Source organism: Physcomitrium patens, chromosome 3 (assembly GCF_059467195.1).
Source record: "Physcomitrium patens ecotype Gransden chromosome 3, ASM5946719v1, whole genome shotgun sequence".
In the NCBI taxonomy this organism is placed as follows: domain Eukaryota; kingdom Viridiplantae; phylum Streptophyta; class Bryopsida; order Funariales; family Funariaceae; genus Physcomitrium; species Physcomitrium patens.
In genome coordinates this window covers 25,523,966-25,588,203 of record NC_143412.1, presented here as the reverse complement: position 1 = coordinate 25,588,203, position 64,238 = coordinate 25,523,966, and the positions used below count along the sequence as shown (strand labels likewise).

Sequence of the window (64,238 nt, the reverse complement as noted above, 5' to 3'; positions counted from 1 at the left end):
CCGTCAATTCATCCATGAATTCATCCGCTCATTCATCCATCCATCCATAGTATTTCATATAATGCGATAGATGAACGAGATCCAGAAAAGTGATGAATGAAGCTCGTCTTGCCAGCGCAGGCCTGGATAAGTAAGAGATGAAACGGACTGAAACGGAGACAAGTAGTGAGTGACTGTAATTGCACCAGGGACGGAGACTGGCTTGCGGGGGGTGGGGGGGGGGTCCGACCTACGGGACGAAGCCACGCAGGCACGGGAGAGTTGGGCGGGAACTCTGACTGGACTAATACATATAGATAGATAGGCATTGCACACTCCCCTTCCCCCCCTTCTTCATCCATACATTCCTCCACTCTTGTCTTCATCCTATCCTGTTTTCATTTGTCTATCCCTCACTTCTAGGGGAGTCCCTCTCGCGCCCTTACCCTCGATGGAGGGAGACATCCTCAGTCTATGTCTCTGATATCTGCATTTTACATGGAATCATGCAAACCATTCTTCGAATCCTTTCTTGGACCTCTCGTGCATTAAAAACTGTAACTTCTACATGGATGGATGGGTGGATGGATGAATAAATGAATGAATGAATTTATGGATGAATGGGTGGATGTATGGGGTGGATGGATGGATGGATGAATGTGTGGATGTATGAATGGGTGGATGGATGAATGAATGAATGGGTGGATGGTTGGATGAATGGATGAATGGATGGATGAGTGGGTGGATGCGTGGATCAATCGATACTTTACATGAATGTGTCCATGAAATCTAAGAGGGCATCATGTTCAATGTGACCCTTGGAACTTTTCTTTGACAAAGTAAAGTAAATTTTGTACAAACATCTTTCAAGTAAAGTTAGATTTGATCCTATTTTGTAATTTGAGTGTGATTTTTTTTTTATTATTTTTTCCATACTTTTAAGGACATTCCAAACTAAAATGACATTATAATAAAATCTAATGTGATATATATGTATAGATAGATAGATAGATAAAAGTACCATTTATTCTTTTATTGTTGTGAATTATGAGTTTACCTCAATATCCTTGTGTTTTTCTCTTAGATTAGATATAAGCTTGTAGAATTTGAATTAGATTGCAATATACCAATTAATCTAATAATTACAAAGGTGCAAAATATGAGAAGGAATAGATTGTTAAGAGTAACAATATGGTGTTGCACTATTTTAAATTATTACAAACCTTAGTTTTATGTTTGTTATTCAAGCTTTATAGATATATTGGAAGACATGATTTTTTTATATTATTACTATAAGACATTACAAGACAAAATTAAGAGAATTTTTTTATTTTTAATAATATATATGTATATATATATATATATATATATATATACTATACAATAAGTAAACATTTGACTAAAACCATAGCTACTCTTTCTAAATATTATTTTATAAATTTATTAATTATATATAGTTAATTTAATTAGTAAATAATTAAAAATACATATTTTAGAGATTTCAATAAAGTTACTTTGCTTATAGTAAAGGCATGTATCATAATAGTTTTGTTTTTTAGGCAACTAGATTGTAGTAAATACAAACAAAACAAGAAATCAATTAATTAGTTGTTGCTTATGGATGCTAAAATTTGATGTAAGAAGTAGAAGTTGTATTTGATGTAGTAAACATGGGAGCAATTTATTAGTCAATATGTAATAAAAAATATTTTTTATTTAGCACAATTTCTCTAAATGTTTCTAAATGGAATAGACCAACAATAATAAAAAATATTTTTTATTTAGCACAATTTCTCTAAATGTTTCTAAATGGAATAGACCAACAATAGCTACAAACAAAATTTGTTTAAGTAAAGTAATTGCAACTATAAATTTAAACAATATGTAAATTTTGTATGCATATATTGACTCATAGATTGGCTGCAAATAAACTTAGGTATATTTAGCATCAATAACTATATATGTTTATTTTGTTGTAAACTAAAAATATACTATAAATGTATAATATTTAATGTTTAAAAAGTGACTATTATAAATAGTTGTCATCAAATATATGATTTATGTTAAACAAAAAATAACATTAAGTTAGATATCAATAAATAGAACCATTTAATAAAACATTTTAAAATATTAGTATCACTTAATGTATGTAGATAAAAAAATGTTTAACATGATCTATAAGACAAATCTAATATTTAATTGAGTTTTATATAAAATGAAATAATTTAGACTTTAGAAGAACTAAATGTTGGTATATTATAATGTTTGATTTATTTTTTAATTAAAATCCAATTAAAATATGAAAAATGAATGCAAGAAAAATTTAAAAATTTAAAAATTGTATAAAAGATGCTAAAAAAACAGATTGTTTGGCATAATTTTAATTTAGAATAATTTATTTTTTAAAATATCGAGGAAAAATAAAAGAAATTAAGTAAATTAAAAATTATTCCATATACAGTTTAATTAAAAATATTGTAAACAGATTTAATATTCAAAGGTAATAATAAATCAATATTTTTTTATTATTTATATGAATAAAAAATATGAGAATATATTACTTTGGTGATTGTAATTATGACAAAGAAAATGTTTAAGACATTACTTGCTAGAATATTGTTTGAACTATGTATATTCTGATAAAATATTGTTTAATTGGCATGATTAAAGTCATTGTATTGCATTTATTGCAAATTTAAGAATTTTATTATTTAGTATTCATACTTCTAAAAAAATTAAATAAAATCTTTTACTTTGATTTCTTAATTGATCAATTTTTTTAAAATTGGAATTATTTCTAGTATTAGTTGTATTAAAATGTAAAAAATAATAGAATTATTATTTACGAGAGTAGAAATATAGCAATAGTACTAAAAATAATATAATTTAAGTTACTTTAGATTTATACAATGATTCTAATATGTTAACACATGTTTTTTGGTCTATTCTGAATTTTAAAAATCTATAAGATATTTTCTTAAAAGTAATTAAATTACATATATACAACAATTTAATTTTTTAATTGTAAAAAATATATATATATATATATATATATATATATTATAAATTCCTTGTTATAAAAAAATTTAATGATTTATTTATATGTGATATGTGATGAAGGAGATATTATACATTATTAGAGCATTATAAAATCTAAATAAAAATCTCATTTATTTGTAATGAATATATATATATATATATATATATATATATATATATATATAGATATATTAAAAGAAAAAATAATAAGTTTACATTTTTTTGTACACTTAAAGAAACATATTTTTATTTTTTCATTATTATCATTTCACAATTATCTTTATTTAAACAAAAATATGTATTTTTTATTTATTTATTTATTTTTTTTATCTTTTTCTAATTCTTAAAGATTTTTCTTGAGGCTCAAAATTAGAGTTTCATTCAGAAACCTAAGATGAGTATTTCGGATCATATTTTTAAATTTAGAATTTAAATCAATATTTAGAATTTTAGTTTAAAATTTGATTTTAGGATCAAGATCTAAAATTAAGATTTAAGATACCAAACAATTGCATGATAGATTTTAATTTCGTAAAAATTCAAAAAAAGATTCTCTAAAAAACATTTATAAACATACTAAGTCATTTGTTTTTTTTATTTTTTTATATTTTATCAAATATACAAACTTGCTTTTTATTGAGATATTTCAAGTATTTAATTTTCTTCTATAAATATACTTTTTGGTGTTATAATATATGGCAAGGTTTACTCTTACCTTTGTAATGAAAAAAAGATAAAGATAAAGATAAAACATACACAAGTACATCTTTTGACATATCAAAAACCTTATAATTGGTATCTTTTACATGTTTCTTAAAATAAATTTAATTTGGTAGAATATTTAATTATGTTAAAAAAGTGGTGAAAATAAATAGATGAGGTGCCAAAAAACAGAGTCTTTATTGGGAATATATTTTTAGCTTTAATTATTTAAGTTATATGATAAAGAAGCTGAAATTTATTGTTAGGCCACCATAAAATCTAATCATTCAAAATCTCTCTCTCTCTCTTGATATATATATATATATTTATATATATATTCACACACATACATATATAGTTTAATTTTTTTATTTACTTAAAAAATATTTTTAAATTTTTGTTTCTAAAATTTATGGAATATCTTAATCTAAATACAAACATATTTGATTTTCTAATTTATTTCTTCAATAGTTATTTTTAAGACTCAAAATTCAAGGTTCAAGCAAAACCCTAAAATACATATTATTTTCAACATATATATTTACAATACAAATATTCTAGAATATTAAGGTCCTAATGTTTCAGCTTGTAATAAGCATCATGCAAAAGAGTTTTCTGTTTCTGTCTGTTTTTCTTGCTTTTTTCTTATATGTATATATATATATATATATATATATTTTGTTTACTTTTAAGTAACAATAATTATGATATCCTCACCTTGAATTTCTACACACTTTTCTTTTATCAATAACTGCATAAACAAACATTGATTAATCCCCTTTAGAAGGTAACTGAAGCAAACTGCAAACATTCATAATCACTCACCCACAGTTGTTTAACTCACACGCACAAAACCCACACTCCAGTTCGAAATTCCTAAACCGAGAGAAATAAAACCAAGTGAAACGAGGAACAGGGACCAGCAAAATCGCACTCAGACTCGCAATTCTGCACACTTTCCAAGACCCTTTCCCTCAATTTTTCGAATCATCTCACGCAAGTACAGACAGAATCAACAACACCCTTCCCACACCGCATTAAAGCAGAATGGCAAAAATAGTCAACCTCGGCACAAAAAAGTGGGAGTCTTGGTGATCTTGGAGGCGAAGATTGCAGGATGAGGGATCCTCCGAAGTCGAATTCACTTGCAGATATTCTCTCTCCACCGAGAACAATGGGCTGCCATGGCTTTTCAGGCTCCCCAAAAACGACGACGACGACGACGATGATGATGAACGAGTAGCGGTGGATAGTGCTGTTTCAGAGTCTCTAGTGTGACTGGGTTACGGAGATTTTTGCTGCAGCGTGAATTTTAGGGATGACTAAATTTAGGATCTGTGAAGGGCAGGATGCTTTTCGGTGTATGGTCAAGTGAGGGGATTGCATGCTTTGGGACATTCCCTCGTCCACGTTTCTCTCACTTCGGTGTTTCGATGCTCTTAACTGTGCGGGAGCGTTTCCCACATGAATCCCGCATGTTCAGCATTTCAACAAGTGGGTCACCCCGCCTTCCCTTTCGAATTGTATTAGCAATTACTCTTATTGATGCGGAAAAGTGCCCAACTGCTCCTACTCCAGGGTTGTCCGTGGGAGGCAGGTTCTGGTCCTCGTAGGCGCCAGGGTGTAACGTCAATGCCGCTGGACTACCAGTTTTCGGAAATCATGCAGCTAGGACCTGAGCCATGAAAGGATTTTCAAGGCAATCTGTGTCTCTCGGGGATCCGGAGTACGTTATCGGAGTATCTGCTGGCATAGATTCCGATTGGTCGTGTTGTCTTTTCGAGCAAAAAAAAGGGAGATAGGGAGAATTTGGGGCGTGGTGGCGACACAAGAATCCTGCAGATGAGAATGTGAACGGCAACCAAAAAATCAACAGCTGTTGCCCTGATGGTGCTTGCAGTCAGTACATTGCAGGATGCATGTTAACTTGGTCCTAAAATAATCCACGCACGGAACATTCATGAGGGTGAAGTACTGTGTGCACCTGAAAGTTGCACGAATACTATCGATAATGGAGTACTGATCGGCAGTGCTTCTGGGGTAAGCAAATCCGAGAACAAATTGCTTGTCGGTGGCTGTGGAACCCTTGTTCTATCATGTTCCGTAGACCATGTGCAACTTTTGACTTGCAGAGTATCTGTATTGAACAGAAACCCTGCAAATACCAGCCGGAGCAGATATCATCTTCCGCAACATGATGTAGCCAGCCTCAGTTGGTCATGCTTCAGCTTTGCAGGAGTTGAGGTATTGAGCCACTGTAAGAATACCTGCATACTCGTCGCTCCACACTTGCAAAAAATGGCATTGCCCTGCTATGTTCCTCCGACATCTGCGAAATACGTTTGACCCAAATGAAAGTTTGTCACTGCTAGTTTTTGGGAGGAATGGTTGCGGGCCAAGAGAATAGTGAGTGGCATTATGTCGCTTGACACTCTCGTGGTAACTCGATTATTATTGGGCAATTAGGGGCGTCTTACATGACTGATCTGAGTTACCGTATCCTACAACATGAGTTGAATTGCAGTCAACTCGTCTTTAGCAACTGGAAATACTCTCGAGAGCTCGTCTTTCTTCTGCTGTCCATCGCTTGCAGAGTTTGATACAAATTGTATGACTGAGATCGTACCCGTGCAGTGCGGCGTGAACCGAGGCAATTTCTAGTGAAAGCTGTTTCTCCTGCATCATCGCAAAGTGCAAACCTCACTGTTGAAATCCAGACTCGATTTAAGAGGCTTTGGCAGACGCCTTGAAGGGTTACCAGGGAGCCACGGACTCTTGCCATGAGTTGGTTCAAATATTTGTCGGCTTCTCCAATTTGCAATCTGACGATACCTAATGTGCAGGTACTCACAGATGGAAAATTTTCCCTAGTATCAGAATCTTCATCTAGTAGAAAAAACCTGTTCAACGCAAATTCAGATCCAGGTTGATAAGTGGCTGGGAAGGAAAAAACTACATAATCTGCAAATTGTGGGTCGTGAGCAAAGCTTTTAATTATGCAGGTGCCCTCAGAAAGCCAGATTGCAAAATCACTAACGGCCTGACGATCGGTAGGATATCGGTCAAGCTAATGAGAGCTTCCTTTTAAGTCAATGTCATGCGCCAATGCTATTTTGGTGAGAAAGGATCAAGGTCGTGGAGGTGGCCACAGGACATTGCTGAGGTCACGGTATTCTCCAAGCCATGCTCATATCTTGCATCAGAAGCTGAACGATACCTACGCACATGAACGATGTGCAGCAAGATCAATGTTGATTTAGGGCAAGGTTTGCTTAAAGTTCTGAAATTAAGAAATTAAAGAACCTCGCAGCTACAGTCCCCCTATCACCTCAACATCACAGGGTTGACGCCATAGACAGGACTCCTAAGACGAAGTTCGTGGCAAGAGTGATGATATATTTCATATGTGTTGAATTAATACATGATTTCAGACGACCTGATAAATTCAAGTCAATCTTTTACAAAAACTTCACTCTCACTGTATTTATAGACTATATAAATGTTGAAGTAAACTCACCAAGACCAACGTCTTGTTAGTTACCATTGTTACATCATCACTTGAACTATTGTAACTTGGCATAATCACAATAGTCTATAGATAAACAACTCAAATATTTTTGGATGAAATTGGCAATGTTGTATGATTCTTCAAGTCTTGTAATAACAATTATCAAAATGACAAACTAATCTTACATGTATTCAAGTGACACATTACTCAATAAAGAAAAGTATGTAATTGATCTCAACATGGTATCCAAGTAGAGTTAAAATCTCGACACTTACTAGTGAACATAGCTCTTAGAATAGTTTTTGTTTCTTGTAGTTTTGTTCTCATATCACCTAACTTATAATGACAAGAGAACAACTAACTATGGTCACAATTAGTGAAAGCACAAGTTAGAAGGTTTAGCAAACTACGATATATGGAAGCTAAAGTTGAAGGCATTACAAAAGAGAAAAAATCTGTAGAATCTAATAGAAAAGAAGATGGTATGAATTTAATTTTCAACCATAGTAGGAGCATTGACATCCATATTTGAACAATTGAAGATTTACAAGCTCAAGGTTTAGACATTGATTGTAATGGCCGTAAAAGATAAATTCATAGAAATTATTTCAAAGAATGATGATCCTTTAGATACATTGCAAGTCTGAAAGAACATATTTGAAGTTGATGATTCATTGCAAATCTTCTTGCTATCTACATGCCTTCACAATATAAGAATGGCAGAAGGTAATTTGATTGAAAAATACTTGCAAATTGCGTGAGATCTATAAAAAAATCTATCTATAATAGGACACAAAGTAGTAGATGAAATATTCATTCAACTTATGTTAAATAGATTTCTTTCAAGCTATGAGGGAATAATCTATAGCTTAATAATTTTAGATAAATTACTAAGCTTCGCATCTATTAGTTGAAAATTATTGAATGAGCAACACCATCTTTAGTTGCACAAAAATAGACTGGGAGAAGAAGATGTACTAGCAATACAATTGAAATACAATTACTTTAATTTCTATAGTTGCAATTGAGGAAGAACACAGAGTAATTGGCATTGAGATTAAAATAACTTATGTGACCATGGTATTCATCCAACATAAGGATAGTCTTACTTTGTTGGTCAAGGACTTCAACAAAGACAATTATGCAATGATCAATACACATGATTTCAATGTTTTGTATGTGGCTCACTTGATTACTCTGCTTGTCTTTGCTGCAACAAATATTTGATGCAAAAAAAAGATGACAATGTCAACAAAGTAACAAATAAAGATTTTTAACATATCAAGTACTATTTAAGATATCATCATTATACTTGTTGAGATTATACGAGGACTTGAGAAGAATCATCCATAGTATCTTGATTTTGGAGTAACTCATCACATTATAAGAAATAAGAAGTTTTTAGAATCAACAATGTTGAATCATCAACCAAAACAACAAGTTAACCATAATAGGACATTGTACTTGAAGGAATAGTTTATACAAAACCAATAACATCTTCTCAATACAAGATAACATCACAAATAATACTATACAAAGTATTGCAAGATCCAACATGTCAATTAATAATCCAAAGTAGATTAAATTAAGGCACTATAGATTTAGATACTTAAACTACAATAGCCTCAACTATCTATCACATTGTCATCAAGTTAAAAATAATATAATTTAATTCCATGAAAATAGTATGCATGTAATAAGCTATGGATAAGATATTTGTATTGTTGACACATAGGAATAGATAGTTGAAACCATGTTTGAGAAGTTATAGAAGTTTTTAAAATTAGAACTAAGTTAGTGGACTATGTAGGATCCATTGTAGAATATTCTAAAAAAATTTAGGATAGTTATTTAGGAAGGTCCACCATGGAACCTTCTAGAAAGAATTTAGAATAGTTATCTAAGTAAAGTCCATTATCTAAGAACATTCTAGAAAGTCCAAGGTGGTAGAATAAGATATAAATAGGACTAGCCAAGGCCTTTTGGGCAGTTGGTCAAGTATGGCTTTGGACCTTCTCTCTTAGTAAAGTTTGGTTTTACATCTTCTTATTCAGTTTTATTATGTTCTATTTTCATTTGTTCAGTTTTGTCTTTCGTGTCTTATTCTATTTAGTTCTCTTCAGTTTTGTACTAGTCCATTTTATCTTACTTTGTCATGAGGTTTTATGTTGCTAAGGATTAAAAGAATCTTAGACTCTTGGAATAGACTTGTCTTGTTTCATTAGTATCAAAGTGAGTGCTAGACTATTCTTTGGTAGTATATTGATAGCCATCATTTAGTTCAGGATTAATTATTGAGATCTTATTGGATATTGTATTGAAGCTACTATGAGCTACTCTTAAAAAGTCAATTGGAAGGTGATAAGATATTACAATAATAGAGTCTAATAAGGAAATTATAGCGTGAGAGATATGGTGGAGTAATCCTAGATCGAGGCTCAAATACAACACCTCATAGGCGAGAAACTACTTTGGAAGGGTAAATAAAAGCCTCTAAGATAAGGGAATCAATATCTGCTAGGCTCAAATTAAGTAAGCTTAATACATACTCTAGGACTTCAAGACAAGAAGATGTATGTCAATGGCTCTTCAACATGCAATAATACCTCCAACTATCTGGAGCAAATACCATTGAAGGAATTATGTATGGAGTCAGTTATTTGAAAGATATAGTAGTCATTTGGTGGTGACATCGAATTTAAAGCTATGGAGCTCAAGGTGGATTTTGTGATTGAAAAGAATTTGAGAGTGAGTTTAGGAATTAATTTTGGCCCATCAAAACAAAAAAATATAACATACAATCATTTAAAAAATCTTACATAATTTAAGTCGGTACAAGATTATATATCCTGATTTAAGTCTCTATGTCTCCAAATTGGCAATATTTCAAAGGTAGAGATATTGGATTGATTTCTACGAGGTTTGAAACCTAAGATTCAGTGAGAGGTAGAGCTAATAGATTCACAAATATTTAAAGAGGCAATTGGGATTGCAAATAATGTTGATGCTACAGAATTTAAAAATTATTGAGCAAGATTTATAGTATAAAGTCTTATGCTGCCATCTAATATTATGGTACAACAACCAAGACTAATGGAGATTGATGTCCTATAAAGATCATTGACACCACAAAGACGAAAAATATTGGTACAAAAGAGAATGTATTTCTATTGTCAAGAGCTAGACTATTAGATAAGAGGTTATTCAAAACATTAAAATTCAAGCACCAATAAAATAAGGCAGGTTCACAGTCTTGAGACTCACCAAGTCGATAATAAGATAAAACAGGGAAATAAAGCTCCATAGTAAAGGCACCAAGAGCCAATACTAGAGGTAGCTATTGTCTCTAAAAAAAAAAAGGCATGGCCTTGGACAACAATAAAAAGAGTCAACTAGTGCATTTAATGGAACTACTAAGAGGACAACCATATTGAGTGCTTGTAGATTATGGCTCTAAAAAATTAAATCTTAATTAAAATTTTTAATCAATTTGGAATTAAACTAAGACAATGAAGAGAAGGAGTATATACCTTGTAGATAACTAAGAGAATATATTGAATGAGCCATATAAAGAAGAAACCTTCAAGTTATTTGACACCTATGTCTTCATAGAGATGTTCAAGATTATAAAGCTAAGATATGATGTTATCCTTGGTATGCCATGGCTAAAGGTAGAAAATAATTAAGTTGATTGAGTAGGAATGATAATCTTGTTCAAAGATAGTAGATCCAAGGTGACTTTTTGTACCTTTGCATTGAGTGAAGAGAAAAAATAATCTATCACTAAAGATTTACTTATAGGAATGATCTTTATCAAGAAGCAAATACAACATAAGCATTTGATACATATGGTGGTTCCAAATCTTCTATTAGTAGTAGGAAAGATAGTCAAAGGAGCAGAATAAGGAGAACAACTCATACGAGAATATTAGAATGTCTTTCCAATTGACCTATCTAGTAGTGTGCCTCTAGATTGAAGTACCCATTTTCAAATAGAACTATTGGTTGGAACCAAATAAGTAAGTTGATCAATTTATTCCCTAGCACCAAATAAACTTGAAAAATTGTAAAAGACATTGGACAAACTCTTGGAGAAGGGCTTCATTCAAGAAAGTACATCATTATGAAAAACACCTATATTCTTTGTATCTAAAAAGGATGGTGGACTTTGGCTTTGCATCAACTATTGAGGCCTTAATAAGCAGACTGTTAAGAATGCATATCCACTTTTATATATTGATGAACTTCTTAATCAACTTTGACGTATAATTACTTTTAGAAAATTAGAACTTCAAAGTGGCTATTGACAAGTACCTATTGCAAAAGATAATATAGAAAAGATAGTATTTTGTAAGTGCTATGAACATTTCAAATGACTTGTTTTATCTTTTGGCCTCACCAATACTCCAATCTCTTTCATAATTCACATATAGAGATTATTTTGGGACCTTTTAAAAAAATATGTAGTCATTTTTATTGATGATATTTTTTCATTTATAATAAAATCCTTGAGAAGCACAAGCAACATCTACAAAAAATGTTGTGTCAACTATAAGATAGTTACTTCTATTGCAATCAATCAAAATAAGAACTTTGGAAGTCAAAAGTCACATTTTTGGGGCATGTGGTGTCTTCCGAAGGTATACATATGGAGCAAGATAAGATGAAAGCAGTAAAAGATTGACCAACCTCCAAGGATGCTTCTGAAGTCTATTCATTTTTATGTCTTACTAGATATTATTGTTGTTTTGTTTGGCAATTCGCTCATATTGCTATTTCATTAATAAACCTATTAGAAAAGGATGCCTCATTTGAATGAAAACTAGAGTAGTAAAGCGCCTTTGATAGGTTGAAGGAAGCACTATTACTACTTCAATATTACAACCATATGATTCCAACCTTCTATGTATACTTAACATTGATGCTTCCAACTTTGCTATTAGAGTGGTTCTTCAACAAAACTTTAGTAGGAGCCTTTAACATGTGGCGTATGAATTATGCAAGCTCAGAAGGGCAAGGCATAATTACTTTGCATGTCATTGACAATAATTAGTAATTATATATACCACAAAAGTGTGGCAATACTATCTGTTAGGATAGCCAATGGTTGTTCAAACTGACCATCGGCCCTTCCTATACGATTTGCATCTAAAAAATATAAAATCATGACATCATTGTTGGAAAGAATAATTGTAGATTTTTAATATCCAGCTTGTGTACAAGTAAGGACAATAAGATATTGTGCCAAATAACTTATAGTGGAGACCAAACTTGAAGGACAAATCGAAAGATAAGATAAAAGTCATTGCCATTAATAGTGTCATTTCAAATCTAACCGAAGAGATAGAATGGAAGAAAGCTATGTATTGGAATGCTTATTTCAAGATAGTTAGCAATTGACTAAAGGTGGATGATATATAATATCAAGTTATAGTCTTAGTAATGGCTTGTTCTATTTCAAAAAGCAGATATATGTACCTAATATTGCTATACTCTGGATGTGTATACTTCCAAAGGGACATGACATCCCAAGATTTGGACATCTAGGGCAAGAGAAGACTCTAGAAAAAATTTCAATAACATGATTTTGGGCAAGTTTGGATTATGATGATCAAACTTTTGTGCACTCCTACAACTCATGTCAACATAATAAATCATGCAATGTAGTGTCTTCTAGACTATTGCAACCAATTCTACTATCAACGACATGTTGGGAGTAAGTGACTATGAATCTCATTACGTATTTATTGCAAATGCCTCATTATTATATTACAATTGCCGTCTTTGTCGACCAAATCTTAAAGCAACTTCACTTGGTTGCGGTGCACTCAGATCTTGATGCGTTAGTACTTATATGGATCTTCTTTGATGTTATGTTTCGTCACTATGGATTATCTCGTGTCATCATTTTAGATTCGGATCTATGCTTTATGAAAAGTTTTTGGCAAGCTTTGTTCAAGCTACTAGGCATACAACTTGTCATGTCTACGACCTTCTATCTCCAAATAAATAAAAAAATAGAACATGTAAATCAGATCTTGGAAGATATGCTGAAGGATTTGTAATAGTTTATTATAATGACTGGAATAAATATTTGATGTCTTTACAGTTTGCTTATAATGATAGTATTCAAGTAAGTACCAATCATTCACCATTTTTTTCTTAAAATTGATCAACATCCAATTATGCCAATAACTCTCCATTATTCCAAAAATATCAATAATCCAACAACAAAAGAATTTATATAATAGCTTACAACAGCCTTATAGGAAGCATGATACTGCTTCTTTACCATACAAGATTGATAGAAGCAATATGCGGATCTCCACTAGCAATACAAGACCTTTTGAAAGGATGATCAAGTATTATTTTTCAACACCAACTTGCCACTTACTACATCAATTCAAATCCATAAACTGGCACCTCGATGGCTTCGATCTTTTTGTATTTCTATAGTAATTTTTAATATTGTATATTGTCTTGAGGTTCCGTCACATATTTGGATCCATCATGTCTTCTATATTTTCTAAATCAAGGAATTTCATACCAAGCCAAAGCACTTTTTGGATCAATATCAACCACCACCACTACTAGTTGTAGTTGATGACCAATAAGAGTATGAAATAGACAACATTTTGGAGCATTGCTACCTTTGCTATAGTAGTGGACATCCACAACTACAGTACAAAATTCTTTAGAAAGATTATTCCATCTACAATGCAACATAGAAATCTGCTTAGAATCTCATCCATTGCCAAGAAACAATTTGAAGATACTATTGAGAGTAAAACAAGATGTTTTACATTGATGGAGGAGAATTAACTATAACATGGTATAGATAAGATATTTGTATTGTTGACACATAGGGATAGATAGTTGAAACCATGTTTGAGAAGTTATGGAAGTTTTTAAAATTGGGGTTAGATTAGTGAACTATGTAGAATCTATCATAGAACATTCTAAAAAAGTTTAGGATGGTTATCTAAATAGAGCCCACTATGGAATCTTTTAGAAAGAATTTAAGGCGGTTATCTATGTGAGGTCCATCATCTAAGAACATTCTAAAAAGTCTAAGGTGGTAGAACAAGGTATAAATAGGACTAGCCAGGGCCTTTTCGGCAGTTGGTCAGGTATGGCTTTAGACCTTCTGTCTTAATAAAGTTTGATTTTGCATCTTCTTGTTCGATTCTATTATGTTTTATTTTCATTTATTCAATTTTGCCTTTCGTATCTTATTCTGTTTAGTTCTCTTTGATTTTGTTCTAGTCTATTTTATCTTACTTTGACATAAGGTTTTATATTTCTATAGATTAAAAGAATCTTAGACTCTCAAGATAGAGTGGTCTTGTTTTGATAAAAATATTAATTAGTTAGAAAAAAACATCATAAGTACTTTTTCAAAAGATTAGTTACCAAAACTATAATTTTTTTTTATTATTATTATATACTGATTTGATTGATTTAATGACATCCCTTTTACTCTATGGCTTTCAATATTGTGTAATATTCATTGATAATTTCTTGAAGAAATCATGAACATTCTTTGTGTATGCAAATCAAAAATGTTATACAAATTTAAACTTTTAAAGAAGTTTGTAGAAACAAAAATTAGACATAAAGTTGAAAGCTTATATACAAATTGTTGAAAATAGTTTATGATGTGTTATTTTTAAATTTATTACAAATTAAATGGAATTAAGTAACAATTGACTTAGCCTCACATCTTAGAGCAAAATGATATTGTTGAGTGTTATAATAGAATAATCTTTGAAAGAACGAGATATATGCTTATTGACTACAATCTTTCAAATCATCTAATCATCTATGGTACAAAACAATTAATACAACCAATTTTTAAGTAAACAAAAGTCCTACAATTGCAAACCTTAGAGCTACTCTTTATGAGAGGTATTACAAATTCAAACTTGACATAAATTTTCTAATTTTTTTTGAATGCATTGCTTTCACTTATGTATGAAAGATGTAAAGAGATAAATTAAAAAGCAAGATAAAAAAATACATATTTATGGATTTTAATTAATAAAAAAAATCATATAGAATATTTAATCCTTTAACTTGTAAGATTGTAAAATCCAAAAATGTAGTATGTGATAAATCCAAAATGGATTTTTAACATCTTGCAAAAATCAACATAAAAAAAAGTAAAATTTTTTTTATTATAGAAATCAATGAGAATAATATAAATAATCTTGACCATTATTAATCTACACAACTTAACATATTTGCATTCAAGAATTATATTAGAACCAGCTAAATTACCTTCTACCTTAAATGGTGAAATAAAATGTAATGTAAAATATGAACATGGATCCATACATCATGTATATCCTATTAGAAATAGAAGATTAAGTATTAAGCTTAAGAATCATGTGACATATACAATAGAATATACACTTGAACCTCCATACTATGAACAAGCTATTAGATACAAGGAATAGAAAAAAATTATATAAGATAAAGTTGACTCAATTACAAAGAATAGAACTTAGAAGATTGTAGACTTATTAAAAGAAAAGTAAGCTATTATATCAAAGTGGATATTTAAAGTTAAAAAAAGAATTAATAGCAAATTACATAAACTAAAGAAAAGACTAATTGCAAAGAAATTTGAATAAATTCAAGACATTAATTATTTTGACATATATGCCATATTAGAATGAAATTAGATAGAATACTATTAGATTAATTCTAACACTTATAATTCAAAAGAATTAGAGCATACAATAATTAAAAGTAAAGACTATATTTTTGAATAGAATACTAAATAAAGAGATATATATGCATATATCATTTAATTTCTAAACCTCAATATAAGAAGAAAAAGTATGTAGGTTGATTAGAGACATGTATGGATTCAAATAAGTGCTACTGGCATGATAATTGCAAATAGACTCCTATTTCATAAAAAAAAAAAAAAAAAAAAAAAAAACAAACTAAGAATTTTACAAATTATAATTTTTACTATTCTATCAATAATAGATAATATATAATTATATTCTTTTATATAGATAATCTAATCAATATGGATAATAATTTAATAAAAATATAAAGTTTAACTTTTTAATTATTGTAAATATTTGAAATGACTAAGCTAAAAAAAGCCATTATTTATGTTGAAGAAAAATTAAAATAAGACTTATCTCATATATGATTACATCAAGAAATCTATATTAGCAAATTATTACATAAATTCAATATGATAAATTATAATTTAACACAAATTTTTATATATTCTAATAATTATCTTCAAGCTAATATATAATAATCACCTGTTGATAAGTTAACTTATTAGTCACTAGTAGGTAGATTTCTATATGCTTCTATAATATCAATATTTAATATTAGTATTGCAATTAGGACCTTGAAGAGATACACACAAAATCCACAAGGACATATGATAGCTATTAAATGAATTTTATACTATATCAAAGATACTGCCAATGTTGGCATATTTTTTTTGCATTCAAACAAACTCATCCTAATGAACTATATAGATACCAATTATGGAAGAAATCTAGACAGTAGACAATTAATTTTTAGTTTGATACTCAAGATTGATAAGATTCAATTAAATAGGCCAAAAAAAACAAACAACAATTGCATTAAGCACTATACAAAGCCAAATATCAAGTGTTTTTAGAATTTGCAAAAGACACCATATACTTAAGGCAAATGCTATAAGAATTAAAAATTTATCATACTGATCTATTTCTCAATCTTAGCGACAATAAAAATTATATCAAGCTAGTAAATATTTCAATATTGTATTCTCAAACCAAACATATAAAAGTATAATTTAATTTTATTATAATAAAAAATTTAGCATGAGACATGATAGTCAAGTATATACCCATATTTGAACAAGAAGCCGATATTTTGGCCAAACCACTAAAACCTTTGCATACTATAATATGTGTGAAAAAATATGCATACTTCTAATACGAAATTCTACATAGATGTTATAGATATACATATTTACTCCTATAATTATCTATATGATTACATAGAAATAGGTAAAAGTAGATTATTTTTATAATATCTTCTAGAAAAACTTTCTAGAAACTTCATTGATGTAGCTTTGGCTTTATACATGTTTGTAGGTTAGAAACTTGATCAACAAGTTAGTCATGTATTACACATGTTGATATCTTGTGAAACAAGCTAATTATGTAGTGCACATATAAAAAATTTACCTTGTAAGTTAAGATATGTGTATTACAATTTAGACATGTGTTCAAGGTTCTATAGAATATCACTACATAATTTTTAGTTAGATAGTATATATGAAAAGAATACTAAAGCCTTCTTCACTCTTGTCAACACCTTTCTAGATCTTAGTCTTATTTCAAGATTTTCTATTCTTGTCTTTGGCAATAGCCATTTTAGTTCAATATATTACTATCTTTGAGTAATTTTCTAGTCTTTTTGATTGACATAAGAGTGTATTGATCTTTTAATTCTCTGAGATTCATGTCCTTGATAAAAGATTATAATCTACATCTATTATCTTAAATACCTTACTATAGACTCTTGTTCTTTATAAGTTTTAAATTTATTTCTTTTAAATCTATTTACTTGTATTTTGCACTCACTCCACATTTCATATATTCTTGGTTAAATTCCTACTCAAATTGTATAAAATTTCTCAAATCCTATCCTAATAGAAACAATTCTATCCAGATGAAATATTCTTTAATATTGTATTATTTCAAAGTGAGTTTATTTCAAAACTCTATTCTTTACCAAAGATTCAAAGAGATCTTCTATTAAATTGTACATATTATATGTAGTGCTACCATAATCAATCACAAATCTAGTAAGAATATTTTTTTATTACAACAACATTAGCATGACATTATCAAGAAACACAACAAAATCTAAAGAATTATGATGAATGATTTCTTATAACATACATCTCTTTAATATGTTATTGCCATTGATCTATTATAATCACTACTTATTCTCAAAAATAAAGCAAATGAATTCTACTGCAAAAAAGAGTATTGAACTAAATTCACCAAAATCAACTTCTTATTAGTTACAATTATAATGTCATTAATTGATTAATTTAAGATTATTATTGTAGTCTAAAAATAAATAATTTAAATACTATTAAAAAAATTAGAAGTATTATTTGATCCTTTAGGTCTTGTAATAATAATTATTAGAATGACACACTGATCTTATATAAATTTAAGTGATACAATATTTAATTAAAAATATATATAATTAAATTTAAAAATAAATAACCTTCTAATTTTAGTGATATTATTATATAATTGATATTTAAAGCTAGTAGATATCAATAAATCCTACAATATGGTATTTGGTTGAAAATCTTAGGCATATTTTTCCAATACTCTTTCTTGTCCAAGAAGGCTTTTTACTTTTACTTGAGTTAAGAAGACTTTTCATTTTTTATTTATACTTTTTTTTTTTCATAATATTGAGGCTTAAGTTTCTTGTGACTATTGTTGTTGTTTTAAAAGGTTAAGTAGATCATCTCTCAACTTTGAGATTGAACTATGATTTTATTTCTTTGCTTTAGTTTGAATCTATTTATATTATTTAAGAATTATTTTTAAAATTTTATTTTAACATCATATCGTATTATCTTTCATTCTTGAATAATTACTAATTTTATTATTATTCTTATTATATTTCAACAAATGACGAAAGCAAAAGTTTCAAAGAAATCTTCATCTTTTAATTGCTTTAATTTTTATGCTATTAGTCAAGCCTAATATTTTTTGATTCTACATGATAATCCAATCTTCTTCTTGAAGATCCATTAAGCAATGATGGACCTTCTTTTAGCAAGTAAATCACAAACCTCTTATGTATGACTTTTCTTAATGCTTTGAATTTCTTAGCTAATAGCATCCCTCCTCTATTTATCTTTTGTATCTTCAAAGTAGTCAATAGGGTCTATTTTTGCATATACACAAAGTAACTAATTGTTAGGAAGCCTTCTTAATGGTTGTTTATACTTATCCATTTTTTCTTTGTAGGAAGAGTCGATATACTTGAATTGGTAAATCAAAGACTCTATGTAATGATGTTTTTGGAGACTACATGATAGGTGTGTTTAGCCAATATACAACAAAAGAAAGAAGCTTTATTCCTTTAATTGGAAATCAAAATAAAAAAATATATATCCTTAGGCTCAATGTGCTAATCTTCAATTTTTTTCATGCCCATCACAATTGTGAATTGATAGTATATTTTTTTCTAAAACTTTTTTTAGAGTAAAACATACATCTTCAAAATTCTCATAATTATGACTATCTTTAAGATGATGATGGCATTTTTGGACTTATAAAAAATGATATTTCTATTAATAAGTATCTTTTGCTTTGTATGCTCATAGATCTAATATGCTTTGCTATTAGAGGCATATCCAATAAAGATACATTTTATTGTCTTAGTATTAAGTTTTTTTTGTTTTTCTTTTGGCACATCTTTAAGTATCACACCTCAAGATCTTTAGATACTTTATTTTTAATTTCTTCTTAATATATATTTTTATTAATATTTTCTATAAATAGAATTGATTGGATATCAATTTATCAAATAATTTATAGTATTGATTACTTTTGACCATAGATATAGGAATAATTTGCTTTCATAGAATATTTTTCTTGCCTTATTCACAATTGACTTGTTATGCCTTTTAGCAGTTATGTTTTTGTTAAGGAATTAGAATTTACACTAATTATTGTATAATTCCATGTTTCTAATAATATTCTTTAAATTCTTTTGATATGAACTAAATACTCTTGTTAGTCTTCAGAATGAGTAGTTTCTTTGCATGTTTCTCTTTTTATTATAGCTTTGAATGTGCAAAAATTAGAGAACATTTCTTCTTTTGACTTTAAAAAATAAAGCCAGCTTTAGCAAAATTAATTATTAGTGATTAATGCAAAGTATTTATTAGCGATTACTACAAAGTATTTATTTTTGCTTAGGAATGGCTTTGTGATTAGTTCTATCAAATTTGCATGCATAAGTTGTAGCACCTTATTTAGCTTGATGAAACTTTGTTGTAGAAAATTCCTTCTATATTAATAGCCTATGAGCTAAAATAAACCTCTATTAATTAGAAGTTCATTCTAATTCATAATAAGTGAATTAATATGTGAATTTTGGTAGTTATAATTATTAATTAAATTCTATTCAATTCACTCTTATTTCTTCTTAAATAATCCAAGCAATCAAGCCAAAACTCTACAATTATTTCACATTCACAATAATAAATCATTCAACAATTTAATACCATAAAATTTTCCTTTCTCTAATTTACTTTTTATCTTTTTTTTAATTTTATTTTTATCTTTATTATTATTATTATTATATACTATTATGCTATTATTATCATTATTTTATTTAATTTTAATCAAAGTTCATGCATTAATAAAAATCATCTATGAATGAAAATTCATCCTTGACTAACTTTTCATTCATAAATAACTCATCATCCACAATTAAGATTCATCCATGTTTTAAAAATCATCCTTGATTTAAACATTCATCCAAGTTGTTGCTCTATAACCTTAACTACTTGCAACCAAATCTACCTTAATCAGTATCGATCGTCCTCGAGTACTCATTGAGCTAGAGGATATTGCGCTGGTCAACTTGCTATGAGTCGACTTCCTCTAGTCTGCTGCGCTCAGCCACCCTTGTTTGATTGCCTAGGTGCAATAAAATATAATCGCAGCAGCCGAAATTGTTCCAAGTAAACTCAGCCTAGATCATTGACGACACCGCTAATAGCTCTACACCACAACGCTTTTCAACCATTCATATGCGCAAAAAATAAAGTCAAAACTGCTAATTCCTACTATAGCCCACAAGAACAGGAAGAGGAACTGCCGTACTACCGCAAGGCCGCAATACTAGTCTACATTATCAGCGTCAACGCTGCACCCCAACATCGTAATGCCACTCTGTCGACTCCAGTGCTTTGATGACCCAATACCACAAGCAATAAAGGAAGATCTCAGTGGAAAAGTAGCATATCCAGCTCATTAATAATCCGCTGCATCTCGACGATTCTTTCGCCTCTTAACCACTAGCCAAAGAATACACTCTTTACTCGTTGAAATTGTCAACAATTGTAGCAGCAGCACGTTGATGCTAAAGATGAACTATAATTTGCCGATTGCGCTGCTAGAACACACCTTCAAAACACCAAACTAGTACGAAAATCTCTGTTGTGGACAAACAAGGAAATTCTGCAGAAGACACCGCAGTACCTGCAATCCATTTGATGCAGCGTAGCCCAGACAGTGTCACGAGCATCGCTCCAGCAACACCAACCAAGTCAAGGAAGGATCTTAATGACACGAACATCGCTACTGCTAACATGCAAATTAGCAACAACAATAATGACAACCAATTTCCGCCACCTCACATCGACTGGCCAAAGCAATTAAGGAAAAAAAAAAAAAAAAAAAAAAAAGAGAAAGCTAACATGGCAGCCTGCAATTCCAAGGGTCATTGAATCTTCACTCACCTGAATGCTCCACCAAACAACGTTAGATTCACAACACAAACAGCATTGCTGAAACCTACTAACACTTTCGCTCTTTCTCCGCAATCCACCCAGTCCATCTGGTCCTCAGCTAAAGAGAATGAGTATTCAGCTCCAAGCTCCCTTATTAAGCGACACACTGAGCCCTCACTAGGATCAGTATCTGCAGCCACTACGACATCTTCTGCATCGAGCCACCTTCTCAGACAAGACGACCTCAATCAGCCCATGTCACGTCCTCCCTTGAAGCGACGTGCCGCCAGCATAGAACATCTCCCCTAAACTTGGGATCATCATCTGGAGCTACGTCCTAAGGTGGCTTGAGGAGATCCTCCCCTCTTCCTAAGACTAACCAGTCACTTCGACACTCAAGTGACCTAAGATAGAGTCTAGTGTGCCACTTGGGTACCCAAGTTCTAAGGTACTTAAAGGTTCTACGATTTCCTTCATACCCCCACATGAAGGTTCCCTTGGTTTGAGGGAGGTGGCCCTCTCAACGTCTCCTTTGTCACCTCACCTCGAGCAATCTTTGGATATTGGATAGTTCTTGGTTCACACTTTGTCTTCGCCAATACAATGATCTGACTTTTCAGATCCTTATACTCTCCTTCACTATAAGGAGGTCAATATCTTCATTGATATAGTCGCTACCTTCTCGAAGGCATCTTTCTTTAAAGAGTGGAACTTGTTCTTGTATACTCTTTGAGTGTACTTAGCACAATTGGCACTCTTCATCTCAGACAGCATAAGGACTCTCTTTCTTACTTAGCCCTTGTTTCATCCTTGAAACCTTGGAATAATCACAATATAAATAATGACATGGGACACTACCTCCTTCTTACGTTCTTGTATATTTTGCCTCCAACTTTTCACTAGTTATCTTTAATAAGCAACTTTGAAAACCCACATCTTTGATTGCAAGTTATAACAGCTTGTGCTGCCATGAGACTTATCTCAGCAGCTAAATCTCTTAATTGAGATCTATCTTGCTTCACTACTCTTCTCTAACTTATGGAGGTGATTTGCGATCACTCAACGAGAAATCCATTAAGAAAAGATGATCGTTTAGGCCTGGTCGCTCAAGGTCTTATATCCGCCTAATACAAACGCTTTAAGGTTGCCTTCTATGGAGTCACCTTGGGCTGAAATCTTTTCAATGCTCCTCATACTTTTGAAAAACTTATATCTCCATTTGCGACGCTATTGCCATTAGATCTATTCCAAGCTTTGAAGCCTCTCCACTCCATTACTTTGCCCAATACAATAGATGCTCAAATTTTCTATAGCTTCTTTTTACAATCCCCTTTTTTTGTATTATGTAGGATTTCTTATGTGACCCTCTTCCTCCCATTTGGAGCAAAGATATCATCATCTTCAAGTTTGCTGTAGAACACTTCTTATTGTTAATTGAAGTCTTTAGTTCTTCAACTACTTTTGCATGGATCTCCCTTTTCTATACTCACCTACTCTCTTATTGAAAGTGGTTACTAAGCACTACACATGTCTCAGATTATGTTCATTAATCCTTTGAAATTTGTATGGTGGGTAACCTTTAATGGTGCATAAATATTGCACTCCCTTGACATTATTTCATTTCTTATCAAGTATGGCTAATACTTGACCCATGGTTTCATCTCATACCTCCTCCTAAGGTGGAACTTGCGCCTTTTCTTTGTAAAATCTTTTTTCATCATCTACAAACCTTTTAAAAATACTTACATAAAAAACTAGATGCCACTTCAATCTTTTTGGAACGTCTAGCATATAGATATTTTTGTACAATATTCACTCAATTACATAGAGCCTTGCCTATTTTTGAGTCTACTTGGGAGTGAGGTGTATAGGGCAAGTAAAGTTATTCATATTCAACCACACTTTATCTTCCTTTTTGTATTGCACATCTCTCTTATGTTTATCAACTTACTTCTTATATCAACTTTGGGCTGCCTCTAGTCTCACTCTCATGGTACTTGTAATGGCTTTCCTTTACGCCATCTACTTCATTTAAAGTAAGCTTGTCACTTTGTCTGACTTTAATCAAATCAATTGACCTAAGCACATCAAAATCATGAGCCATTTGGAATGGTGTATTACTGTCAAGGACAAGAACTCGATGAAAAATAATTCAGACAAGTGAGCCTTCACTCAAAGAGAGGTAACAAAATATAAATAAATAAGTATATATATTGAAAGAGAAACTGGAATGGCTATTGCCAAAAGACAAGAAAACTAGAGACCCTTGAAACTAGACTAGAAGCAAGAAAGGAGTTGACAAGAGTGAAGAAGCCTTCACTCTTGTCTCTATATATACTATCTAACTAGGGGCTACGTGGCAATGTTCTATAGGACCTCTAATATGTATTGACTTTGTAGGGCACATGCCTTGACTTACAAGGCAAGTTTTTCTACGTGTGGGCTACATAGTTAGCTTGATCTTCAAGCTAACAACATGTGTGGCACATGGCCAACTTGTTGACCACGTTTCTAATCCAAAAAGTCAATTAAAGACACCTATGAAGTCAAAGCAGTGTCTAAGAAGTTTTTAGGAAGCTTCTATATTAAATATTATAGAATTAACTTACTTTTATCTACTTTTACTTACTTCTACTTATTTCTATATGTAATTATTAGCTTACATGATTATGGCCGTGACAATTATCTAAAAATTCATTTTGGCTAATATTATAATTAAACTTGGCTATAAGTAGCTACTTGATCCAATTCTTATAATCGCTTGCCACAAAATGTCTTAGGTACATTGAACAAATTCCATTGATCCTCTCTATTTGGCCATCTCCTTGTGGATGCCATGCTATTGTGAGAATGATCTTGGACCTCAGCTTCCTCATAACGTTGTCGTATTACGTGCTTTCCTGCTCGAGAACGCGCCGGGCGTCTGGCTGTAGAAGGTAGTATGAAGATTCGCCGATAGTCAAGCAGTCTATCAGTTTTTGACTGCTGGAATATAAACGACTGCAACAATGTACCGTAAATCTATACGGGTGCTCTTCGACTGCTTGTCGAAGTCCTTTTTGCCCCAGTCGGTAGGTCTCTTGACGTTACAGAGAACCCCGTACAACCCAAACTGTTAACCTTCAATACTGCTTTGTACTTACGATCTCGTATCCACTGACTGTCTTGTTAGATTAACCCAGTAAATTTCATTCACTCCGCATACTCAATCCTATAGACACCCTTTTAATCCTTCAATCACAGACGTAACTCGATTTCACAAAACAGTCAAGAGTATTCAAACCCACTTCATTTAAAAATCCCGATTCACCATTACAACACTGACTTCAGCAGCGATTGCCTCAGTCTTCCCAAAACTCTACGAAGAAGAAAAATCCAAATTCTATGTCTTTCCTTCCCCGACCCGAAGCATGAAGCTCCTCTCTCTAATTCCCTTGATCTCAAAAAACCTCCCATCCCCCCATAAAAACCCACACCACTCCAAAACTATATCCCCCCTAACCTTATCCTCTGAATTTCTTCAATCTTCCGTCTTAGATCCGGAATTGGCTCCCACCTCAAGCTTTCTCCTCCGTTTTTACCTTTAAGAAATCCATTTACCGAAAACAACGTTCCCTGAGACGGCACAGAGAACAGGACAGCTTGAAACAGAATCGAACCCCGTAATCGGGACCACATTGAGTCGCCCGACCAATTCAGGTCCTATATTGGGAAAGATGCCCGTAGTAACCTGGATGTTCCCGTAATTGGGTCAAATTGGTCTTCGCGTCAGATTGGCTAAGACCCGTAGTAAGACCTGGATTTTCCGTAACTAGACTACATTGGGTTGCCCCACCAATACAGGTCTCATATTAGGTAAGAGGACCCGGATTGGATTCTCGAAATTGGATCCAATTGGTTCCTCGAACCCGTCGTGTGAATTGGTCCTTCTCTTCCTGCTGACTCCCGTTATTGGAATCGAATGGGGCATTCCAGTATGCCCCGACTGACTGTAACGGAGTCATTGAACCTTACCACTCAGTATTTGTACTGGAGTTGGTCGATGCTCCCAATATTCGAGGTAACTGAATATTAATAAAATTCCCCTTTCTTTTTATTTTCACTATATACTCGTGTTACAACACGACATCCACCCCCTCTGAACCTGTGCATCCTCCGGTATGCACCAATTTACCCAATTGCTGTTTGATTCAGAATATATCCCCTACGTCTTTTTCCAGTTCGTCTTCGTCACCTTCATTATCCATATCACTTTCATCTTCTTGCTGCGGAATCTCTGTACCTTCATTAAGGTCTTCCATATTCATCTCTGCGTGTCTTCGTTTAAATATTTTTACTCTCTTCCCTACAATTGGTATTTTCAATTTTGTACCATCTAACTCCCGTAATGAGTAAGTCGCATTATCATGAACAGTTGTTACAACATATGGTCCAAATCAACGTTTTGAAAATTTCCGCAAAGTACTATGTTGATTATCCAGACTATTGTCATAAATAAGTACCCAGTCACCTTCCTCGATTGCTTTTGGTCTCAATCGATGTTGCTTATCGAATCGCGCCTTGTTTTGTAACCTTGCTCTTTTTAACCTTTCCAATGCTATCTGGACATCTTCCGTTCTTTGCTCCAATTGTCGAATCCTAATAGCCAGAAGTTCTTCTCTTGTCAATCCATCTTCCCATGGTAGCATACTCCAAGTAAGTACCTTTTCTTCAATCGGCATAATTGGTTTTTGACCTGTCATAAGTTCTACTGGCATATATCCTGTCACCGAACTATGTGTTGTTCGATCAGCCCATAATGCAAATGACAAAAGCCGTGGCCACTCTTTAACCTTCCCATTACAAGCTTTAACTAATGCTTTCACAATCGGCGGGTGACCGCATTCGCTTTTCGCATTCCCTTCCGGATTATAAGCAGTAGTCAGTGATAGTTTAACTCCACATTTTTCAAAGAACTTACGAGCTTCTTGTGCATTTAATTCTCCACGATCTGCAGTGATTTTTCCTACGCACCCGTAACGGCAAATGACATCTTCAAGCAAAAACCTACAAATCCCTTCTGTAGATTTTGTCCTCAATGCTCTTCCTTCTACTTGATTTGATAAATCTTCACGAGCTAAAACCAAATATCTCATCTGCCATAATCCAACCGGCATAATAACCAAATCAACAACCCATTTAAAATGAATAGCCAGAGGATACGTAGGATGAAGACCATCTCGATGTCGGATATTAGAATACGATTGACAGATTTCACATGACTCTACAAATGAGAGCACATCTCGATACATATTTTTCCACCAATATCGTTCCTTGAGTTTAGCAAAAGTAGCCCAGATTCCTCTATGGCCTGCCCATAAACTATCATGAAACTCCTTTAATAATTTTAGTTTTTCTTCCCTTTTGCCTATCACTCGTTGTGGCATCCCAATTCCTTTCTTCGGTCTCTTCCATAAGAATCCATCTCGAAGTAAAAATCCATATGTTTTTTTTCTTATTTGTTTGAATTTTTCTGTAGACCAATTCCCCTGCTTAGACACGGTATTCAAATAATGACCAATATCCAATAATTCTCCTTCATAAGATTCTTCAAGAAATAGCTTGTCTTCTCTGTTGAGATTTGATATTGAATAGAATTTCAATCCGACATCATCAATGTCTTCAACCATTTCGTCCTCCCTCTCGTATCTTGCTCGAGATAGCATGTTTGCTACTAAATTGTCCTTTCCAGTGATATGCTTAAATTCTAGATTTAGTGACTTAATATAAGCAATCCATCTCAACATTGCAATATCTGGCGTTGAACAGTTAATAATCATTCCAAGCAATGGCAAGCAATCTGTTTCAATTACTACTACTGCCCCAATCAAATAGTCCTTTTCAGCTTTCATAGCCGAAATGACTCCCCAAAGTTCTCTTTTGACTTGCGAATATGCACTCTGACGAATACTTAAAACTTTAGCCCCAAATCGAACTGCAAATCTATTCCCATTCGAATCATCTTGATCCACAGTCCATCCAACGGCAATTGGACTAGCGTCTACAGTAAGAATCACTGGTCTATTGCACTTATAATCAACCTTCCTCAATATTGGAGGTGACATCAATAATTTCTTCAATCTTTGCATTGCTTGAATATGCCTTTCTTCCCATTCAAATCGGTAACCCTTGCGTAACAGTTCATATAATGGATCCGCTATGTGAGCAAAATGAGGGATCCAGATTCGATAAAATACACATGCACCCAAAAACCTGCGAACCTCTGTTAAAGAACCACAATCCTCTTTCATCCTTCCAATTGCATCAACTTTAGTCGGATCTGGTTTTCTTCCGTAAGATCCGCATAAATGTCCAACAATTACAACCTCTCGCACTCCAAATATGGACTTCATACCCGATAATGTAAGATGAACTTCTCCAAGCCGAGTTAAAATCTTTTCACAATCTTGTATATGATCAACAACATATCTGCGACACCCCCTCGTATCTAAAGTTTCATCCTTGTCTCCTTCTTTGCACCCTTTTATAGGAACATCATCCAGAAAAGGCATAGTCTTTTCCGGGATAAAATCTCTCAATACCTTATTCATCCCATTCATCATATGCGCAACTGAGTTGGTCGCGCCTTGAGGAAGAGTGCACATTCTAACCAATCCAAGCGGTGTCCTCATCGTTGTCATATCTCTACTTCCTTCGGCAAGTTGAAATTGATCATAACCTGAATACAAATCACCCATTGAATAGATCGCCCTTCCAGCAAACGCCTCAGCAAATTCATCCACAATAGGTCCAATTCCTGCATTCCTGACAGTTACAGCATTCACCGGCTGCATATCTTGAATAAACCGCAGTGACCCATTCTTCTTAGGTACCGTAAACCATCGACTAGAATACGGCGCAAATGAAGGTTCTAATATTTTCATCTTTATCTTTTCTTTCAATAGTTCGACCAATTTAGGTAAATGTGCCCTCGGTACTGGAATCGGCCTTAGATTCCAAGGTACATGCGGTACAGTGAAGATAACCATAGGTGTTATAATATTTGGATCCACACATCCAATTTCATGAGATTCGAAGGCAAACGATCTACCTTGTTTAGTCAACATCTTTTTGAAGCAAGTAATTTCCTCTGGCAATAAAGAACCATCAGAACCAATCTTCAATTCTTCAAAAGTCTCTTCAGTAAACTGATGTCCAATACTCATTGGATCTCTTAAACTTGCTTCTTTTGATGCTTCTCCCATTTGTTCTTTAGAATCCTCTGGTAATGGTCCGGCAACAGGCTTTACCTTCTTATCTGCCGTTTTATATCTCGTCTCTACTGTGACTTCTGGTGCTTGAAAAGATTCAAGCATGGTATAAACCTCTCTCGAATGAATCTCAACAATCTTATCATTATCCCCTACCTCAATAGATGTAATCAATTCCAATGAATCTTCCAGCCCATTTTCTTCATAAACACCCAAAATCCTCTCATCATCTTGCAATGTACCTATCTTGCGTAACTGTCCTTCAATATCATATAATCTTTTTCTTTCTTTTCTTTTAAAATCTTCAACTTTCTTATACATAATATTTCCATTCTCCAATATACCAATAAAACTCGCATCAAAGGCACCTTCATCTCGTGAGAGTACCTCCTCTTTTGTACCTCCATAATCTCGCTTTACAGTGGTACCTCCCCAAAATCCTTAAATCCTTCAACAATCTTTGGCAATGGTTTCTCCCTCAACCTATCTCGATTCCGTTCATGGTTAGGAGGTACTGTTAGAAATTGTATAGCTTTCCTCCCATCTTCGCTCCGTACCCTTGCATAAGCAGAACCATCGTCAAGTACCTTTGTTTCCATCCGTGTTGCCGTGATATAAGGTTGTCCTAAAATCAACGGATAAGACGTTGTATCTTGAACGAAGAAATGTTGCTCCGTAGCAACATCCCCAATCCGAATTTTGACATCTGGACAAGCTCCATATAATTCGCCTCGTGTGTTATTAGCTGCTCGTATTGCCCATCCATGTTCCATATCAATTGGCCATTTTTGCTTCTTATAAAGATCTTTAGACATGAGATTTATTTCAGAACCATGGTCCACCAAAGCAACTATTGGTTCTTCTATATCTCCTACCTTCACCAATACCTCAGTAGTTGCCCTTGCCCAATGCTTTCGAGTATAATGGCTCAAAGTTTCCATTCCCTTGTCACTAGAATCTTCGAAATGTACTCGCTGATTATACCCATTCTTTTCATTTGTTGGTTGCTTGTAACCAATATCAACCTCTTCTTCATCTCTACATATTCTTGCGTCAATAGCATGACTCATTCCAGTTTCGCTCATTAATTGCCTCTTTCGCTTAATGCTGTCAATGATAACATCATGAAACTCCTTCTTTGCAATTCCCAAGACTTCTTTCAATGTGAATTCCACCTTAGCGTTTAATATACGTTCTTCCAACACCCCTTTCAAATTTGTTGCCGCTTCAATGTCAGAAAGTAGCTTATAAGCAATTGATTTGTCCTTATCTTTTGTCTCCGTTGTTTTTTCTCCCAATGATGCTGAGGTATCCTTTACAGGCAATTCTTGTGAAGCTGCCTCCCGAGCCTTGTCTCCTCGAGTTTGCCTCTTAAAAGAATTTCCTTCTCTAGTATCATCAAAATTTCTCCGTCTTTTCTCTTCCATCAAAGCTTCATGTTGGCTCTTAGCAATATATGCATGAACTGAAAGAGACTCAACGGGATCCTCCCAACCTGTTCTTCCACGTATTGTAGCTGCAGTTCTCAATAACGCTTCTCGAGGTAATTTCCCTTCTTGCATTGTAGAAACGGCAGAAGCCCAAAACTCACTAGTTTCCGTACTTCCACCAATTTCATCATCTACTCTAGCACCATAACTTGCACTTTCTCGTGCTACTGTTTCATGCCCTTTTAAGTAATCTTGAACCAATGCTCTCATTCCTCCCTTGCCAAAATTGGTTTGAAGAAGATCCTCCCTATCTTTCAATGCTATCTTCCCATCTTTCCAGCAAATAATTCCCTGCCGTATCATATTATTAAATTCATTGCAATCTTTTCTAGTGTGTGAAGCATCATCACACCAAATGCATCTTTGTACATATCCTTGTTTTGAAACATTCTTCGAATTGTTTATAGAAGTATTCTCTTCAAGTCTTGCCAATTTGATTTGAAGATCTCGCATTCCTCGTATAATTTCTTCCATACCCATATCTGTTTTCTTTGACAAGGATGTCGAAGGTTGAACTGTAGGCATTGTCGGTGGTGTAGTACGTACTGGAGCTTTGGATGCTTGTACTTGTTTCGGAATATTACTCCTATCCTTCCTCCTTTCTTTTTTTGTAAGCAACCCCACCGCATCTTCAACGTTCTTCGACTTCGTTGTCAATCCTTCATCTTCTTCTTTGTCTTCAAGAAGGGGTTTTAATTTCTCTTGCAATTCTCCATCAGCAGCTTGAAGAAATAAATCAACTTTGCTCGGCTCCAATGTCAATTTTTCTACCTTCGATAATTGAGAGTACTGCCTCTCAAATTCCCTTAGTAGCTCTGTTGCTTGCAAATTCATATTGGGCCGTTCAATCCATCCCAGAAACAGCTTTTTAGTAACGCGATCAGCATCTTCCAAGAAATATTCGTCTTTCAATGCATGTGAAAAATCCTCCCATGAATTCCCACAACGATCCGTAATCGATGTAATGTGGTCCCTTATCTCCGGTATCGTGGCAAGTCCAAATAGTGCAACCATTTTCTTCTCAGAAACCCGATTTAATTCCATTTCACGAACATAACATCTTAAATACCTTGAAATATTCCTCCCATCAAATTGATCAATTTTATTGACCACTGCTTGCAATGCTTTGGTTGCCAAAGCTTCCTTTCGATCATTGCTTTGCTGTTGCTGCATTGACAATGAGAAGGCTTGAAACAAACTAGCAATAGATGGATCCATGTGCATACCTTGTCCTTTAGAAGACTCCCCACCAGAAATTTCTCCCAAAAATCCTTCAAAATTTTTATTTTCGTTTTCCATAAAAAATAAAGATAAAATCAACCAAAATCCAATACCTTCTACCTCAAGCTTTCACGTCGGATTCACCACTTATGTCGTATTACGTGCTTTCCTGCTCGAGAACGCGCCGGGCGTCTGGCTGTAGAAGGTAGTATGAAGATTCGCCGATAGTCAAGCAGTCTATCAGTTTTTGACTGCTGGAATATAAACGACTGCAACAATGTACCGTAAATCTATACGGGTGCTCTTCGACTGCTTGTCGAAGTCCTTTTTGCCCCAGTCGGTAGGTCTCTTGACGTTACAGAGAACCCCGTACAACCCAAACTGTTAACCTTCAATACTGCTTTGTACTTACGATCTCGTATCCACTGACTGTCTTGTTAGATTAACCCAGTAAATTTCATTCACTCCGCATACTCAATCCTATAGACACCCTTTTAATCCTTCAATCACAGACGTAACTCGATTTCACAAAACAGTCAAGAGTATTCAAACCCACTTCATTTAAAAATCCCGATTCACCATTACAACACTGACTTCAGCAGCGATTGCCTCAGTCTTCCCAAAACTCTACGAAGAAGAAAAATCCAAATTCTATGTCTTTCCTTCCCCGACCCGAAGCATGAAGCTCCTCTCTCTAATTCCCTTGATCTCAAAAAACCTCCCATCCCCCCATAAAAACCCACACCACTCCAAAACTATATCCCCCCTAACCTTATCCTCTGAATTTCTTCAATCTTCCGTCTTAGATCCGGAATTGGCTCCCACCTCAAGCTTTCTCCTCCGTTTTTACCTTTAAGAAATCCATTTACCGAAAACAACGTTCCCTGAGACGGCACAGAGAACAGGACAGCTTGAAACAGAATCGAACCCCGTAATCGGGACCACATTGAGTCGCCCGACCAATTCAGGTCCTATATTGGGAAAGATGCCCGTAGTAACCTGGATGTTTCCGTAATTGGGTCAAATTGGTCTTCGCGTCAGATTGGCTAAGACCCGTAGTAAGACTTGGATTTCCCGTAACTAGACTGCATTGGGTTGCCCCACCAATACAGGTCTCATATTGGGTAAGAGGACCCAGATTGGATTCTCGAAATTGGATCCAATTGGCTCCTCGAATCCGTCGTGTGAATTGGTCCTTCTCTTCCTACTGACTTCCGTTATTGGAATCGAACGGGGCATTCCAGTATGCCCCGGCTGACTGTAACGGAGTCACTGAACTTGACCACTCAGTATTTGTACTGGAATTGGTCGATGCTCCCAATATTCGAGGTAACTGAATATTAATAAAATTCCCCTTTCTTTTTATTTTCACTGTATACTCGTGTTACAACACGACAACGTATTTCCAAAATTGTATCATAAAGTGGATATATCTATCGCTTACGATTGATGTTGGCATGCCATATAGCAAAATCCATGAATTGAAGAAGAGATCCACCGTCAATTGTAATACAATTTCTAACTCTTTTTTGGAAACTTTTAAAAATATTATTATTGTTGTAAACCTTGTCGTCTTGTTGAACTATCAACTATGATTAAAATAGTATTGGATTCACCATACTTGGATAAACCTATTATGAAATTCATTGATATATCTGTATATAATAAAGACGAAAGTGGTAATGGTTCCAAGAGACCTACCTTAGCTTGCGTTGAGTGTTTATTTCTTTGATACACCAAACAGCTTCTTATGTATTACTCCATGTCTTTTTTTAAAGAATGTCAATAATAAGATCGTGCCACATCCTTTGTTGTGGCCTTCACACCCATATGTCCCAAGCATGGAGCATCATGTATTTCAAACATCACCTTCCTTATCTACTTGCTCTTAGAAATGTAGAGTTGCATCTGCTTAAACTAAATAAGTCCATTCCTTATCAAAGAAACTCTTGTAAGTCTCTTCTATTAACTTGTAGATTTGGTCGCAGCAAACGCTTTCTTAATTTCTAATGTATCTTTATATGATTTATAGGCTTCTTTTATGTCTTTGATGAGGAAAAAGCCATCACAATAGACAATTATATTAAGCGTCATTGTGTCATGGAGATTTGCTCCCATGAACTCTTCTCTTCTACTTAGCACATCTAACATCAAGTTATCATCATTTGATTTGTGAATCAATTTGATGTCAATTGAAACAATCATGTCATATCATCTCAATTCCTATGGAGATGCCTATGCCTTTGAAGTAAAGTACTTAAGAGAGATGTTGTCAATATAGACCTTGGTCTTTCTACCACCGAGGTAGTGCCTCCAAGTCTTCAAGCAATGCACCATCGCAAACAGACTTTTTTCATGCATTGGTCATCTCAATTGGCTTCTGCTTAATTTCTTACTCTCAAACAACACGGATCTTTTTTCTTGCATGAAGATTCTACTAATAGCAAAGTCACTCACGTTTGTGTGAATCTCAAATTCTTTATCAAACTGTGCATAACACAACATTGAAATGGAAATTAATCTCTTGGAGGGGCTTTTCACAGCTCAAGTTCTATTTTATGGACTTGTTATCTTTCTTCAAGAGGCTCATCAAAGGTCCAACAATTTTTGAGATGTTCTTTATGAACTTTTGATAATAATTTGTCAACTCCAAGAAAGATCTTATACCCTTCTGAGTCTTAAATATCTCCCAAGTTTTGATGACTTGGATTTTCTTTGAATCTCACTTTATTCTTTTGTTATTGATGATGTGCCTAAAAAACTCCAACTCCTCCAGGTCAAAGATGCTCTTCTCCTTATTGATATACAGTTGGTTTTCTTGCAACTTACTCAACACAATTCATAAGTGCTTCTTGTGATGTACTTTTCTTTTAGAAAACACCAGAATGTTATCAATATATACAACCACAAATTCATCACTTTCTTTATGAAAAATGGAGTTCATTAATGTAATAAAGGTTGTTAGAGCATTACACAATCCAAAAGGCATTACGACAAATTCATAAGAATCATATCTGGTTCTACATGTTGTTTTCTCAACATCTTCTTGAGCAATCCTTGACTGGTAGTATCTACTCTAGAGATCAATCTTGTTAAACCATTTACTTTCCCTCAGTCTATCCAACAAGTCATCAACTTGTGGCAACTTATACTTATTCTTCACTATGATCTTATTGAAGGCTTAATAATCAATATACATCTTCATTTTTCTATTCTTCTTACTCACGAAGAGGATTGAGGTTCCAAATGGAGATTTATTTTCTCTGATATAGCCTTTTTCCAGTAACTCATTCAATTGTTGCTTGAGTTCTTTTAGCTCAAGTTGGTTCAATCAATAAGGTGCATTGCTTAGGGATTGTGATCTAAGAATTAATTCAATTTTGTGGTCTATTATTCTATTAGGTGATAATTCCTTTGGCAATTTTGTCATCAATATATCACCAAATTTCAACATTAACTCTTCTACAAGTTTAAGAGAACAAAGAGTGGTTCTTCTCCACTCTATTTTATTATTGAATTTGTCATTTATAATTTCGAGGCCAAAATTGTCGCTTTTTAAGTGCATGAGAAACTATTCTCTTTTTAGCTCACATTGAGTGACAATAGCGATCTTCAACTCATACAATGTTGGGTGGTTTCTGAAGGGTAAGTCTATAATCCTTCCTTCAATTCTTATCATTACTACTCACGTTTCGGATTTCTATTGAAGCTCCACTCCATATTATCTCAAAAACATATTTCCTAGCACTACATCTACTCCATTGAGGTAACAAATAATGAAGTCTTTTTGAAACTTCTTGTTCCTGATTTGAGGTTCCTCTCTTCTTGATCACTCTCCTCTTCTTCACTAAGAAAATTTGAAGATTCTATTTCAATTGCAAGTCCTTCTACAATCTCTTTCAACTCCACTTAAATTTCTTAATTTCTTCTTTTAAGGAATTAGGTGTTTCTTCTTCAAACATGGACTTCTTCTTGACTACTCTTCTTTTTGGTCTAAACTCTTGACTTCCTTGCATCGATTGCAAATTGCTATTGAGAACTTCTTTGTCTTCCATCCGCTGGATCGAAGTCTTCATGGTCTTCTTTCCCATCTTCTCTGACTTTACTCACCATGGTATGATCAAAAATTCTTCTACCTACTTCTTGCCAATTTTGGTCTCAGACGCTCTAATACCACATGTAATATCACTCCAACTGAGAACCTTCACTGACTTAAATGCTTACTTAACAACATTAGATTCACAACACAAACATCATCGCAAAAACCTACTAGTATTGTCACTCCCTCTTCTTAGTCCACCCAATGCATCTGACCTTGAGCTGAAGAGAAAGAGCGTTCAATTCCAAGCTCCCTTAAGGTACACCACATTGAGCCTTCACTAGGATTAGTGTCTACAACTACTACATCTTCTACATTGAACCACCTTTTCAAACAAGACAACCACAATCAACCCACACAACATCCTTTCTTAAAGTGACACATCACCAATTTAAAATATCTCCCCAAAACTCAAGATCATTATTTAAAACTACGTCCTAGAATAGGACGTGAGGAGACCCTCTTTTCTCCACTCTCTTCTTAATACCAATCAATCCCTTCGACACTCAAGTGACAAAAGGTAGGATCTTATGTGCCACTTGAGCATCCAGGACCAAGGTACTTAAAAGTCCCACGACCCCCTTCACGCCCCTGCATGAAGGTTACCTAGGGTCAAGGGAGGTGGCCCTACCAACCTCTCCTTTGCCACCTCGCCTCAAACAACCCTTAGGCATTGGATAGCTCTCGGTACACACTTCACACACACTTCATCTTCGCCAACGTAAGGGTCGGTCTGACTTTTCAGACCTTTACACCATGCCACAACACTCTCAGCTCATCGAGCCTCTAGCTGTAACATCGAATTTCAAAGAGGAAAGAAAAATAAAAACTGCCCAATCAGCCAGAGAAGGAAAAAAAAAAACAAAACAACAACAACAACAACAACAACAACACGAGAAAGAGAGAGAGAATGGGCATAGCAATTCTAGCCACACCAAGCCGGAGATCACGGAGCTTCCGGCAACAACAAGAGGAGACAAAGAAAACGAGAGGATTAAAATGAGATTCCCCAGTGATGTCGAGATCTGCAACGAGGACGCTGTAACTCCACCCTACCACAGCAGAGCCGCAACTCAGCTCATCGAGCCGCTAGCAACAAAACAGAACTTGAACCCTTGCGACTAGATTCAATACAGCTCTGCACCGCGGTGGAACGGAGAACCCCGTCGGAGCTCCTGCTTCTTGCCGTAGAAGAGTCGACGAGTGGGCAATGCCACCTTTGATCCCATCAAGAAGAAGAAACGGAAAACAAAAAAAAACCGCGCTACCACCGCAGCCTTTGCCGCAGACACCCCGATTCCAGAACCCCCGCAGCCAGCCCGGAAATTCGAGAGAAAGAGGTCGCAGCCCACAGCGAAAATGGGGAACAAAAAAACAATCGCTGCACCGCTTCGGAAGATGCTGCGGTCCTCAACACCTAGCCGCCGATCAGAATGGACGACGACGTCTTTCTCTCAGCACCACTGCAACTGCTCACATTGACGTAGAAAGAAAAAAACTTCCAAGAGGGATTCCGTTGCCGCCCGGGCCCAGAGCACTTGGCAAGATTAAAAAAAAAACAAAAAAAACAAAAACGGAAGAGAGGGGGATCCGGGGCGGCCCGGACCCCTATCGCTGAAGACGCTGCCGCCATTCAGGGGCAGCCTCTCACCTTTTCGTCGATCACCTTTCATTTCTTTCTATATATATATATATATATTTTTTTTTTCTGTTTTTCTTTTTTCTTTTCTTCTATCTTGCTTTCTTCCTCTTCTTTTCCTTCTTCTTCTCTTCTATTCTCTATTTTTTTCTACTGTTTTGATCTTTTTATTTTTATTATTATTATTATTATTATATATATATATATATATATAACTTTTAAGAATTATTAATAAAATATAATTTTCTTTTTTCTTTTTGACAATGAATGCTACTCCCATTGAACCATCGTCTAATGTTAGATACAAAAAACATCTCTAACATAGAAATTTGGCTAAATGAATTCTATTTTAAACTGCATATCCGCTATTAGCAATCTATTTTCTATTTCTCCTAAAAATTCTACTACCAACTCACAAAATCTATGATTTTAAGCACCATAAGTATATATTTTATACTAAATATTCAATGACTCACATGGTGCGCATAATATGCTTTACAAACTTTTTTAGATGTTGCTCTAACTAGATGTCTTTGATTCATATAGAATTGTCTTACGCTAAAATAGTTGAGATGTCTAAGTCAACTATTCCATAGCTTAGTGTGCTCTACCACAAATGTGTTAACTTTAGCAAATGATTAATTTATACAATAAAGTCTATTCATAGATTTGCATGGCGTGGTGGTGATCACATTGCACTTCTTTTTTTGATCAATTATCTATCACTTATCTATCAAGAAGATCACCAAGTTTCCTTCATTTGCAAGGAAGTCCATTAATAACAAGCTTTTCTTCAAAGAAGATACAAATTGAGCATTATTTACTTTCTTAGAGTCCCTATTATTAATTTTAATATGGATCTCTTCTTACCTAAAAGTAGAACATAATTCACTACTTGCTACTTTAAATCTATAAAAGTAACTTATAGGTTTGAACAAGTGTAATTCTAGTCTATTACTTATCACATATTGAAAAGATCCAATCTCAATATACTAATTGCAATTCTTATTTCTTATTGTATTAATATTAATAAGATTAATCTTTGACTTTTGTATATTAGAATTGTCGTAATCATAGTTGGAAGAATCATCATGAGCCTCTATGATGCTTGTTATTGGCTTATTGAGGTTTGGCAGCAACTTCTTGAATTTGCAATTCTTTGCCATGTAGTTTGTTTTATCACAAAAGTAGCAATACATTAGGCATATGTTTCTATTAGCATGAAGAGCTCTAACAATATCTCAGCCTCTCAAAAAAATGACACTTATTTCTACAAGATGAATACCTCCTTCTATCTCTTATATTTCTTAAGTTCCAAATACTTATATTGTTAAGGATTCATTCTTAGTATTTGCTTTAAGTTATAGTTTGTGTGTCTCAACTATCAATCTAAATAATAATTTTTCAAAGCTAAAAAGTTGATCAGTGGCTATGAGGCTGTATATTAGACTGTCCAAAGAAGAAGTTAATCTATTGAAAATTGTTTATACAAGGATTTTGGCAAGAACAATTTCACCACGTATAGCCAATTGATTTTTAATTTTGTGAGCCATCCTCAAGGGCTCTTTTATTGAAGTAAAGTTTTGAAACTTCAATGTTGAAAGTTTATAATTGAAGTTTAAGACCATAGTAGGATCTTTGCTCTCATATTCATCCTTTAATGTTCTCAAAGTGTTTGTTGGATTCTTGTATTTAGTTATCAAATCTATAAGGTAGTCTTTCATAGCAAAAGTTAGAATCTTCATTACTTTTTTCTTTTATATGGAAAAACTGATTCTCTGCCAATGTGCACCCATTGTATGTATATGGATATGATGCAAGTATTAGCTTTATTGTAGTAAGCTCCCACAAAAAAAATTGCTTGTAAAAACGTTTTTCATCTTCAAACTCAAGAAATAAAAGTTATCTTTATCAATCAGCTAGTTGGCCTTTCCACATTGTAGATGATTGTTTCTATTGCATTCTTTTAACAAGTAAATTACTTGATATAATATTTATATTCTGCTCTCTACTAAATAAACTTGACTCTTGTAAATGACTCTAAATTGTGCTCTAGTATCATGTGTGTTGAATTTATACATGATCTCAAATGACCTGATAGACTCAAATCGATCTTTCACAAAAACCTCACTCTCACTGTATAAACTTTATAGACTATACAAATGAGCTTCTAATTTTGGTGACACTATTACATAACTGATGTTCGAAGCTGGCGGATATCCATGTGGCCCCGAGTGCGGTATCGGGCTGGAAACCCTGTGCGTATTTATTCCAACAGAGACACCCTTCGAACGAGTTGGCGGTGCATCGGTGACGAAAATTTAAAAATCGCTGGCAGAAATTTTAGGACGGGCCGTCGCCAAGTATCTGCATGTGCTTAGTGGTGACAGTCTGTTGCATCTCCCTCCTCTGAAACATGTACTTTACGCATGTCGAGCATCGCATGTTAGTCAATAAAACCTTAAAATCATGTAAAATGTGTGTGCTTATGCTCCGCCCCCATGTTTAAGATTTCGAGTTGGTTCAGCTCACAGGGATATTTGAGTTTCGTAGGTCAACAACACGCGCGAGAAGGAGTGACATAGTGCGCCTCTTTTGACAGCCATGAACACGAGCTAAAGGACGAAGGAATACGAGTGTTACACTTCCAACGCTAGCCGTCTGCAGCTCGTGGACTTTTGCCGAGCATTACGCCATTCTGACATCTCTGCCGTGTGGTTCTTCGACGCCCATGGCATGGAACACGACCATTAGCTACGATCGCTTCATGGATTCACAATTGTCACCGTCGTAACTAGGAAGCCATATTTGAATTCTAAAACAAGGTACATTTTTCACTCATCGCTTCAATTGCAGTCCTGATCGGGCGTTCTACGAATAGCACGCCATACATACGTAACACATAAGTGACGTGCAAACCAACTCGCCAGCACTACCTTTAGTCAACAATATGCGACGAAAGATTGTTAGCAACAAAGGAAAGTGGTTTGAATTTTAACACGGTTTCTGGATTGCCTACGATACTCAATCCTGTAACTTAGCAGCAGATGACTGGTGGAGCGAACAGGGTACAAATGCGTGTCGCAGCTGCCTTTTTCATGCGCAATACCTGGTGATGATGAAGAAGATGAATTAAGAGTGGCTTGTAAAATAACGCACACCTAAAACATGAATCGAGCACATAAGTAGAATAACTACCTGTTTTATAAGGAATGGAGATGTACATTTTCAAAAGCCGCTTACTCAACCTCTTGAACTTTGTGATGACACTAACCTCCATTCCATGCGCTGCGGATGGGGTTCAAGAGGCACAGAGCATAGTAGTGGCACTAGGTCAGTTTCCGGTAGGATTCGCCCTTCGGAGCAAGAATGACAGGTATCTGCTTGCTATGCAGAACGACTGCAACCTTGTGTTGTACGATTTTGCGAAGAGCCGGCTGCCGTCATGGGTGACCAACACGTTCGGCCAAGGAGCCAACTGCTACGCAATTGTGTAGGATGATGGCGATCTTGTGATCGTCTACATGGCACACATTGTCGAATTCCAGGCCTTCACCCACATCTACAGTAAACCCGCAAAATATTAGGCGTAGCTACAAGACGACGGCAACTTTTTGATCTATAGTGAGCCGGAGCTGTGAATTCTGCAACAGCTGACGTCCCTTTGAGCTACTGGAACCGACGGCAGGTAATTAACAGGACTTCTTTTTCAAGTGAAACCGAATTTAGGGTTTTGGTTCCCATGGCATTTATTTGATCCAGTTGGCCAGGAGCCATGTGTAGGACTGGATGGCCATCGAAGCTCAACGTCGTGAACTGAAAAGCCCAGGAAGCTCACAGTTCTAAGGATCAATCATAACCTTCTTCCCAGGTGCAGGAAGACAATGCAAGCTCTTCCACTTCGATGTAGAAGAGCGACTCTTGTGAGTTACAGTGCGCACTTTCTAGATGCTTTCAGTGGTTTGACCTTCAACAAAGAACAAACGCAGGTGAGACATCAGATACAGTGAATGGCCTACTGAAGTCGAGGGCATTTCAGGCTGGCTGACAGGGAATTGATCACAAATTGACGAGGAATAAGTCAAGCATGCATGGCACCAAGTTGCCGCATATGTATAGAAATTTGGAATCTGGAAACGATAAGTCATGTGAAGGAATTAATAGTTGATTGTGATATCTGAGGGTACATTGAAGGCGTATACCTCTTTCACTCACTTGAAGAAGGTGAATGCTGCTTGCTGAGTGAAACGTAGAAATTGTTGATATATCACCATCAGGTTTAGGTCTTCTGTCAGCATAGCTTCACAGTAAATTAGGCACGACGCTTATGATTGGATTACCTCGGTGTCATTCTTCTACATTAGCCGCTTACATGACATTTCACAAATTCATCATGATATCAGCTACAGTCTCGGAACTTTTTTTTGCTGGTGATCTTAGCTTCCCGCGTTCAGGTTACGAAGAAATTAATTAATGTGCCGAATAGAAAGCTGGCAGCTGCTCTGACCTTTTTATGCATAACAATATTGATCATTTTATGCATCGCTTGTCTAGTTTCTGAGTGGCTATTTTCAGCGCTAGACCTTACTTTTGTTGCAAACTGTGCTCAAGGGCATAGAAGTGCATAACAGTATTGAACAGGAAGAACCGACTCACTGCAGCATCCATCATGCAATAAGAATATGAAGAAACAGGACAAGAAGCTAATTGTCGTCATCAAGTCTCTTTTCGCAATTAGCGTGGACAAGGTGAACCACCACCGAGCACATGGCAAGGTTCGTTCTCTCTCTCTCTCGCTCAGAGCAACTGAGGTGCCTATCACATGCCTTCAAGAGCAATTAGAATCTCAATTCATAGGAATATGACAAGCGACCTACAAACTACAACCGAAGACGACGTACCTCCACGACGCCAGAACTAGTTCTGGTTGGTCAGAACTGGGCTGAAAACGGCATGAAAGTACATTCCCTCCGATTTCAAGGTCGCTTTCACTTTCCGTCACATCAACAAATTCGGCTTCTGCACAGAACATTCATTGGTCACTCGCAATCATCACGATAAATCTCACACAATCCTCACACAAAATGGTGATCAGAACCAAATCTGTAGAAATTGCCTCCATGTCATAACACAAGATCGTGTGAGGCAAACGCACAATAATGTCGATTGGGGAACAAGTGGAAGGAAAGCACTATAATGAGTACAGACTGAGTAGATAGATTGTGGGAAAATCTGAAAAAGATTTGAGCTCCTCCTCCTGAAGGAGAGGCGAACACCTGGAACGAGCTCGTAGAGCAAAATACAGGCGTGGTAAAATGGACAAGTTGATGTCAGGCATGTGCAAACGCATGTGGGAAAGTGGTGGAATGTGACTTTTGTATGTCACGAAAAGAAATAAGGTGTTGAATTAAATTGAAGATGGAAAGAAGCCTCCATCAATCATCAAAGCTTATCTACAAGAGGCTCCGTGCGGGTGGAAGCTCTTTGATATGGAACAAATCCCACGCCACTGTATTTCACAGTTCTTGTGGGCACATTCGAAACAGCGTTCTTCAAACCACCTGTACCTACAGACAAGAACAATGTTTGACTTCTAACTGTCGAACTAATATTAAGGCTGCTAGCACCCGTACCTTCTACATCAGAAATGAGTTCTACCTCCTGATTTGAAATCGACATATCAAGCTTGCAAACAAAGCTTGCTTTTTGTTGTTGCTTCTTGCAACCGTCATCTGCTCCCGAGTCGGCACTCTCGTCTTCCTCGTCATCTTCGTCTGCATCCTCATCTTTGTCAAGAGACGATGTATCCGTCCACAATTGGAGCCAGTTGTTGGCTCCAGTGTGCGACCGCCCCTTCCGACTGCCTCGTCGGCGCTCAGAAGACCGAAGATCCTCTAAACTTTTTGTTGGTCTCGAGGATGGAATAGATATGCCGCTTTCACACCGGTCTACCTTTGAGGCGCTGGAAGTACCTCTCAAATGATTCCATGTATTGAAAGCACTATCTTGGTCTTTATGATTCCGTTGTGAAGTCCGTAGCTCCAAGCTATCGCATGTAATCGCGTTAGCGCTCAGGCTTCTGCTCATGGTAGACACAGATGGTTGCTGTTTAGCAGCCTCTTTTGTTCCTGTACCAAGAGCCAGGCCTGGAGGAGGGGAAAATGTCCGAGGTAGAGTGTCTCGTTTAAATAGAGCCTGAAAGGCGATCTGGCCCCTTTCGGTGACTTCTTTCCTCTGCTCCCCATCGATTGACACTGTTCTTGGCAGCCTCGATGAAGTCTCAGGTTTCTCGTGTTTATCCCCATCTTTACTAACCGGGAGAAATTCGTTGAACGTGAATTGCTCGGCAGCTCTCCCAACTTTCTCATCTGCCTCTTCCTCAGCTTCAGGATCAGACGAACTCGTCCCGTTCTTCCCTGCTTCTCGTTGTCTATCAACATTGCAGGTTGCTTCTCCTTCTGACGATCCATCACTTGATCCTGACCTCTCATTACCTCCGGGAACATTCCCACATGCTGATGAATTGGAGCTTGGACCTCCTCCAGATGCATCACCATCACCATCACCATCGATCGGAGCAACACCTGCACCTTCACTAACGTCACTCCCACATGAAGCCTGGGTAGGAGCAGTTTTCTCATCACAAGCAAGCCTTTCAACGTCAACCTTGGTAAACTTCCCGGGTATAGAATTCGAGCCGCTGACGGACCGAACCTTCTCTAAATGAGAATCCATGCTTCCTGGAGCTTCACGACCTAGACCAGATGTGGAATGATATCCTTCCCCATCGGGCATTGCCGTATCATCTGAGGGTCTACTTCCTCGAAGTCGCTTCCGATTGTCGACTCCGTCATCTGCAGAGCAACCATCCACAGGCGCTTCCCTGTCCTTCCGAATTAGGCCATTTAGAACATGCTTCACCTTGCTCAGATCTGCGGGAAGAGAGCTCCCTTTGGAGAGAGAATTCACGGCACTTTCCGAAGTCAGTCCACCAGCGGTTAACTGGGTGGTGAGATTCGTTCCGCTTCCTCCTGAAGTGGAAGCACAAATATCAGACGAAACAGACAACAAATGATTTCCCGAGCCCATTCGCCGAGCCTTGAGCTCTTTCACCCGCTGTGCTCGCTCCGCCCTCCGCATGGCACTCGATCTCGAGTGATTATTGTTGCTTAAGACTTCCTGGCCATCATCCACAACCTGTGCTGTCGGAACTTCATTGCCATCAGCACATGGAGCTGCAGCCACAGTGATCTCTTGGGGTACGCATTGAGAAAAAATGTATGGTGTGGGAATGGCAAGAGGAGGTGCTGCCCCTAAATACATGGCACCCAAAGCTGGATGCATCACACCAGGCGGCATACCTCCTTGCATAGCCCACCAGGCAGAAGCGGCTGCGATTGTGGCCGCCATGGCTGAGACCGCACCTCCATTCTCAAGACCTTGAACGTTGGGCGCTGTAGCCCAAGGCATAAGCATACCCTGCGGGTTCATCATCGCAGAATTCAACATCGCAGGATTCATCATGGCCGGGTTCATCGCTCCACCGAAAAGCCGATTCCACGGCGGCATGGCTGGGAAACCTGGAATTGGAACCGGCGAAATGTTGTTAAGCGGCAGTCCACCATTTAGAGCCACATTGACAGGCCGAGCCGTTGGTGAACCTGAAGTGGCGGAATTGACCGTCTTTGGGACGCCCCAAGAATGAGCGGTATCGGCGTCTTTCTTTGCTTTGGCAGCATCTTGATGACCAGCCACTCCAGTATCATCTTGATCCCACACGCCTTCCTTTAAACAAGCTTCTGAAATATTCGCAGTGGAAACACCGGAAGAAGAAACAATCGAACCTGCAGCTGCCAAAGGGCACTCGTCCTCAGATGTTTTACCAAAGCTGCGACCAGCTTTGCGAGGATACGGGTGAGTGGGCTTCCTCTTGGGACGAGGTGGGGGAATATCTATCACCTGTGCTACCCCTGTTTCGGTCCCTTGCCCCGCAGTCACGTCCCTTTCTATTTTGGAGAAAAACTTCTGAGCATGAGACCGAATCTGCACGGCGGTCTTCGTGCCAATGTGTTCTTCAATCCTGCGCCAAGCGCGCCCATAGAGCTTCAGTGCCTCTAAAAACTTTTGGTGTTCCTCCTCGGTCCACCTCTCTCTCTGTTTGGTTATCGTGTAGGGCTTCCGCACCTTGGTACTTGCACCTTCATCTCCCGAGGTAGAGAGCGGAACGCCAGGCGACACGGATGGCCAATAGGTGCCTTCTTCGCCTGCGCCTTCGTGCTCACGGTAGCCAGCAGCAGAAGAACTGGGTGTCATCGGGATCATAACTTTAGTCCTTGGTGTTCCGTAACCACACTGAAATCCTAACCCAATCTTAAGGAGAGCAACAACTTTTTCCTTTGTACCATCGGTCAAAGCAAAAGTCAAGCTCTGCAATAGAATATAAAACCTGAAAAACTACCTTCAAACCTGAAACTGGTTGTCGCTCATCTCTGAAATCTTCGCCCACTATCTCTCATTCACACCCATGAATTCTATTTCTCCCACCGCCTTGTGTGAAACGTTCGCTGTTATGGATGGTGACTGAAATCATTCCCCGTTGCACTACCTGCACCCAAAGCCCCATCCAGAGATCTGGGAAACGTCCACCCGCTGTGATACCTCCGCTTCCACTACCGTCTTCCGTAGAAACACCCCTCAAAATCAAAACTTGAATGGTGAGGACGGCTGTTCCCAAATGCTCTCTAAAAAAGTCTGGCCGACGACTCGGAGCAGACGACGCAAATAAAGTTGTAGTAGACAAGCAAGACAGATGCTTCGATAGTAGTGTTAGACAGCAAATGACGACGGTGACGAAGAAATGCGAAGAACAGGCTTGTGTGCAAGTAAAGTATCTTCAACAGCTCATCTCCGAAACACCACACAAACATAAACTCGGCGATTGCAGGAAAGTCACTCAAAACGTAGCAGATTGTAGCGGAATGCCCACACACAGATCCAGTTGCAAGTTAGCAAGTTGGACAGAGCAAACCCGTCTAATTGAGCGCCGTGCAAAAAAAAGCTCTCAAAAATCTCTCAAATCTCCACTTCTCTAACCAAAACTTACTACGCCACACACGATAGCAACGGCAACTCTTCTATCACAACAAACCTGGTTAACCCAAAAACTTCAGAAACCCTCCAACTCTGGCTTACACTCGACCAACCGTTCGCACAACCCAAACTGCGGCGCAAACGATAGGAGAACACCGTCAAACTAGCAGTGCACCCAACGCCAGGATGCAATAGAGAAATCGAAAGAGAGCAGGAAAGAACGAAGACAAGGCAAGGGAAAGGGAAGATCGAGAGGAGACACTACAGGGGAGGCAGGCGCTCAGTGCGCGATCTGCGAGTGCTGAGTGAGATGCAACAAAAGCGAAGCGAGGGAGGAATAGAGGCTGGGAAGCGAGCACTTCAGGGACCCAGACCCACGTGGATGGGCTTTTCTCGTCCCAGGATGATAAAGCCCCTCCAGCGGACTCCGCACGAATGAAAAAGCTCCTACCGGGACATCCCTAAAGCGTTCCGGCGAATTCAGGGTTCGATCTCACAAGAAGAAAGCGAGTAAGCTAGCGAGCGGTAACGAACGGTCCAAGGTCTCTTGGGCCTGTTTCACCCCATCCCCACCCTTCCCGTTCAAACCCTCGACAATCCGTTCAATCGTCCCCGATCGACCTTCGGGGATTCGTTTTCCAATTCGGGAGGGGGATAGAGCGCTTACATTGACCCCCACAGCGCTTCTCATCCCTCCGCCAGCTAACCTCATTATTCGAAATTAAATAAGGTTGTTACCTGCTGCGCTTGAAACTTGTGGCCCTGGTTCCAGAATGCTGAATTGCTCATGCTTAGCTGCTCTTGGCAGACAATCGATCATGCTCTTGCAGGTCATCGCCGGCGGAGACACCTTAACCAGCATTTGCCTTTCCATAATCAACGCCCTACTTTCTTGGAACCCCGAGATCAAACCCTTGTGAACTGTAAATAATCTCTGCCACAAACTCGGGTAAATTTCCACTTCGATTTCAACGAGTTGTTGACAATGCGAGATTAGGTTGGAGGCACAAATTCAACAACAGCATCACCACATTAATTATGCTGGTATTGGACTATGCACCCTTCGTATTGACATCCAGAAGGAAACCCCCCTTATGAGCCCAAAACTATATTCTGCTTAAGGGCAAACCAATGGAGTGAGCTGGAAGCGGATGAGCATTGCGGACGTCGATACTTAATTTGGCGTAAAACGGTTGACAATGTACGTTGACAAGCCCTAATAGGAGTGAAATTACAAAATGAGGGCAGACCAGAGTAAATGGCAGCGAACCCAAAACCAACAGGAGCGTCGAAGTCACGATCGTGAGACAAATTACCAAAGCCCACGTGGGCAGAGCGGTGTGTAGCCAATGAGCATCGCATGAAGTTTGTTAAAGTTCGCACTTCACGAGGGCTTTGCGACCCCACCCCCGGCCTTACAGGGGCCAGAAACGCATGTGGAAAGTGCTTTGGACTTGGACAGATGAAGAACACCTCGGTTGGCCTTTACTATCTGCGTCCGTCGTGGATGATTCTTTCGGAGGACATTTACACTGCGGGCAAAACCAACGAACGGGCACGTCCCTCACTTGTATTCAGCGTTTTATATCCTCCAACGTGGGCATCAGCTCTGTACTGTAGTGTATGTATTCCACTTGCATACACCTTTTTCAATAGATGATCTCTATATCTATTCCAAATAATATCAACACATCCTTACTGAGTACTATGTATCCACCAAAATACTATTGAATCTTTTTCTGTATTGCTTTTGGAAAAAATTGTCATTTAAGCTGTGATTTCAATTGAGAATTACATGTTGCTTACAGAGCAGTTAAATTTTGTTTATGAGTTTCTTCGTGGATTTTTCAGTTTTATAATGTTTATAAGATAAAGATAAAGGTGGAATTTCAGTACTAATTAATCGGCAGAACTATAACATCCACCTCCTCATTTGCAGAAAGGGAATTGGTTCATTTTATATAATATGTAAATGTATTGAAGGTAGAAAACTAGGGCAAATGGACTTGTGCCTCTCTGTTGCTTCATGCATTTTGGAGGACAATCTTCATGCCACCCGAGCTACTGCAATCTAATTCCACTCTTCATGTGAAGAAGCCCAATTATGGCATCAGTGAGATATGGCACACCCAATACCAAGAGTATGTACAGAGTCCAACTAATGAAGCTGTTTTTTTTTTTTTTTTGCGAATTTGGCTATAATTTTATTGCACTAGTATTTTTATTTGTATTTATATTTTTTTCACTTAGGCATCAGCAGGGTGTATATTGGAGAGTATCTTCTTCTTATTATTATTTTAATTATGGCTTTCTATTTGGCAGTGATCAATATCTATTACATTTTTTACTGTGTTGTAGGATGCGAGCGCTGAGAAGAAAACGTTTCAGAAAATAATTAAAGAAAATAAAACTTTCCCTACCCGACACATGCTGACGCTGTGCACAAAATCCTGTAAATTCAAGCCTCTCGGGATCGAAGGGAAAAAAATCGGGGAATTGCAATTGGTGCAATGGGTTTTTTCATCGGAGGGAAGAGAGTTTCTGGCAGCGAGGTAAAATCACTACGCTGGATTGACGGGCAGCATCGGAGATCTTTGTGGCTAAAGTTGGTAATGTTGGTTGGGGGGGGGTCTAGAGGCGGATGTGCTTGTAGCTCATCTCTGCACTGCTCTGCTCCGCCCGGGAAGGCCGGCAGCCAAGAACACGATTATCCGGAGTTTCTGGCTCAAATGTTTTGACTGCCCTTGTGCTGGGGAATGGCTGCCCTGCCCTGCCGCGACCTGCTCTCAAATCTCCTCCATTCGGTGGGCTTGTGGCTGGGAACTTGTAACCTTTTTGCTGCTCGCCTTTTGGGGCATGCGCTGGAGTTCGTTTCAGCTCAGCTCTGCCCTTTAATTATCCATCGGTACAGGCCTCGCACGATTGAGAAGGTTGGACGATAAATATCCTGTCCACGCCGCTGCTCGCTCTCCCATGTTCCCATTGGTCCCCAGCTCAGCTTCCCCAGTTCTCCACTCAACGATTGATCTCATCTCCGAAGGAGAGGTCTTCTCCCCCCCCCCCTCTCCCTCTTCCTCCGTCCCCTACCTCTCTCTATTGGACTCTGGACTGTGAGCTCCACACTGGAGGAGCAGCTTCCGTCCTCATCAGCATCATCATAATCCTCTCTCGTCCAACCATTCCTTAGTTCCTGCACCTCGGAAAGAGCCCACCTGCAGCCCTTTGCATCTTATCCCCCCTCGGTGGAGCCATCTCTGACATCCCCCCCCCACATTGAAAGACTCACCTTGGACAGAATGGATGCTTCACAACAGAAACTAGGTTGATGAGACCCAGGTGAACACACTGTACATGTTTGAGGTGGAGTGAAATGTCAAGTAGTGAAATAACTGGATCTTGTTTCTACAACACAGTTATTAGAAGTACTAATAATATTGAAAATACTAATATTATTGTAAGTGTCCAAATAATTTGTGAAGCGCATTAGGATCCTGTGTGAAGCTCATGACAAGCGTACCATTAGAATGAACTGAAGGGTAGGAGGGGTAGACAGTGCTGGCAATAAGCACCCAGGTGTCTTCTTGTAATGTAATGTGCTTATTCTTTCTTCAAGGTGTCTAAGAAAAATGATATTTGTGTCTGGAACTTTGTGGCCTGGAGGCTTCCATGCTGATCCATGCTCCAAAACCTCCTCTCATCTCTACACTTGTCCATAGCAGGCTTGCTGCAGCTCCTGTTCTCCCCTCACCTTGAGATATATACTTTAAAAAGAGGTTAAGTGTGGGGTACTGCACATAAAAATATATAAATGGATACCCCCTCCCCAATCCCCTCAGAGTAGGCAGGCAGGCAGGCAGGCAGGAGGAGGATGAGAATGCCAGAGTATGTGAAAGTTATCTTTCAGAGACAACCCTGTGAGTTAGTTAAAGTTTTTCTTGGTAATGAAACATTTAAGGTTGTGGGGTAGCTGTAGTTGCCATGTGGGATACTGCCATTGAATCTAATGGGTGAGTACCCTGTAATTCATGGCCATTTGCACACCCACAAAAGAAGTAAAATTAATTTCAAATGATATAAGGATGATTGCCTGAGAAGGTAGGCAACAGACTATATTTCCCACTCTCATCCCATTCTCATTTCCTTCAGCCATTGTATGTGAGAGAGAGTAGGCACATCACACCTGCTGAACATAATGGGGATTAAGGCTCTTCACATGTGTGTCTTCTCATGGCTCTACAAGAATAGCTTTTTCCCCTTCTTCCCTTTTCCTCCTCCCTCTCCCTGCCTTTCTCCTTTGTAGCTTTTGCTCTTTACCAGATCCTGCCCCTCCATTTCACCCACTTTTGTAGATTGGAGACTTGGGAACTCACAGCCATTGGATGCTCAGAAAAAGCCATTGTGATTATGAGTTCCAGCCATCAAGTTCAAATTTTGATACTGGAACCAATTCCTGTTGATCAATTCTGGTGCTTACTCACCCTTGTGCACAAGATGCATTCCACTTTGAGACAGCATTTGTTGCAAAGACCACCAAAAGAATTGCACACAAATAAGAAGGATGTGAGGGAGCATTTGCAGAAGGAATAATTTCCTAGATAGCAAATGAATGAATAAGGCGAAGAGAGGACAAAAAAGGAAGAAGAGAATAAAGAGAAAGAAAGAAAAAGAAAGGAGAGAGGGAGGGAGCGCGGAAGGTGGAAGAGAGGGGAGATTCGTGGCCATGAGAATTTTGGGTGGCCAGCAGGGCATCCAGGTGTCACACCGAGACATTGCATGCAGCTCCCGCCTCTTTCCCTATCTATTGCTTTTTCTTTTTTTTTATTTTTTTATTTTCTTCTTCCGCTGGTTTATCTTTTCCTTTTCATGGTGGTCAGAGATATGGCTTTTGGGCGTAGGGGGGGGGGTAGGCTGACATGGCGCTGGATAGACATACGGAAGGGTTGGTCATGGGTCCTATTCACATGGGCAGTTAGGAAAAAGGAGATAATCCTCTGGTCTCTTGAGGGGCCCCATGGCCATGGATGTCATAGGTCCAGGTCCCGTCCCTCCCCCTTTTCTCCGTCTCCCAATACAGTGGTGGATGCGGATGACATTCGTTCTAATCATTCATCTATATTTCCCTCCCCACACCCTCTCGCCTTCCCTCTTTTGTAGAGTTTTCGTATTTCCTTTTGGGGGGGGTCTAGTAACCTTTTTCGTGGAAGGTCATGAGGCTCTCTGGATTTGTTGGTCATCTCCCTTCCAATGAAATGATCCACTCCCCCCCAATTCATGCCCCCTATTTCTAATTATTATTATGATATTTTCTATTACTGTATTTTATATATTACTCATAAATCTATTATAGCACCCCTATAATTTATCAAAGTTTCTAAATATTTCATTATACAAGCAACGCCTAACTTGTAAAATTTTCAACTTTGCTTGATAGAATTCTAATGCCCCAGAATTCTGTATGCATGTCTGCCCATGTTTTAGGATGTTTGTGTTGACCTGAGCAATGTGAATAGGAAACTTCACACCAAACAAGTATTTAGGACAACACATAATACTTGATCAGATTATATGAAAGTGCTTGCAAATGTGAAATATCTAAGATTCAAATACAATCACATGTATTCAAAAATTAGGAATTGGTATTGATGTATGTGTATATATATATATGCCTACATATGCATGTATAAAAATTATTGAGATGTTAAAATTTGAAAAAGATTCAAAAACTTGGTTATTAAATACTTTTAAGTATCAAAAATCTAAATTCATGATAGAAATTGGGGTTCATTTACATGTTGATGTTCACAAACAATTGGATGATACTATGACCAAAAATATGAATATATATAAAATATAAAATGTTACAATAAAAGTTTAGTAGACAAATCTAATGATGTAAAAAGATTAATACCATATTTGTGTAGTTTATCTGTGCAATTGAGGGATAAATATTTCATCAGTATTTCACACAAGTAACATGTGTACAGTCAGTGTGTACAATTCTATACATTCAATATAAAATAATACAATTAAATTCATAAATGCCATAGTCTTAAGGATTTTACTTTTCATGTATTTTTAATTTTATACGAAAAAAAACATAATGATCATGTTAATGAAATGTTGTGTGTTTTAGTTCTTGTTTTTATTTTTAGCATTTCCAACAAATGTAAAACACAGAGATGAAACTGCAACTGATATTCTTGAATGAAGGTAAAATCAAGAGTATTTAGTTGGATTAAAATTTTAACATTTTATTAAAAAAAACATATAGGTGAAATTCTTTACAATTATTTTGTCGGAGAAGATTTCTTAAAATAACGAAAACACCGTCAGAGCATTAAATATTGAACATAAAGATGGTGTTGCTTTATAAACTGTAACATACAACCACTTCAATATCAATGCAGTGTATTATTTTATAAAATAATTAAAACATTAACTTTGAATATATACTACTGTTATTATATATTGTCATGATTTTTTTTAAGGTAAACGTCGTGTCTGCTTTTATTCAAGTGAAGTTATTTTAAACATTAGAAAAAATCAATATATAAAGGAAATGATTTTCAGTAAAAGTGTTCCAATTGCCAGTAACTTTGAATATATACTACTTGAGTCAAACTTGATTTCAAATGTAGCTAATGATAAAACAGAGACTCAATTATTCATGCCATGTATAAAAATGGAAAGAATAGAGTATGTATCCACGTAGAGGTATATATATACACACCAATGCATTATTTTTTTTATATATTATAATTTTAACTCTTGCAGAAAAAATAAAATAAAAATCATATGTTGTAAAAATTGGTACCATAATTAAATATCTTTTGAACCATGTAAATTATTGTTGTCTTCTATCTTATTTTAGTGAGCAAGATTTATTCAAATAGCTTATCAATTCAAAATCCTGAACATATATGCATCATGATATAAAAAATAAGGTTTGTCTTATACTATCAAGCCGACTTCTTCACTTTTTCTTTTCTTTTCTTTTCTTTTTCAATTGTTATAAATCGTTGTTTGTAGACTTAATCCTTTGTTCCATTTATGTACAATTTTTATACACTGGAAAAATTGTATGTAACACTAATAAAAATAAAACCAAGTCCCCTAAAGAATTCATATCCTCATCTATAAAATGATCTAGCTGATTTAAAAGACAAATGTTTTACCATTACAGTTCATACTATCTCAAATTGCATATCCCAATCTTATCTGTCAAGACCTCTATTTGTGATTTTAATTTGGTTCCAGGACAAAAGAAATCCATCACTTTTTGAATGCACTTGGTTTGAATGACAGGGGTCAACAGAGGATTAAATTGTAGATGTATGATCTGCCAAGCATCTTATGTAAATCAGAAAACATACATTTGAATTCAACTATTCTTTTTAGTTTCATAACCATCCAAGAGGGTATTACTAATTCACAAAGAGAGAAGTGGGTACACAGTCACACACATGTGTAAAATAATCATTGAGGGGATTGCATCACCTCCAAATCATAAAAAACATATCATTGAACGTGGCTTGAACAAATGGGTCGAGGAAAGGAAGGAAAGGAAAGGAAAGGAAAGGGAACGGACAAACAACAGTTGCATGCCAACCAACACTGACTGTGGAAGATGTCGTTCGCCATTTCGATTCCACCTGAACGAATATGTATATGAATATAAATATATAATTTGTATTAACGGAATAGCTGGGCCAGGGGAACATGGGAACATGGGAACGAAGTTCCCATGTATGTCCCATGCGGGAGGAGGGGAGTCCTAGAACTCGGCCTAAGCACTTGTCAGTGAGTGAAGATCGACGGCCACAGAGGCTGAAGCAACGACAGCCACATGGTAGCGAGTGGCGGGGATGCATCTTGGGAAGGGATGCAATCTGGGCCAAGTATTTAACCCCAACGACGGCTTCCAGCGCTGGCGCTCTAAACGCGTGTAAGCCGACGTGGCAAGCATTCTATCCCTCACTTTAGGTCGTCCGCCCTTCTACTCAAAGGGAATTGGATGAATGTCGAGTTCATGGACGAATGATGACATCTGCCCAGAATTGTCGTTCACTTGTAGAGGAGACGTGGGGATCGGCTGCGTTAAATGCGGAGGGAGGAAGACGAGGTTGCGTTGGTTGCCGCAAGCAAGCGTTGCTGATCAATGCTCTCCCTCCCAGCGGCGTTCGTCCTGGCGATGAAGTTTCCGTTCATCACTGCGTTGCATGAGATTGCGAATAGTTCGAGAGGGGAAGCGTAGATTTTTGTAACTAACTGGCGGGGAAGGGCTGATTAACTGATTAAGTCTGTGAGATGATGCCGTAGTTGAGCTTTTGCGAGCGCAGGGGGGTGGTGGTCTGGATCAGTGACCTTCCACCGACTGCGCAACGGAATATGATGTGTGTTATGAGGATCGAAGCTCATGCGTCGAAGCTGATTCCTTCTCTCTCAGTTTTTCTTGGTCAGTCTGACTCTCCCACTTGTGCAATGATGCGGACGGAGGCTACAAATCTAAACTGTGCAAGTTAGTCTTGCGTTAGCATTCGAATCGTCGGTCACTGATGAGTAGTAGCTTTGACATGAGTCGAGTCGATATTTCGTCGAATGCAGCTAATTGTGTTTCTTATGCTTGTTTTCAGAGGTGGTCTTGGTGTTGTTGATTGCGAGTATATTGTTTAAAATTTATTGACACATTTTCATTTATTTTTATTTCCACTTGCTTTGACCCTTTTCTTTTGATGTCAACTCAATGCTACTTAAACTCTGCAGTCATGTCCTCGGTCCTCATTAACTCTATTTCTTGATGTTAATCTGGCAAAGCCGGTGGATTTCTTATCCTGCAGTCTTCACGTGATCATCGTCTGTCATTGGATACAGAAGCAAGCTCCATTGGGAAAGAACCTAGCCTGCGTTACTCTGTTCAATTGGCATGCTTACTATGTGAGGCGAGAGCTGCCGTCAGCTCGAGACATGGAGTGCATGTGTTCATTGGTCACGCTCAACCTTATGTAAAGAAAGGAATCATAATATTGGCGTTGGAGTGCAAAAGTGTTTAGAAGAAAGGACACAGACTTAATGGCGAAATTGTGTAAGCTTGCACTTCATCACCTAATTAGTGCTGAGACTCTCAAGTTCATGACAACATGCGTGACCCGCATTGCTTGCGAATCTTTTGGAAGAGCCACTGGAGCGTCATCTTCATGGATGGCCGCTCTGCGAGTACAGTACTGTAAACTACTCTCATTGCCCAAATTCAAAATGAGTACCTTGTCGAATTGGATATCAGAATCCAAAATATCATTTGTTATTGCAACAAATTGTGAGCAGGTTGCCCACGGAATGATAGCACCGACCTGAATATTGACAGTTTCTGGTGCAGTATAATGTTTTAAAAAATAAGTTATGTGCTGTGCGGGTTGCTCCTAACATACTTCCAGAATACGTCAACGTGGAGGTTCAGCTCTTACGAAGGCTCAGCTCTCGGTTCAAAACACTGAACCATGATACTGTAAAACAAACTTTTGTAGGCTACAGTAAAAGTTGTGCCTCTAATTGACGGTTATGGTTCGGAATGCTGGATCGGATAATGATCTGCCAGGACTGAACATGGAAGTGGAGAATTCTTGGTAGACTGTGACCTCTGAATTGCAACATTGTCCAAGTGCCAGACATCTCCGCTGCACATGCAGCATAAGCTAGATGTGGAGTTACGCAGTAAATGTCTTCGTGTTTGAAAATGTTCTTTTTACATACGAAGTACAAAATACTTTCATCGAACTGCTGTAAATCGGTAGTTTAAATTTAAACCTACCAGATTCAATTTCCTACTATCCTACACTTGGAACAGGCTGAACACAACCTTCAAATATCACGTGAAATTCCCTGGTCCCACTGGAGAAAACAAAAACAAAAATACTAATAATGTACAATTTCAAAATCTACATTTGAATTTGAAGAAGGTGCCCAAGCCATTTATGATGATGAAATTGTACGGAGTGGCATGGGAATCACTTTGTAATTCCAGTTAGATTGCATTTCAATAAAGAATCAAACTCAATTACTGGTGCTGTTTGCCAATGTAGTTCCCTTGTCAGCTGGGCTGCCACCGACATTGTGCCGAGTGAAGGACCGGATAATCTGGAGGAATAAAATGAAGTTAAAAACATTTGCTCAATCTGGGTCCTTTCGATGTCTAGTTAGACAGAGTGAGACTACCGAGAACGAAAACAAAGATCAGTGGCTTCTTCCCTGGAAACTGTCGCACAGATCTTGTGCATTTGCTAGCCACTGGCATGGAAGTGTAGAAAAGGGGTGGATTTCTCTCATAGAGCTGAAAAGTTAAAACTCTGTGATACCTCAGGCGCCTGTTCTTAACACGTTTCACAAGTACCAACGGCCACCGCCTGTAAATTGTAGAGTTGTACCATAACCTTTCACCTTCACTTCCATACAAACATTAAGCTATCATGTTCTACTTCTAAACCATAGGAACTTTCCTGCAAAACTATACAAGCGTTGATAACCTCAATGCTTCATACCTATACATACCGATTATATGACCGATAATTTAGGTCGAACAAGAGTTCTTTTTCTGATAAATAATTCAATTTCTTCTCAAAGCTACCGGAGAGATTTTCAATCTCGGATTCTTCTGGCGACCTCCTGCATGTTTCATGGTTTGAGAGACAGGATTCCATAACACCACAGCTACTCCTTAATTGCACAGAGTACTTTATGCTAATAAATAAAGTGGCTTGAAAAGTAAGTTTGGGTTCCTGTTTTGAATGAAAATAGTGCAAGTTTTGCCTCATTTCAGGGTTCTGACTTCATTTTTTGGTCAGCTTTTAGATATATTATAACAAACATTGGGATTAGTATTTTTAGAGGCTAGCTTTTATACCATGCTGAAAAATTTGAAGCATGTCAAAGAATGAAGTGTTGGGTTGAGACAAGTAAGTGCACCTTGGTGATCACATGAGAAATGATCCCGACAGGACACATCATCAGGCAGAATACAAGCGAGTGGCGCGTCTCCACTTTGAGCTTTAGACCATCCAGATATACGTACCTAAAGAACACAAGAAACATCAAACCTGCTCTTGGTGAAAGGATGATTTCCCACCTTAGATAGTGACAACGTACCTTTTTTTAACAAAGAGTATAATAGCGAGGACAATTCGAGACGTGGTGGCAATGAGCAGACACTTACCGAGCACAGGCAAGGTCAGCTAGAAGCAAGTGGATCCAAGCTGAGGCCACAGTAATGGAGCTTGAAAACATGCGCGTAATGCCTGGCAGCTGCTCCCTCATTCCAATCCATTTAGAGGGAAATTTATTGACCATCCTCCTACAGCATGATTTAGCCCTCCACAAACACATTTGATGAAAGTTTTGTTGTCCATAATGACGGGCACAGTGAAAAGTGCTGATTTTTTAAAATAAAAATGAATGCACAGGGACTTGCCTCGGGGAGATAGTACTTGCTTGCAAACATGAGACCCGCAGTTTCGGGAGTCCATGACAGAGTCATCAGGTAGAGGTACATCGCGCCCATCGCCAAAAAGGGTAATTCACTTTCCATAAGCTTCTTGGTCTGTAGGGTCCCAGAAATAATCCCACTTAGATTCAAGGAAGGAGCTAAAAGGGCTTGATGAATAATCTTCACCAGTTGTGAGCAAATTGTCTATCTCAAGAGGGAAACCCAAAAGCAACGAAGACGTACCCATTGCCGCTGCGGAGCTATAATCATGGCAGTGTAAAAGGGCACAACAAACGCCGTGCCAAGCGTGAATATTGTGCTTGCAATCTGAACACTGCTGGCCGCTTGCACTGGCACTGAATTCATCATCACGGGCGGGTATTAAACAACATCTCTGGAGGTCCAGGATTGATTCGGAGTCATTGATGAGTTATTTACATTTGCGACAATCTGATCAAAACAAAGAATAGAGCCGACCTATTACTTACGTAAAGAAACCCGCAACGTCGAAGAAAAATTCCGTCGAAGTGTCGGCCAGTAAGCCAAAGTCTTGGCTTTGGGCGAAGGGGGTGATCGCAGCCCACCCTCCTCCCATCTGCTCACACCAGGTAACGAAATTGCACGAGCTGATTGACAAGTCCTTGAAAGGATTTCAATTCTGTCAATCATGGCCGACCGCATGACCCCAGTCCACTGCGATCCGCAGCTTGCCGCCTGAAACTTCACATTCGTGATATTCGCCAAAGTACTGGAGATCTGCAGGGGTCATAGTATGAGCGCTCTTTTACTGCCTGATAGAATGAGCGCACCTTGATATCCATCAGCTTTGATAACCAACATAGCTTGATCGATTATTCACACGATTTCAAAGATACCGAACTAGGTTCTACCACATGAAGTCAATTGGACGTGTACCTGGAGAGGCTCCTGGACAGCAAGCGGCTTCATGGTACATGAATGCACCGTAGCTCCGACCATTTACGTGGGCTGGGATTTCAAGAGGCACCACGCAAGCATCAGGAATTCCAAAGTGTTGGCATGATTAAAACAGTGCAGCCCGCACAGGAAAATGTGCGCTGAGCTCCCTGCAACCCATGTTAGGGTTACACCCTCTGAGCAATGGCTGCAACGATGTGACGATTGACTATTTCCCACTGCATCCCGATCAGGCCACCGCCAAAACAGAGTAATAACAGAAGCATCGATAGAGTTACAGGCAGGTTCAAGAAACAACTGTGTGTAACAAGAGTTACCTTTCGCCCAACGACCTCCTTTGAATCGATCAAACTGCGCACAATACTGTCATCGACCACGGTCCTGCTCAGGAAACTCTGTCCGTCTACACTTCTGACCTGAGAAGCCGTCCTTTAGCACCCCCATTTCTGGAGTGAGGAGCAATTCCCAGCACAGGACACACCAAGGAGACGCTAATACCAGCAAAAGTACAGTCAGATGGCCACTTCAACACGCAATGGCAACCCCGGAATTAGTTTCCCTCAGCGCTCTTCTCATGACAACTACCATAAATTTCACTTTTTAGAGTTTCCTCACCTGCTCTTGCTTCAAATCGTCTCGATGTTGCATCGAAATTTAACGTACGGTCACGCATCTGCATATGGAGCAAGTCTCTGAAAAGTTCAATGACCTACATTTACAATATAAAAAGTTCAGCAATGAAGTTACTACTACTACTATTATCATTATTGTTATTATAATCATCGTTAAAAAAGATTGATGTTGTCATGGCGAACAACGTGGTCCTATACTTCAACGTCCCACAACACTTCGAGGTTGTGGTACACACCACGTCTATGCAGTAATATGCCCTTTTTACGAACGTTAGAAGTGTCTAGTGACACTAGCTTTGCATGTATCATGGTGCGACTTCTCACATGATTCGGAGAATCAACGAAATTCATTCACTTATTGGTAATAAACATATTGTGTTACCACGCTAGACTGCCTCAGCGGCTGCACCTTGATGCGGATCTGCCAGCAAGGCAGGTAACGAACGTCGATGTGCCATTTGCGTAGCGGAGAAACGCTCCAATGCGTAGATCGAGATTCTATTGTTCCCAGTCCACGCAAAAATTGTTTCTCATGACTTGAAAGTCAGGTCCTGTGACGCATCAAGTGGTGGGGTCCTGTTTCAATGCAGATCTACAGTGTCTCCATCTGTCACCTACTGATGCCCGTCACACAGCTCCGCTTCCCGACGTTTTCTTCCCCTAATCGCACGGTTGCACTCTCATCCCACCACAGCACAACTTCTCTAGAATTCACGGCACGGCATCTTCCGATTTCGGTGCTTCACACTCACTCACTCAATTCCGAAGCTTCGTAGTGAACCATCAGGTTTTGTCATATCGTGAAAGATGCTGATTCCTTTGCCAGTAGGGCCTCCGCCATGCACGCGGCCGTGCTCTTCGCAGCGACGAACCTCGCACAACGACCCCGGTTTCCGATCCAACACAGCAACAGCGTCGGAAGCTGTCAGATCCACTATCCCTTCCTCATCTGGACTACCACAGCGATAGCGTCGATCCCTCAGGGTCTCCATCTCGCGCTGGACTGATCGCTCAGCTTCCGGCGATCAGAGTCGAGGACAACGGCGCAACCGACGCCGAGTGTGAGCTGTCGGTGGCTCCCAGTTCCGTGGACTAGATGAACCAATGCAACGATTACTTGCGGTAATTAGTCTAGTTCACAATTAATTAATGCATTAATTTAGTGTTGAATACTCCTTGACAGGATTAGGCGTGAGTTTTAGTGATAAATTCTTGTGCAAATGGATGCATCCTGCATGTTGGTCTCTCTTTGTTGACGAAAGTTGCATTGAAAAGTATGATAATAATAAGTGAATGAATTTCAACGCATTCTTCTTGATTTGTAACAAGATGTGCACTAATCATGGAATATAGACTGAAAAAATAAAAAATAAAAAATAAAAAAATAAAAAATTCAACTGTGGTTGATAAATTAAATTAGTCAATTATTTAAATTATGGTATTTAATGAAATTTAGACTTTGATGAAATGAAGAACACAACATTTAGAAAAGCTAGGAATTTAATCAACAATAGTTTTGATTCATCACAAATGAAGTTCCACTCATTTTTAGTGAATCTGCATCATGTAATATCACATACCTTAGAACAGATATCATATACAGAACATTGTATCCAAAAATAAATAAATAAAATAAATTTAATAAAAATTAAATAACATCAAACGTATCAAGATGCAAGCATCTTCTTTACAAATATTTATTTCTTAGATAGGCATTTGTACTACACTTTTGTTCTATTGTCCAAATTTTGACAAACCAACTCCAACATGAGAAGTAGATGATGTAGACATTGCAAAATTATCTTACCAAGTATAGCTACAAGAGTTGATGGTTCTTGGTGGGCTTTTGCTTGCAAATGCCTTTAATTGAAGCTTGAGTGGTACAATGTGCTCTTCATACTATTAAAATGTATTGATGACATAATATTGAGAAAAATCACATTTTTTTCTTCAAACTACAGGTCCACACACATTGTTCACTTTTCATCAACTTGTTACATGTTATTCCAGAGACATACTTATAATCATCCTAGTAAATTAAGCTCAACAAAGAAATCTTAATGTGCATATTATTTTGTCCAATCAAAAAATTATGATTAAAACAATTGGTACTTGAGAATGTGAACCTTGAAAGTTGGGCCCTAGTGGTAAAAACCATGTGGAGACTATTGCTCTAAAGCCTCCAAATCATGATCTACTTTTTGGATATTATATTCTAAAAGAACAATTAAAATTTTGATAAAACAAACCATGCATCTAAATAAAAAGAATAAAGAAGATGATGATCACCACATTCTATGTGTCCTCCTCAAAGCATGGACTTGTGGAAAAATCCACTCAAGGCATAGAAATTTTATTTGATTCATGAATAAAAGCCCTGATTTGAGATTGGTGCTTTAAGGAATAGAGTTGAGAGCTACCTTCACCATTCAAAAAGCTAGAAGCCAGCTCGTTTACAAAGGTTGGGTCAATGTCCTTGGATTTTACTTCTCTATTGTTGCAAATTAGACAAGAAATTTGTGGAGTGAGGCCTTTTGCTTGGATGCATGCCTTCCAATCTCATTGCTTGGTAAGGATTAACAATTGTTGCTTCACCATATATTAATTAACAGTTATTACTCTAGGTGAAGTTGATGTGAACATGCAAGAATACAACATCTTACTTTACTTTGAAACTTCTTGAGTTGCAAATTGAAATGTGATGTGATTTGTGAACTTTAATATACATTTTAAAACATTGAAAGAAAAGCAAAAAAGTGCAAAACCACTTCATACTCTTTCCTCAATCCTATTTGCAGAAAATGAAATAACAAATCAAATGCAAATCTAAGCACCACCTTGCAACATCCTCAAAGTTAAACTTCTAATACTCACAATACTTAGAAAAATAATAAAAATAAAGAATATAGACCTCATATTGTAAATATAAATAATTCTAGGATACAAAAGAAAGAAAGAAGAAAAAAGAAGAGATGCATATTAGAGAGTGTTGTACTTAAGCTTACAATGATGTAACTTCTAAATCAAATCCATTTTACAAAATCCAACACAAACTTAATAAAATAGAATAAATTATATTTTTATATAATAAAATAAATTATATTAATAAAATATAATAAAATATATTTACAAAATATAGTTTGGCATCTTTTGCTATAGTGTGCAATTTGGAGACAAGCAAGATATAACATTTGAGTAATGCAATTACATTCCATGAAATGATATAATCCAATTAAAAAATAAAACATGCTTGCAAATTGCCACCCTTGCACAAATTCTATATGAGATTCTATCATATTAATATAATAAATTTTTGATTGAAAAGTGAAATGTCAACATCCAAATTTTACATCTTGCAATGGAAATTAAAAACTAAAATGATGTATCTCAATGAATTTAACATCTAAAAAGTTTCTTTCATTCATAAATTGAACATACAAATATACTCTTGTATAGTTCTCATAGCAACATGAATTCCCTTCTCCTTACATTGCAATGCAAGCAAAAATTGGCATCATCAAAAGTTGTATACATTGCTGAAGAAAGTTGTGGTAGTATTGCTACACCCCACCCTTGGAATGTCTATCAACTTTTTATTTTTAATAATGAAGCTTTAATTTGTAATTTTTATTTTTTTTAATAATAAATTTATTTTCTACATGATCATTAGTCACAAACGTGAAAGCCTACTCTACTACACATTTCTAATTGTGAAATAAGATCTCTTCAAAAAAAAATTAACAATAAATTAAAGGATTATCCTTGACAACAATTCCTATAGCTCTGATGCTATCACTAGCAATATAGAATGCCCTAATCATCTATAAAACGTCCTATAGAACGCCTTGTGAACTTCAAAGAATGCAAACTTTTTTGATGAAAACAAAGACTCATCCATGCAACCATCAAGGACCACTTCTTAAGCCCTGTAGAACTCCCCAATCAATTGTAAAATGCAACATTGAACTATTGAACACATTGTGAACTCCACAAAACATGAATCTTTTTGATGAAAAGGAAGGCCCATCCATGTGGTGAATGAAAGCCACCACTTCTCTCCTTGAGCAATCTTAATGTATAGATGACTAAAGTTTAAAGAAGTGACCAATTACAATAATTAAATAAATTACATAATATAAAATAATTTGTTTTTAAGTGGATGTAGTTCCATTGAAGAGTCTTAGCATATATGGTCATTATAATTTATTTATTTACTTCTAGAAAAATAAAAAATAGTATGAAAAAGGTACTTTTATGAAACAACTAATTATTATATTCATAAAATAAGAGATACAATTAAGAAGAGATTTTGAAGCATTTTTTTAAATATAACCTGAATGAGATTTTATATATGCTTCGGCAAGTAACAAAGAAATTCATGACATGCTTTTAAAATGATTTATTGTAACAGTAGCAAAAACTTGATGTAATATGGTAATGCAAGAAAAAGTGGTACTACAAATGATTAACAATCGCATGACATTGATGAAATGTTGTGACTTAAGTAAAAAATAATTTTCAAAAACAGGAAGTACAAACCTACCCTTGTCATTGGCATCCACGAAATGAATAGAAAGCATGTATTCACAAGTCAACAAACAATTTAAGTTACTGGTTTGGAAGAATGTAAACAAGTGACTTTGGCACCAG

General features: G+C 36.9%; 3 protein-coding genes across 9 annotated transcripts; all 3 read right to left on the bottom strand.

Annotated features, from left to right (window-relative positions):
- Window positions 1–38,900: 38,900 nt before the first annotated feature.
- LOC141045261 (uncharacterized) lies at window positions 38,901–42,686 on the bottom strand. Of its 3 annotated transcripts, none has more exons than XM_073533079.2 (4): window positions 42,359–42,686; window positions 41,660–41,757; window positions 40,732–41,019; window positions 38,901–40,566 (listed from the first exon to the last, which is right to left on the bottom strand). In XM_073533079.2, the coding sequence occupies exons 1-3, from the start codon at window positions 42,487–42,489 to the stop codon at window positions 40,901–40,903; spliced, it is 348 nt and encodes a 115-aa protein (XP_073389180.1). In that variant the 5' UTR covers window positions 42,490–42,686; the 3' UTR covers window positions 38,901–40,566; window positions 40,732–40,900. The 3 variants fall into 3 exon arrangements, with proteins under 3 accessions (XP_073389180.1, XP_090105491.1, XP_073389181.1); XM_090249365.1 differs by having other exon boundaries at window positions 41,660–41,745; XM_073533080.2 differs by having other exon boundaries at window positions 41,660–41,742.
- A 124-nt stretch (window positions 42,687–42,810) lies between these two features.
- On the bottom strand, window positions 42,811–46,862 carry LOC112280611 (uncharacterized). Its single transcript, XM_024516273.3, has one exon. The coding sequence runs from the start codon at window positions 45,777–45,779 to the stop codon at window positions 42,900–42,902; it is 2,880 nt and encodes a 959-aa protein (XP_024372041.1). The 5' UTR covers window positions 45,780–46,862; the 3' UTR covers window positions 42,811–42,899.
- Window positions 46,863–56,248: 9,386 nt separating this feature from the next.
- Window positions 56,249–59,593, bottom strand: LOC112280673 (protein ABA DEFICIENT 4, chloroplastic). Of its 5 annotated transcripts, none has more exons than XM_024516441.3 (9): window positions 59,572–59,593; window positions 59,274–59,385; window positions 58,936–59,105; window positions 58,509–58,776; window positions 58,264–58,376; window positions 58,006–58,134; window positions 57,751–57,839; window positions 57,504–57,609; window positions 56,249–56,678 (listed from the first exon to the last, which is right to left on the bottom strand). In XM_024516441.3, the coding sequence occupies exons 3-9, from the start codon at window positions 58,996–58,998 to the stop codon at window positions 56,595–56,597; spliced, it is 852 nt and encodes a 283-aa protein (XP_024372209.1). In that variant the 5' UTR covers window positions 58,999–59,105; window positions 59,274–59,385; window positions 59,572–59,593; the 3' UTR covers window positions 56,249–56,594. The 5 variants fall into 5 exon arrangements, with proteins under 5 accessions (XP_024372209.1, XP_024372206.1, XP_024372211.1 ...); XM_024516438.3 differs by having other exon boundaries at window positions 58,936–59,007; XM_024516443.3 differs by lacking the exon at window positions 59,572–59,593 and having other exon boundaries at window positions 56,249–57,203; window positions 58,936–59,007; window positions 59,274–59,518.
- Between the last annotated feature and the right edge of the window lie 4,645 nt (window positions 59,594–64,238).

What these genes read in the sequence shown, in the direction of transcription:
- LOC112280611 (XM_024516273.3), bottom strand. Translation starts at nt 45,779, where the DNA reads ATGATCCCGATGACACCCAGTTCTTCTGCTGCTGGCTACCGTGAGCAC.
- LOC112280673 (XM_024516441.3), bottom strand. Translation starts at nt 58,998, where the DNA reads ATGGTCGGAGCTACGGTGCATTCATGTACCATGAAGCCGCTTGCTGTC. An exon ending in GACGTTGCGGGTTTCTTTAC is followed by an intron (nt 58,377 to 58,508) that starts GTAAGTAATAGG and finishes TGATGAATTCAG; the next exon opens with TGCCAGTGCAAGCGGCCAGC. An exon ending in GCAAGTACTATCTCCCCGAG is followed by an intron (nt 57,840 to 58,005) that starts GCAAGTCCCTGT and finishes ATGAGGGAGCAG; the next exon opens with CTGCCAGGCATTACGCGCAT.
- LOC141045261 (XM_073533079.2), bottom strand. Translation starts at nt 42,489, where the DNA reads ATGTTCTGTGCAGAAGCCGAATTTGTTGATGTGACGGAAAGTGAAAGC. An exon ending in CTAGTTCTGGCGTCGTGGAG is followed by an intron (nt 41,758 to 42,358) that starts GTACGTCGTCTT and finishes TTTACTGTGAAG; the next exon opens with CTATGCTGACAGAAGACCTA. An exon ending in TCTTCAAGTGAGTGAAAGAG is followed by an intron (nt 41,020 to 41,659) that starts GTATACGCCTTC and finishes GGTTTACTGTAG; the next exon opens with ATGTGGGTGAAGGCCTGGAA.